Source organism: Scomber japonicus, chromosome 12 (genome assembly GCF_027409825.1).
Source record: "Scomber japonicus isolate fScoJap1 chromosome 12, fScoJap1.pri, whole genome shotgun sequence".
NCBI classification, from domain to species: domain Eukaryota; kingdom Metazoa; phylum Chordata; class Actinopteri; order Scombriformes; family Scombridae; genus Scomber; species Scomber japonicus.
Genome location: NC_070589.1, coordinates 26,553,769 through 26,625,857, shown reverse-complemented (window position 1 = coordinate 26,625,857; position 72,089 = coordinate 26,553,769). Strand labels below are relative to the sequence as shown.

The window sequence follows — 72,089 nt, the reverse complement described above, 5'->3', positions numbered from 1 at the left end:
AGGGCCCATGTCTGTACCAAATGTCATGATTACTGCTGAAGAGGGCAATCCTGGAGGCCAGCCTGGATCCAGTGGGTATGGTGGCTGAGAGGAGCATGCTGGGTAAACTGCTGATCAATCTAGATAACACCAGCATTCATTCAGCACAAGACATCTCCTACCTTGATGTACCAGGGAGCGGTACAGGAGGTAAAACATCAACAACACACACATGCACATGCACACTCACACACACACTTATACGCTGTCCTTCAACCACTCACCAAGGCAGTCAGACATGCACCATAAGTTTGGACATTTGCACTGTGTGGTGGGAAAAAATGACATTGGTGGCAAAGGTGGGTCAGGGCAGTGCTCAGAACTGACTGACAAAGGGAAAGTTGGATACAGCGTGTATTTATCTCTAAGTGAAAGTGGTGTTTACATGACCTGACCCGACAGACGAGGTCAGTGAGAAAACCAAACTAGGTGTTTGAAATGTCATGAGCAAATGTTTGGATTGAAGATTAATGGAAAAGAACCTGACAAGTGATGGTTCTGTGGTTAACATGTATGGTGTGTATGTGCTACAACCTCAGGGCACAATGAACTCACCTTCATACACAAATTAACAGCAAATTTATCATTAAAAACAATTTCCCTCACACGTTGCTAACCAGGTCTGGAGAGTATTTCATTGCAAATCTCTATTTTTATTCCTATAATTAATTTTACTCTACTTTTATTTTGTTGTGTTGCTTATTATCGCTCTTGCTGATATAATTAAGAAATCCCCCCCCCCAGGGATTGATATTAAATTGTTTACCTACCTTTAATCCTTTCAGTAGCTGTTGGGTCTTAACCAAACTGGTTGGCAACTGACAGACAGATGAATGTGCTCAGAGCAGATGTAGATTGGGACTTGAAAATGGAGACGGAGGGGCAATCACGGTGGGATTGTGGGAGAGAGTTCCAGAGCTTGGGGTTGCCGTGGCGCTGAAGGACCCGACTCCCAAGGTGGACAGTTTGGTGCGTGGGACTGTGAGGAGGTTGGAGGACAGGAGTTCGCAGAGATATGTTGGAGCCAGGTTATAGAGGGCTTTGAAGGTGAAAAGCAGGATTTTGTATTTTATGAGTGACAGCACCGGTAGCCAGTGCAGTTGGGAGAGGATGCAGGGGCGGGGGAGGGTACATTTATGCCTGATGATGGACAAACAAATACTGTAATTATGTGTGATTTCCAAAAACAGACCGCAAATATTCATCAAAAGTCACGCACATCTGGCCATTAGTGTTGAAGATCATGTGTCATCAAATGAAGTGGAAATTATAACCTGAAGGTAAGGAGTGTCACGAAAATCATCAAGCATCATACTTTAGATACAACAACCAGCCATAATGAATAAATGGCAAGTATTTCATGACATGTCTTGTTCTTGACTTTGAATTTGGATGGATTGATCGATAAAGAGACAAACGAAGGGAAAGAAGGACAGACTGAACACCTGGAACAAAGATAACAGGCTCAGATAGTTTTTATGTGCATAGCTTTGAAATACTTGGGTGTATGTGTACAAACATGTGCATGCATTCCTGAGTGTGTAGCTATGAGCATGATATTTGTGTTTATATGTTTGGACTGTGCAACTTAAAGTAAAGTGAGGATGATTTGAAAGATAATGACACGAATAGATTTTTTTATTAGTCAATTAAGTTCGAACAAAGTTAAGCAAACAGAAGAAACCAGAAATGGAAAATCAATATTTGCTGAGAGCAGCAGTTTTTAAGGCACTTCTTCAGTTGTTCATACCTCTTGATGAAGTTGCCACAGTTCTTCTCATCTCATCTACTTCCGTCTCTTCATGTAATCCCAGACTGACTCCATGATGTTGAGATCAGAGCTCTGTGGAAGTCAAACCATCTGCCGCAGGCCTATTTGTTCTTCTTGTGGTTGAAGATAGTTCTTTGTAACTCTAGCTGGATGTTTGGGCTCATTGTCATACTGCAGGATCAATATGGGACCAATCATGCTTCCCTGATGGTGCTGCATAATGCATAAGAATCTAAATATCTAAAGTGCCTAAAACATTTACACAGCACAGTATATCTACAGTGTGAGTGTGTGTTTCATGTACACATTGTGATAACAGTACAGAGCAGCGAGTGTTGTGGTACTCCGGTGTTATGTAACAGCTGATTTGTATTCACACGGTTGTCAGGCCTTTACACCAGAGAGGCTAAAACCTGCCGCTCTCACTCTGCAAACAAATCACAGATGAGTCTCTGGTTGATGGAGTTTATGTTCTCAGAGCTCATTCTGTCCACATGGAGAAAGTGTTGTAACTCTAAACAAACTATTATTAGTTACTTCATTATCACAGCTCATGTAGATGTAGAGGTGAATCTGGGAACATCTAAAACTGTCAATCAAAAACATAATTATCCTTTTAGCAGTCTATTATTTGTTCTTCCTGCTTCCTCTATTTTGTTCTGCTTTCTGATGTATTATTATTACTATTACACTCCATTCAACACACTGCATTTAATAGTTATTATGTTTTAGAGAAAAACAATTAAAAAAATCAAATGATACAGTTTTTCATTCTATGATCTAAGCTTGAAGCAATTTCCCTCAAGTATACGGCATGTGTTATTGTCTTTGTAGGTGTGTACATGTTACAAATCAAGTTGCAGTAACTTAAGCTTACTGAGAATGAAGCAAACTAGGTCATCTTTTTGTGTTGCACCGCCTGACCTTCTGAATAGACCTATATGCATTGAACTTTAAAATCTGCTTTTTTTTTGTCAACATCATGGTGCATTTCTTTGGCCTGTAACTAACCTGATGGTGATGCTTTTAGTCACCAGTGAGTGGAGTCCTAGTGTAAGTTACTGAATCAGCCATTGAGTCTAAAGATGAATTTGTTCCTGTATACTGAAAACTTATTTAGTAGTAGCACCGTGATGGCATTTCAAAGCTATAGTAACTTATGAGCAAGATGCTAAGTGATTAATTTTGGTCGCTGGGATCAGACATGAGGTTTTCACCAATCTCAGGAACTGTTTGGAGATGAACTTAAAGTCACTTCTGATAGTGAACTAATGCATCTTTAAATATGGGCACAATTTCTTTCCTAATCCATGTTTTGGATAAGGTATCTTTTGGGTGAAAATATTAAATGTTTTCATTATTTCTTTAAAAAAGATTTTTTGCAGCAAATAATGAAACCTAGACTACCTAACTGCAATTAAAAATTCTATTGATTGTTCAGTGCACATGCGTCTTGACTCAAACATCCATGTTGCAATTAAAAAATAACTTTCTTTTTAATGAATTACTACTTCAAGGATCCAGCACGCAGTTTTTGTTTTATCATTGTGAGTTAAGCGTGTATGTTTTATTATAAAGCAAATTCAGAGAAGAACGTGGTAAAGGTACAAATAAAGTTATCTACTCACAGTTAATATTTGGTTGTGGGAAGAAAAAAATCTTTGAGCCATCACTTTGTACATCACATCATTACAAAAAAATGCTGTTTTGTTTCATTGCATGTATTTGTGTGTTTATTTGCTATTAGTACAAGAAATCAAATCCCATAACTGTGTGTCTGTTTTCAGTTGAGCGGATTGAGAAGGAAGAACAGCATCCCTGAAGATTTGTGGGAAGTTTCAGTAAAGACACACACACACACACACACACACACACACACGCACACACACGCACACACACACACACACACACGCACGCACATGCAGACACACACACACACACACACACACACACACACACACACACACACACACACACACACACACACACACACTTTCGCACAGATTTAAACTCTTTCAGGCTCTATGGAAGAAAAAAACTTGTTATCTGCTGCCACCTGTTGGCCAAATTCAAACATGCAACAAGGGCGGCAAGAATAGATGAGTATGAGCCAGCAGGGTGGTAGGAAGGCTAAATATGGTCACATTTCCTTTTATTGTCAGAATTTCTGAAGAATTAGTGCAACAACACACCTCAGTTCTTGTTCATTGTCATTTCTCATCATCCACTCTCTCAGATATGGAATATTCTGAAGTAGCAGATTTGAGCATTGCACGGCTGCACCAACTTTAAGTCGTTACTTCTTCTGCAGAATGATCAAGCAATATTTATCATTTACAAATAATTATTTATTAGCTGCTGTATCACAGCATGTTCAAGCAGATGGTTGATGTAAGGATGAAGTTAATCACATATTAGTGAATAAAGAGTATAATTATATCATTATCATATATGATGATAAGTCATATATATCATATTAATGATAAATATATGTTTATCATTTTGGAGGGAAAACCCAAATGACCACAATAACAGCAGTAGTATGCATTAAAAAAGGTGTATACACAGCAACATGCTTCTCATTAGACACAACTCATTCATCCTCATCTTGAATGAAGTCAGTAAACGAAGATACATTCATGAACACATGTGACATCTTGAGTGCTTGGTAGACCGCAAAAATGTAAAAACAGGTGTCTAAACTCTCTGCGACCCAGTGTCAGTATCAGTGTCACTGTTTTGTTTTTTTTTAAGCTGGATGGCAAGAACGGCACAGGAAGAAAATGAAACAACGAGCAAAACAGCAAATAAATATGCAGGAGACGAGGTAGAGAGCCACATAAAAGGCTGGAGGGAGAAAAAGAGAGTTTCTAAGAATGAATGGAGCGGAGGTAAGTCCACCAACACCCCAGCACTGCCTTGAGCCAAAAGCACTGACTGACCTCTGAACACACACACGGGCACACACCACACACCATAAACACACATGCATGCACACACACACACACACACACACACACACACTCATGCATGTATACACACAAACCAGGCATCCTTCCTTCATTCTCCCCTCCTCTTGCACTACATTTTGTTTTCAGAGAGGAAGTGGTAAACAGTTCTCAGGCCTTGTTCAAACCGCTCATGCAGGAGGTCACATGTCATGTGAAGGTGATGTGAGGAAAGATTTAGTGGAAAATGTATAGAAATTGCTCAACTTTCCCATTAAGCAATGACAACAAACTAACTATGAACATTGCTTTTGAACCTTTGTCGCTCAACATTTGATTTGACGCCTACGGGCATTGCTGCAACTGATGTCCAGAAAATTTAATCAGCATAGGTGCTAGCTCTTATCTCTTAATGAGCCATTTAAACCAGCTTCCAAATGAAGTTAGTGTAAATATGCAGGAATTTGTCAAACTGGTGCAGACGCTACTGCATATGTACAGGAAACCACGTCCATATATAGAGCTTCACTGGCTTGTCGTGCAACGTATGACAAACTCTTGACTTTCATACTACATTGTACATTGTAAAAAACTAGTCTAAAGTCAGGAGGTTGTGATATGTACCACAAGAAGCTAGCGAAGGCCTGCAAACACTTTGTTATGCACAGCGCTGTCTGCCATAAAAAATAACTACTTTCTGGTGACGCAAAATGTGATCACTGTTGTAACTGTGAGCTGTGATCACACCCATCGTGTGTGGCTAACTGATATGTTTTAAATCATTTTTAGAAAGCCACTGAGGTCTACAGCACATAAGAAATAGATATATAAGGATTTCCATACACACACAATCAGCTCATTGCTGGTTTTGCACATTTGTCAAATCCTTTAAGACTGAATTTAACATTTCTGCATTTATACATAACAGAAAGAGAGACGATCTCATGTGGGTATATCACTGTGGTTTTGCTGAACGTATTTGTGCAGTCATTGCCTGTTTTTGCAGTGTGTTTTGCACCATAGTCATTTGACTAACCTGATCATCTGTTAAGCTCATGATGCTGCGATAGAGGCTGTCTGGTTTTAATGTTTTTGCAGTTATCGTTGTTGCTTCAGCTTGTTCCTCAGAAGACCACAGACTGACAAAACCAATGACAGTTGCACCTTTTTTATCACACTTAGTTTCCATTTGCAGAGCAGATAGAGACACCTAAAGTAGATTCACAGTACACGTACGTACTTTTCAGTTTTGGTTTCTGTCATTCCATATTGCTGTGTGTGTTCATTTCCTTTTGAGGTTATGAATGGTCACGTAGTGTCCTACCGAGGCAACACATTTGCTCTCATGTATAGGTGCAGAGATTCGCTGCAGTCAGGTGCAGTCTTTGCACTATGCACAACTCCAATTTTAACTGGTTCCCCATGTTGTTTGCATGCACACAACAACTCTACAGAAGCACTCTGAGCAAGAAACCTTTCCAGCTCCAAAGGTGCTGCTCTGTGGCTGAACGTGACCCCACAAAAGCACTTAAATCAAATATCACATCTTGCCTCTATCCTTACATATTTTTACCACTGTGCACTTTAGGTACACAGCTACTTAAGATTACAAAAATACCACAAAATGCAAAAGAAAAAAAAGGCCTTCCTGAATTTTGTACAAGGTGGACACACGGGGACTCTGGGCACATTTGACCAGTTGTCCTCATCAACACCATCCACCTCTCTCTCCTTCATTAAATAAAGCTTTGTCACCCTCTCCTGAGGCAGAATAAGGGGTGGTATTCACCTCACGGATGTCCCTCTTTATGTGTTTTAGCTTAACAGGACGCTTCGTACAGACGCTCTTGGACACAGCAAACGCTGCAAAGAAGTTATGAATAGGGGGCTCTGTGGTACCCCCTAAAAGAGTGCTTGCGTGTGTGTGTGTGTGTGTGTGTGTGTCTGTGTGCTGCAGTGGGGTGGTTTGTTGGGGCTTTTTTCTGGGCATGTGCTCGTGTGCCCGTGTGCATTTGTGGAGAATGTGCATGTGAGGCCCCACACGTGTGCATCTATGTGTGTGTTCATGTGCACATTTTCTTGGCTTCCAGAAGGAGAGGAAGTGATGCAATAACAAATGCAACAAAAAATAATGAAAAAAAATGTAATAATTCGAACCTCATTCTGACACCTCAATTTTTAAGGCCTTAATGTAATGCATTTATTGTCACTTGTGTTATTCCGATACAGAATTGAGACAGTGACGGGGGCGGTGATCAATTATTACAGCAATTACACAGACGTGAGGAGGACACAAGGGGGATTCAGGAGTGAGGGGGAGAGGGGAAAAGAGTAAAAGAGAGGGAGAGAGAGTTGCCTCTTATATAGCCAAGTCCTGTCACTTTGGGAAGAATTTGCGAGCAGGGCTTTTGGTCAGACACAGGAGCCCCGTCCATTGACTGTCACCATAATTCTTCTCAATGGTGTATCAATTTCGAGGAACGCAAGCTGCTGAAGTTTACTCTTCCTGCAGAATTACAGCCCCACTTGTGTCTTGTGAGAATGCATATGACAACAAAGCAGACATGTGGACGAAAGGCTGAAGCTCCAGGCTCTTAATTCCTCTTTGCACGGGTCAATTAGATTGTAATCCCAACTGAAAAGGTAAGCAAATGAATTTCTCAGCAGAGTGTGATGCAAGTACCTTAGAAATAAAATTAAGGGTTTCATATGGCAACAAAACTAATTTATTTCCAAAATTAAGAAATTAAATATACTGATAGGCCAACTTTTTAAACAATTATGGTAAGTTTCTCATTTGTTCCTATTTGGATAATGACTTGTCCAAAAGGTTGGGATAATCACACTAAGTAGCATCAAAAACTAGTTCATGAAAAAAAAAAGATTGATTGTTTATTTCATGGTGACTATTGACTTGTTCAGAATTCACAGTTCATAGTTTACATGTTTTTTTGTTTTTTTTACTATTGGATATTCGACCCTGACCAGTTTGAAACTCTCTTCTCAAACCTTCACACAATGTTAACTGACATACAAAACTGTGAAGGCTAGGCACTGAGTTTCAAACGATGCACCTCCACAACAGGTGGTACAACAACTTCAAGGTTTATGGTAAACCAAAAATATCTTCTCAGCATCATCTAATCAGCATTTAGAGCAGGTACAGTATTTGTTTGTACCCTGTTTCTCAAAATGTAGTAAAGACAAAAAAATGAAGCTTTAGAAGTGATTAATTGAATAAATTTGAGTTGAAAATTGTTCACATTATGAGAAATGACTTATGTGCTTGGTTAAACTGCAGCAATGTGAGTAAAAAATGGGAAACTATGAGCAAAAAATAATCAAAAGTTATTTTTGTGAAGTTGGAGAAGTGCAATGAAACTCAGTCATTAGGCTTAAATGTGTATTTTTATCTCCAAGGACTGTAAGTGTGCAGATTTAGTGTATTTTGTTCATCAATTAAAGTTGATAAAGAAGTGATTTATGCTGCTTTAAGAGTCTGATACTAACTCAACTTCCATTTGTTTCTTATTTAAATAGCTGAGAGTGATCATTTCTGCAAACTAGTACAGATTTGTGCAGGTTCACCTGTTGCTACTGCCCACCCACATCAGTATCTCATGATTACCAATGTGATGTAACACTGAGTTTTACATTTGGCACCAGGAGGAATAAGTACTGAAGAAACCAGATACATGAACTGTAGAAAAAAGTAAGATTGTGAGAAAGAAAGGCAGCAGGAGAAAGAGAGATACAGAATGAATACTTTACTTAACAAATATGATTTCATTTCAGTGCTTTAGTTCGTGCCAAAATTAAATTATTTGAAGAAAGAGACCAAATGGAAAAGTAAGAAAAGAACAAAATAAAGGGGGAAGAGAGAGAAAGTGTGTGTGTGTGTGTGAGAGAGAGAGGGAGAAAGGGGGAAATAGGGAGAGATGGAGGGGATTACTCCTCACTCCAGAATACTAACGAGGGCCTTTTGTCACAGATCTCTTTCTCTCTCCCTTCCTCTCTTCCGTTCTCTCGTTTTTCCCTTTCACTCATCTCTCTCTCTCTCTCTTGCACGCACACACACACACACACAGACACACAGACACACACACACACTACACACACCCACATAATTGTACAGTCTTTCTCGGATAATTGCACACACACACACACACACACACACACACACATACGCATACGTGCATACAAAATTACACATGTACACCTACAGTCTTGCACACACACACACACACACACACACACACGCACACACACACACACATGGATGGGCACAGAGTCGTTTTTGTCAATGGTGTCTTTTGTTTCTTTTATCTCAGCTCCTAACAAAGCATTCCTGTGTACACAGAGGAGAGAGAGAAGGAAGGAGAGAGAAAGAGGAAAGTAGAAAGAGAGAAGGAGATCAGGAAAACATTCAGCACTCTTTTGTTTGGCAAAAAGAAAAACTTTTTGATTCAGATTTTGGACTTCGGCTCACTGACGCAGGGCAGTGCACTAAGTTGTCGTGTTGTCATGGAGATGGAATACATCCTACTGGAGAGGTTGGTCAAAAATACTTCCCTCTTTTCCCTCTCGTGGACTCTCATTTAGTCATTTAGTATTTATCTGATAGACGCCGGTAGTGGGATTCGTTTCTTGTCTTTTTTCTTTTTTTTTTCTTGGACATGTGAGTGTGTTTGTATTTTGTTTGTGTGAGTGACAAGAAATGATTGGGCGGGAGGAGCGATCCAGAGTTGAAAGAGTGAAGTTTTCAATAGTGTCATTGTAATTATGAAGCTTCCGAGGGGCTCGCCCCTTTCATAATCACAAAAGTGTGATGTAATTAAAGCTGATTGGTTATGTAATCCATGATCAGGAATGCAGAAATGCTATTTTGAGTTACACTATATGGCCAAAAGTATACAGATACTTGCACTTTGTACTCTGGTGTACTTTTACACACCACATTTGATGCAGAGGAACTTGAGACAAAATGCCCTAATGTCAACCCCAACTAACAACTTTGGGATGAAATCAAATAGTGACTACAAGCCTTGCCTTAATGGTGAAAAGTACATTTACTCAACTAATGTGCAGTTTTAGACTAAAGCAATTACATTTCACACTTCTATACCTTACTTCTACTTTATAAAAAATGTACTACACTGTCAATGATTAACCCTGTGGTTCCTAAAAGTTTTGGCTCTGATCCCTTATAAAAAACAGAGTCTATGTATGGCCATTTGCCACATTTTGGATGTCTACGAGTTGTTAGCAATTCCACTAAAGAGAGATTTCCACTTTAAACTTCTCAGATAGTTTAATTTCAATAACCCCACAGAGGTAAAATAATCCAACATTTAACCAAAAAAACCAAAGACGTGAGTGAAAACCAAAAATAAAGGTGTAGCGGTACCTTATATTTTCCTCTTTCCTACCATTCATCATCTCATACCCCTCATATTTATGTTGTGTTGTGTTAAGTTGTAAGTTGGAAATGTGGTTAAAACCACCTCTACTAGCTGAAAGGGTAAAATGCTGCTTGTGCATTGATGCATCAGCGTTAACTAATAATGTCACTTGAATGGAAGGAAGTGTGTCTAAACTTGTGAAGGGCACCATAAAAGCTTAAATAAGAGTCAAAGGGGCAATTCATAAATCTGTACTTTAACTAGTAGTAAGAGTTTCAATGCAAGACTTTTACTTTACTTTTACTTGTTTACTTCCCAGAAGAGCGGAGGCTGAGGAAATATGTTTCGCAGTCACATATGGTGTAATGTCAGGGTGTCCAAATAGTTTTGGCCGCATAGTGTAATCTTTACAGCTTGCATATCAGGCAGGATTATCTGTTCTGCTTTAATATGTGTGTGTGACAGAGAGAGAGAGAGAGAGACAGAGAGGCCTTGTGAGGACGCAGTGTGTAAAGCAACAAAAAACACCTGAGAGAAAGACTGTAAAAGCGTCAGGCTGAAAAGCAGTCCAAGTCACCCTGAAAGCCAAACTTTGGCCCTTTTCCTACCAAACTCTTACAGCCGTCTCCAGTTTCTAATCAGAAGTTCACTCTTTGTCCACTGAAGGCCTCTGTGGTTAGAATCAACAGTGAAGCCATTTAAAAAAAACAACTTTATCTAGGTTAAAATCTGAGTTTTGGACAAAGATTTACCTTAATTGACTCGTTCAAAGTTTCTCCTCTCTCCTCCGGCTCACAAATGAGACTCTGTGTTCGTTGGGTTAATGCAGTGCACCTTCATCCTAATTGTACTCTTCTTTCTATTGTCTTTCCTTATCTTCCTACTTGTTTCGGTTATCTTCTCTCCATGGGCCTACATGATTTGTTGGACGTAAGTGTGTGAAATGTGTGGAGATACAGTAACTGTTTGTCTGTGTGTGACAGGAGTAACCATTCATGCATTCAGGGAGCATTTACAAATTCAGTAACACAAAGGGTTTGCCTTGTGAGTGAACACTTTTGCACACATGCACTAAAAATGATCATCAACGTATCAGATCATTAAAGTCTACACAATCAACACTGCTATACCACTAGTTCCTCTTTCCTTTTCTCAAATATATCTTTGATGATCTTTAAAGTAAACAGGAAGTGCTACCACTTCTGCTCACACTGCATCATCACTACATCATTTCTCCCTCTCCGAGGTATATGTTCCCGTAAATGGGGTCCTAACAAGTGTCTGCAGCCACACCAGCTCTGTGTGAGGTTGTTATTCTCATTTTAAAGAAATCAAATTATAAGAAAAATAAAACTTTAGGGAGAAAGTTTGTATATAGTATAATTTTTATATGTAGGGCCTGTAGTCAAGTATATGTAAAATTGGTGGTCAGTTATCATGTTAACATGCTCTCTTTGACATTAATATGCTGATGATAGAATGCTAACATTTGCTAATTAGCACTAAACACAAATAGCTGAGGACAATGGGAATGACGTTAGTATTTGGTCATAAACCAAAGTGTTGAATGTACTGACAATGTAATGTCAGGAGATCACGTTTTTACAATGAATCCTGAAGGATGTAAAATAATTAGGTTGGAATTCACCCAGTAGGTATTGAGACGTTTCACTCTGAGCCAAAAGTGTCAAACTCATTCTGGCAAAGAGATGGAAAGTCAGTGGGTCATTGTCTGGGAACTATATATTTTTGTGCCATGTGATCTTGCAGATATTGATTGACCTGCTGATGGTGTGACACTAAAGTCAGGAAATCACCAAACTCATCAGGATTCAGGAACTTTACAAAAATGAATGACAAGTCATCTGAAATGATGCCAGTAGAGTAAGAAACATGTTCGAATTGGTGACAGGTTGAATACTGACACATTTCACATTGTTTTAAACAGGATGTATTTTAATAGACTTTTATTCAACTCAGACACAAAAGTTCTTCTACCTCATTTTTTTATTTAGATTGTCTGGTTTTGCAGGTTTTAGTGGTTCTCAAACTTAGAATAAATATCATACCTATCGAGGACAAACTGCTCACGTACGCTCACCACACCCGAGCTACATTGACACAAGTGTGTTTCCTATTTCTTTGAAGCAATTAGAAACCAAAGAGGGAAGTACCTACTCTTCCTCTCACAGTTATTAGCTCACAGCTGATATAAACTGAAAAACACCTTTTTTCCGTTACACTATCCTCTCTCAGTAGCAGTAAATGGGTTTTGTAATAAGCTTTCCAATGACGGCAAACTAAAGGTCACAGTAAGCTATGAAGTAATAAATCATCATCTAACAGCTACTGAAACCCCCTCCCCTTACTCCTCCCCAACAGTTGAAATTGGGTGGGCTCAACTTTCCTCATGCAGTCTAGCGAAGTGTCCAAAGATGACAGTAAGAGAGGAATTAGCCAAGATTTTAACCTCACATAACTGTTTTGCTCCTCTCTTGCCCTGAATGTGGCAATTTAGAATAAACATTGTGTAAACACATTTTGTCATATGACCAGGTTTAGATTAAAACCTGCTAGTTTCAATGACACTTTGCCTGTATTTTTGGTATCACGAACCAAAAGGTCGAACCACTCATGCACAGTACACCTACACAAGTGTTTTTATGTATTCTGTCTGATTTGGGTGGAATACCTGTAATTGAGGTGACATTTTTTTTCTGAGAATACTCATAAAAATTTTCACCTTTTACTGGATTTTTTGGATGTTTCTTTTCAATTGTTCATTTGTTTAAACCTTTGCATGTAAATACAGCACAGTTTGGTATTTGGGAGCTTAGGGACTTGAGGAAACTCTTCAAGGAAACAGTTCAAGAGAAATGTACATCTAATTAGCCAGAAACACTTGTCTAGATGTGCATGGCCTTTCACTTTGATTTGCTGATTAAACATTTTTGATTTGCTGGTTTCTTGCTTTGTAATTCAAAGTAACAGAATGATGTTAAGTTCTCCGCTGGTTGTTTTATTGATTTTTATGCATTATTAGGCTCATTTGAGATGAAACACCCCCACCCCTGCACTCCCCGAGAAAGAGAACAAGCTGCTGATGGGGAAATTACAGATATCAGTAATCAGTGGCAGTTTCCCTGAATAAGAGAGGAAGTCAGCAAAACGTTTTTCATACCATACTGTACTGCTACTGATGTTTTGAATACCACAAGATAATAAAGTTAACAATTAATACAACATTTCTTCAAATCTCCCAGTCCACTCAGAACAGATCTCAAATGAGCCTATTAACAGCACTGAAATGACTAAACTTAACCCCTTTCTCTGTTATTCACCAGATGACATCTGCTACACCACCTTCCTCTCGTAGCTCCTCTCCACAGAAAGTTTGCCATTCCCAGACACAGACAGACGTTTTGAAACCCTTACTGGGTGGAGGCATTTCTGGTGGCAGCGGTACATTGAGAAAGAGGAGACGTGTCCTGTCCAAAGATGGCCGTAGCAACGTACGCATCGAGCACGTCAGTGGACGGAGTGCTCTGTACATGCGTGATCTTTGGACAACATTTCTGGATATGCAGTGGCGCTACAAGTTCTTCCTGTTCCTTGCCACATTTGCAGGGACCTGGTTCCTGTTTGGGGTGCTTTGGTACCTTGTGGCGCTCGTGCATGGAGATCTGCTAGGTGAGAGAGGAGGAAGTCACAGGTTAACTGGTGGTTTCATGTGTTTCCTCCCCTAAAACATGTCGAGCCTACTCTGGATGAAGTAGTTTCATTGAGCACCATCTTTAATCACTTGAACATTGTTTCTGCCCTTTTGAGTTTTTCAAATGTTTTTAAATGCTTTGAGCAGCACAAACAAAATTCTTTTCAGCACATTGCATCCAAACCTCCAAAACTGACATCTCATAAACTTAATATACTTAACATAAACTGAAGCTATGTCTGCAGCCAAACCAAGCCTGGATATGAGTGACCCTGTGGTTGGTGTTACAGTTTCCGGTTCTTACGCACTGGTGTAATTCACACTATGAGTCAACCAGTCGCTACATGAGACATGCCATTGAAGAAGAGGCAAGAATTACATCTAAATTGAATGCAGGTTGTTCAAGCAAGTTCATTTTTTGACAGTTGCAGTAGGAAAGGCACCGGTATTACTTATAATGTTAGCAACATCAGCAGGAAGCAGCTAAATGGAATTAAGCATTCATTCATTTTATTATTTATTTCATTTGATCATTTCATTATTTCATTATTTTGGGCCCTAGAGCATCTCTATTTGAGTCTTCTGTTGGCTTCTCAGATACGTGCATGACATGAAGCTAATTTGCTGAAACATATATCAGACCTAATGACTCAAATGATACAAGAGTCTTTTTGTGACTTCCAATTATGACTATGACCACAGCATTAAAATCACTTCACAGCTGTGAGAGATATAAATCACTTGCCAACAACACAAGATTTAGATTTCTTACTATGAGTGATGGGGTCCTACATTAACACACTACTGTATTTCTGCCAATGTTAGAACAGTTCTTGTTATTTCACATGAATGATTTCTGTGTTTCTTTCCCCTGTGCTCTTCTCAATGGTTTTAAATGAGACATGGCCCAGTTAGGAAATGTGAAAATCTGGATTAGGAAAGAATGAGTCAGAATCTGATGGCAGTTAATGGGTTTTGTGGTTACTGCCTGTCAAATCTGAGCAAACAGCAAACACCACCCACATACTCATGACAAATAAGTAAATTTAAACTCTTAATAAATAATAACCAGTTAGCTTTCATTGCTGCCTATTCAATCAAGCTTATTCAGTCTTATAAAGAAATGGGCCTTGAAGTTGTCAGTGCATTTAAATGTCCAAAACTCTGTGCATGTCACTTCTGTTTTCACTTGTGTATAAAAGTGAGGGGTAGTAGAGGGGAAACACTGTTTTAAAAAAGTGCTAATGTGGTATCGTGATGGATGGTATAAAGATGTGTGATGGAGCGTATCAAGAGTGACTGGAAATGGTGACAACTGCTGTCTTAAACCCACGCCTTGTGCCCTTTCAGTTTAATGTACCCTCTTATTTGTGTTACTCTTTTCTCAAATTTAATAAAACTATTGTATATAGATGTATTGAACTTAATACATGATCCATGTTATGGACTTTCATTGGAGATGAATGTTATGTTTAGAGGTATAAATGATGATATAAATTGTATTGCCTTAACTTCATCTTGAGTTGGTGTTGGTGGGAGTTTATCTCATATCCCCCATAAGATACCTGCTCTCGTACCCACTTCCTGTTAGTCATGTTTCCAATGTAGGTGCCCTATCTAGTATCATAATGAAAGGTTGTGGGTAATGTGGCATGTTAACAGGATATTTCTTTTTGTAGATATTCTACTCTAGAAACATTTAGCTTTTGAGGCAATGCAAAAACCAGCATCACCATAATAAAGTTTAAAAAACAACAGCACACAAACTGAGTATGTCATTTTAACATATTTCAGATTGAACCTGAATGACCTATCAGCTGTGTTCTTGCAGAGTTTGACCCACCATCCAACCACACGCCCTGTGTGATGCAGATGCAGACCCTGACGGGGGCCTTCCTCTTCTCCCTGGAGTCCCAGACAACCATTGGTTATGGTTTCCGCTGCATCACTGAAGAGTGTCCAGCTGCCATCATCCTCCTCATCATCCAGCTGGTCATCACTATGCTGATGGAGATCTTCATCACTGGTACCTTCCTGGCCAAGGTACCACTACCAGTAGTCAGTGCACAAGACATCCAGTGTCAACTTATTGCCCAAATTGAAACATTTTCAACTTGCACAGATGCAACTTTTGATTGAATAGTGTGCTTTGTGTTCTGTCTGAACACATAGTCGGAGTTTTTTTGCTGAAAACTGCAATAGTGAATGAAAACTGTAAAGATTTATATCTGGAAAACTAAAACAATGAGCTGAAAGATGCTAAAATGCTACGTAAAGTTAAGGGAACTGCAGAGTCAGGTGATCATTCTCTTGACCAGGTTAATGTAAAATGGATATCTGAACCATCCATTCCTATGTTGAATGGCTGGATCCAATGTGATCCATCCATTCCTATGTGTACAAATCTCATGAAAGATGATCAAACTTCAATCGAACATCACTCTGCTCAGGTTGCTCGGCCAAAGAAGCGAGGAGAGACAGTGAAGTTTAGTCAGCATGCTGTGGTGTCGACTCAAGAAGGCCGACCCTGCCTGATGATCAGGGTAGCCAACATGCGCAAGAGTCTCCTGCTGGGATGTCAGGTACAGTAAGTGTGTGTAGAAATAGAGAAAAATATATTTACACCACCACTAAAATGCAACTAATACTAATGAAAAACATTTCTTCACCAAAGTATCTCAACACATTGGACATGCGTCATGATATGTTGTAATTATTTCAGGTTCATGACCAATTTGTCAAAAAGTAAAGCAAACTTTGCTGCTTTGTTCCTTCCAGGTGACGGGAAAACTGCTCCAGACGTCTCTGACCAAGGAAGGGGAGACAGTTCGTCTGGACCAGAGGAACGTGCCGTTTCAAGTGGATACGTCCAGTGACAGCCCCTTCCTCATTCTGCCCCTCACCTTCTACCACATCATTGATGATAGCAGCCCCCTGCGAGCATGGGCAGCTAAGGGTAAGTTTGATGAAATTTGGTGAGTTGTGGAAGAGTTAAAGGTGTTTTTATCCTTAGTCCATCAAATATTCTGGGTGAGAATACACTAGATAGCTGTATTATTCTGCTTGGCAGGTCCAAGTGGTGATGACGATGAAGCGTAATGCAAAAAACAAGAATCATTTGTGCTGATTGGTTTCAAGGTTGAAATGTTTCAGGCTTGCAGAGATATGGACTGCCATTATAACATTGCTCTATAGGACTACTATTGGTCAAAAAGTTCACAGTGTACCTTTAAAGCTGCAGTTGGTAACTTTGAGGAGAGAGAGGACTTAGCATCAAATTTGAAGAAGTACAACTTTCAGATCCCTACCCCTCTCTTTCCGCTGCACTCCTGCCCTGCCTCCAAAGTCCCTCCCCCAGAGGAGGCTGACCATGGATGTGCACGCGACCATGGATGTGCACGCGATCGGTAACACATGAACTACACTCCACACAGCTAGATATAAAACGCTTTACAGTGACTTTCACATGGCTATATGTGAGATACTCGGAGATATGAGCTTGACCGAGCTGAGGAGGAAGGGGGAGGGGCCTGTGTGCGTGAGCAGTGATCGACAGCTGTCAGACACTCCATCAGACACAATCCTGGCTCTGATTGGTTCTTTTTGTCTGGTCGCGGTGGATTCTGGCAATTTGCAGTAGGAGCAGTAGGTGGAGCTAAATGAGCCTAGTTTTTTTTTTTTTTTTTTTTTTTTTTTTTTTACAGATTACTGGTTAGTCTTAGCAAATATGACAAAAAGTTACTTTTATAAGACTTACCAACTGCAGCTTTAAGCTTAGTAGTTTTTCTCATTTTTCCTTCTTATCCTCTGTGCCTTGTTGTTACACTCTTCTGTATCTCCATTAGGCGGTGGCTGGACGGATCCAGAGTTGGCTGACTTTGAGCTGCTGGTGATCATGAGTGCTACAGTGGAGCCGACCTCCGCCACCTGCCAGGTTCGTACCTCCTACCTGCCGGATGAGATCCTCTGGGGCTATGAGTTCCCTCCTGTGGTCTCTCTTTCCACGTCAGGCAAATATGTAGCAGACTTCTCCTTCTTTGACAAAGTGGCCAAAACCAAGACCACACCAATCTTCAAACCATCCAGCCCCCAGCATGGATACCAGAGCAACGGGAGCGGCACACTGCCTGAGGTTTCCGATCCAGAGAAGATTCGTCTGGAGCAGAGTTATAGGGAGAGAGGGGAGGAGCGTGGACGTGTTAGGGACACTCCCCTCAGTGTTCGAATCAGCAATGTGTAAACAGCTGGACTGGATGAGAAGAGTGCATTTCATGGAGAGCAACATGCAGGAGACGTTCAAGTTCAACATTAATAGCAAATCAATGCAACATGATGTCAAAGCAGCTTGGCTGACAGTCTGTTTAGACTGTTTGAACTGATATCAGAGAAGCTATTAGGGTCTCAGTAGCAGGAAATGATGCAGAAAGTAAATATAATAGACTATGGACTATGGTCAACTTCAAGCCTGTCATGGTTTGCTAGGATAATACATGTTTTAAACTGGTTTGACTGTATTCACATACTGGTATAACACACAACCTAACTGCATTTGAGTGTGGGGGTCTTACGTTCATCTCACTTATACTGTATACACTACAACAACAATAACAAAAACAGGTTGGATTATTTATTTGCAAAAAAAAGAAAAAGAAAAAGAAAATTAAAAAAAAAGAAACCAACAAACAAAAGCAGTGCAGGAGAGGAAATCCCACTAGGCTTTTGGGGGGTCTTCCCCAGAGTGCTAAATGTGAAATCACAAAAAGAAAGTATGAGTCAATATGAGTGTGTTTTCCAGTGTAATAAAGACTGATGGAGAGTTTTGGTAAGGACGGTATCATCATGTGAGACGACACCCACAGATACTTACTTACGGAACATTTTCTTTCTCTCCACAGATAAGAACCTTCTTTACTCTAACATACATTTATAGCTACATGTTGTTTAAACGCACAGGAACAGACTTATTTAGAAAAATCACACTATTTGGAGTTTTCAGTTTTCTGGTCTAAAGTTTTCGGGTTTGAATCACATGGGGAAAAAACAGTCAGTGTTTTTACATCTAAGTTTATCTTTAGATCTCTACCACCTCCCCATCTTCCTCTTTCTCAATACTGTCATGACAGTTTTATATTTCCTAAAATGGCAACACACAGAAACAATGATGTGTGTTGTACATGGCAATGCAATGTTATATGTTAGGTAAAGCACTTTGTAGATTGTGTTTGACTGATGTAGCGCTACAAAACTGAATGTAGACACTGCAGTTGGAATATCCTCAAGGTGCTCTCTATATTGTATCTCTTGATTTTCCTGTTTTTTTTAAACAGAAATGTAGCACTTTATCTAAGTACATTTGCACCTTAGGAAGGTTACACACTGACTTTATGAAGAAAATGTTTTTTAATACTTTTAAAAGCACTTACACTTTGAATAAACCTTAGAATAGATGCATTCTGCCTACACAACTAACTGGAATTGAAGTATCAGTGTCTCTGTGGCTTTAAACAAACTTCCTGATATTAATGAGATAATGGTTTTAGATCATCACAAACAGCTTCTGTACATATATGGGTGTAAATACTTCCCTGGGTGTGTTAAGTCAAACATTGAAGGGTCTCTCCTTTCACTATTGAGGTGGGAGACATCTGTACTTTCATGTCATTCTTCAGTTACTAACAACAATAAATATTTTATTGAAGCCTCTTTTAGTTTTCAGTCTAGAAGGACATGAAGAGTAAATAGTCGACAGAGGAAAATGAGTTGTAAGATGACACTAGAAGTGAGTGCTGAGAATATGAAATGTAAAAAGTCACGGACAGTTATTTTGTTCTGATGGAAATGTGTGATGCTGATGATGGCTAGACATGACAGATGAAGTGTGATGGATATGATGGAAATTATATGGAACATTTGTTTTGAACTATTCTCTAATTAACATTAAGCCCTGGGATGTTAACGCTGTCTAAAGTACAGATGGATGGATCTGTTAAAAACATATTTTTTTAGAGAGACCTTTCTCTCTAAAAACATGATTTAATAAAGTTGATTATGAGATTAGAGGCCATATTTCATGTCAGTTTTTTAAGTATTATTTTATATTTTTGTATTTGAGTTTCGAGTGTGTTGGCAGGAAATTTTTTTACACCTGAAAAAGGGGAGTATTTGGTTCAGAGAAGAGAGCTTCCCGCTGCAGCAAAGTGCCCAAATACTGTTTTCACTTCCTCATATGTCACATCAAACACACCATGGCTCTCGCTGTACTTCTTTTTGCAGTTTTTGTGCTGTATTCACCGCAAACACAAGGTAAGACTTTTTTCTTTACATATTTTCTGTTAATTGACTTTGTTTTCAAAGTCTGGTTGTTGTAGTGAGACACTGCTGGAAGCTGTTTCTGAATTAGACATTATTGATATAATATGCTATAAAACTGAACCATGTGCTCAGTGAAAATTTTAACTTTTTTGGGCATTTGCCTTTATTTGAAAATAGATGGCATCGAGGCTGCTGACAGGAAACAGGGACACACACAGAGAGAGAGAGAGAGAGACAGGAATGACATGCAGTAAAGGTTAATTGCCAGAGTCGAGAGATGTTGTCATTTATTACTCCATCTCTATTCATGGTTATATAAAATATTTTTAAAAAAATCTTTCTGGTGGATGTAATGGGGAAAAAAGGAATTAATGATAAAATATTCTTCAGTGCAAGATAAATCAGTATACAGCAATACATTAAAATAAAATGTGCTAAGCGCTAATTCAAATTGAGATGAGGGTGGTGATGGAACCAGGTAAAGGAGTCGTACTGTTATAAAACAATCAAATATCAGTACTATCTATTTCCTTGAGTCCTAATTACATTTATTAAAACAATGAAACACTGAGTTCCCAGATTCTTTGTGCAGACTTTACAACTGTAGTTACAAAAAGGGTATAAATGTGGGCAAGCTATGAAACACAACCTTAAAATGCAGAGTAAGATTAAACAAATGAATGAAAGGAACACATTAAATTATCATTATTGAAAAAGATTATATAAAAAATGCTTAATATAATCACAGAGCTTTAGAACAAAGCACAGACTTGAACTAAACTTCCGTGTAGCATGTGCGCGTGTATGAGTGTGCGTGTGCGTGTGTGTGCGTGTGTGTGTGTGTGTGTGTGTGTGTGTGTCAGAGCATTTTCTGGTCACCAAATGAGCAACAGGTGACATTTTGTGGTTAGACGTGACATTTGTTTAATTTGAAAAAAGAGTTCAAACTAAATTAGAAAACTAAACATTCACTTCCTTTCTTTCCTCAGTACATTTTTGTCACTACCTGTTTTAAGTTCCTGAAACTTTTGTATTGTTTGACGTGTTAAAATGATTCAGACTTGTGTGTCCTCCTCTGTATCAAGTGGCTTATCATTGATTACATATTGGTAACCATGAAAATATTAGTGTCCACATCAATACCTACACTTCATCAGTTTGACAGCTTTTATGGAAGACAAGCAGCCACAGACCATCGATACATCTATATCTCTTTTTATACATCTAAATCTACAGTGAGGAGCTTGTCATTAAACTATTTCACTGTTAGAAGAACTGCAGCTTCTGTCTTCTCACTCTTTGTTGAATCTCTACAACTCTTTTTATTAATAAACATTCATTGTTAGAATAAATTTACAGTGTTATAGCAAAGATTGTACAAATTGCGAATATCCCAACAGGATATATTTTCATTATCAGCTGACAATTACAACAACATATGGTAAATCATTGCTTGTTGAGAGTTTGAGATACTATAGTCAGACATTCCTCTTTTTAGACAGCGCTGCATAGCATGGAAGAGGTAGCAATATGTATGTGTTGTTCAAATTTTGTTAACATCAATATTTTTCATTAACAGTCCATCCCTTTATCTTCTCAAATTCAAATATGTGAATTAGTAATGAAAAAGTTCATCTCAAATGCAAAGCTTTATTGCTTGCGTGTTTGGGGAGTAAAGGCAGTAACAGAAATACTCTCACATTTTTAATGACCACTTTTAAAAACAGTGGTGACTGAAAAAGCATACAAGTGATTTTAATGTGTGTTCTTTTTACAGGGTCCAGTGATGTGAGAAAAGTGTTTGTGCAGAAAGGGAAGGATTTACATCTGGATGTTAACAAACCTGTTGTTCTAGGAAAGGACGATGTATTTAGGTGGAGAGTCAATAATATTCACAATGTAGTGAGATTATTTCCCGATAATAGAACAAACATACTTGACAGTTATAAAGGAAGGGTTGAGTTTTCTGTACAAAATCACTCTTTGATTTTGAGGAATGTGCAACACAGTGACAGTGGAGATTACACTGCACTCATAACTGGGGGAGAAGACAAACGTCTAACTGAATACAACGTCATAATTAAAGGTAGGTTCATTTAGATTTCAAACATTGATACACAGTAGTATCCTGTTTTATAACCCTTCACACCTACCTTTTGTCCTCTAGATCCAGTGTCTCCAGTTCAGCTGTCAGTGAAGTCTGTGTCTAACAGCAGAGAGTCCTGTAACCTCACTGTGACCTGCAGTACAGAGGACTCTCTCATCAGCAGCACTTTTAGATGTGACAACCAAACCTGCCATCAGGAGGGAGGAGAGCAGTCAGAGGTCACAACCTCTGGTTCTTCCCTCCGTGTCTTCCTGGTCAATGACTCCATCATCTGTAACCATAGCAACCAGGTCAGCTCGACCAGTAATATGACGGAGATTCGGCCTCACTGCTCTCCAACTGCTGGTGAGACTGAAAGAACAGCTAACTGACAAAAATACACAGTTTACACACACTGCTTGTTATGCAGTGTAAATTGACCTTAACCATGAACAATTGTTACCAAATACTGTGAGGGTCAACACATTAACATTTTCTTACTGGACAGAAAAACCAAGGCCATGTTTTACTACATCAAGCACTCAAAAGTCTATTATGTGTGCACGACATACAATGTGTTCCCATATTTTGGTTAATTCATGCACACGAGATAAGTGTAAATACAGATAGCCAGCACAACAGACCCGCCTTTCTCATCACGGTATATTTATATTTTGGTAGTGCTACTTTTTGCGTAAAAAGACATCCTACATAGAACTGAGCTGGAGCTTAGAGGTGCTTGGCCTGAAGAAAAGGTCTCAGTGCTTTTTCCAAAGGGTTCACCCAATGTCTGTGTTCACACTTACCAGCCTGATGGGGAGTGTGTACAGTCATTTCTTTACACTCTGCGTCCTATCCTTACCCATCCTATTATATTGTTATTCTACCCATCCTTACTATTAAAGAGCAGTGGGCAGTGGACAAATTAACCAAAACGCAGGAGCAGATTGTATCTCGTGCACACGCAATCGCATTTTGAGTGCTTAATATAGTAAAACATGGCCTCCATAAAAGTTCATTGTTTTGCCCATGTTCCCTAAATATGTAAACGTTTCTGATCAGTTGTTTTTGCTCATTTGCAGTTACTAGTCAGGGCGCAGCACTTGGCATTGGGATCGGGGCTGGAGTGGCTGGAGTTCTCTTTGGCCTTGGCCTTGGCGGCCTAATATGTGAGTCCCAGTGTTTATTTCATCATAAGAGTAATAATGTAATTCAAATCTTCATAGATGTTTGTGTATTAATTCCATCATTGTAGCAGAGAATACCCACCACACCCACAAACCTCTTTAAACAATGGCATCAGAATGATTACATTTCCTATATATGACATATACAGCCACACGAAATGTCAACAAACAACTATTTTCTATTTAAAGACAGTGAAGTTGTAGTCTGAGCCTCTCTGTTCTTTGTTTTGATCGCTGGTCTGGCCACATTTGCATGTTAGTGCATATTTGTGCATGTGATTTCTTCTATGTTCTTTATGTTCGTATCCAACATGTGGATGCTGTGTCACCAAGTTACTCATATTACAGCTAAACAGTTACACTAAACTGTGGTTTTGAAGACATGTGAGTTGAGAGATATACAGGGCAGTAACAGAGTCTTGAGAGACAGTCAGTGTATTTGATCAGCACTGCCAAATTTGACAGTTTGATCTGAGTTTCATTAGCTGCTGGTTCAGGGTCCGCTTTCTTTCCCCCCAACTTTATTGAGTAAACTATGCACATATTTTTTTGGTGTGACATGCTGGTTCTATAGTGTTACATTTAGTGGAGCTGAATGTCATATATTGCACCTTTAATGTCCCACTGAAGTAAAAATATGAATGGTGTGCTTTGGAAATACCTTGTTGTTAAAAGAGGTTTCTTCAGTCCTCTTTAGACCAAAAAAGTAATTTTCATTTAAATCTTTTACTCTAATGCTCTTTCGGTGTGCAACACTAATGTCATTGTGTACCATAGTGGCACAAACCTTTTCTTTCATGGCCAGCTTTGGAAACCAAATAACATAAATTGAATGAATATTAGTTAACCAGTAATAATAATGGTGAAGCTAATAACTAAAGGAGCCAAGTTTGATCTTATTTAAATACCAATATCAATGTCATGTTTCTTATTCATTTCTGTTGTGCAAATGCAAGTCAAGTCAACTGCTACAAAAAATGTGACCTAAAAGACACGAGCCCTTCCACTACAGTTATTTTTTCTGCCAAATTCTGTCCATCTTGAATTTTACAAGTCATCTGACTTAATCTTATTAACATCAATCATGATAGCCTTTATAATAATGATAGTAATAATAATAATAATAATAATAATAATAATAATAATAATTAATATTATTGTTAAGCAAATCAACAATGTTTTTTATGACAGACCAACAGAAAAGAAAGAAAACAATAGAGAACAGCGAGAATACAATATATGCCACTGCTCAGGTAAGTGTCACAGTGTTTCTTACATAACTTTCCCAACCCTGCTTGTCAAACTGAGGAACAGAATTTCACAATGAAAATTAGTTAAGACCTGATTTTCAGAAACAGGAAATGTGAAATGTTAAAAAAAAAAAACTAAAAAAAAACCTTGTATAAATTCAAGTGGAACAGAAATGCACCTTTCCTAACTCACTTACCAGCCTGTAACTATGCACACCAATCACTTCATCATAATGACTTGACAGTCTATCTAAATTACCTCCATCTCTGTGCTACAAGATCTGCTTCAACCAGTCTGCTGTACTACTGCTGCTGCTACTTTCTGCTACTGAACCTGCCACATACAGATTTCACTGTTTATGATGTTTTCTTCTGTCAAATGTATTTCTGTGAACTGAATTACTTCCAGAAGTATCACAACCTACATGTCCAAACCTGTAGTTTGAGGTTTAAACAGGTTTAAATATATATACTGTACTGAGTATGTCAGACAAAGTGAAAACGGAAAACATTTTTCTAACATGGTTGTTTGATTTATTTCTAGGATTTCAATCTCAACCAAACTCCTAATCAGACTGCCACAGATGCTCCAAACTCCATCTATTCTTTGGCAGGACCAGCTGCACCTGTACGATCCACTGAGACTGTAAACACCCCCAACCCAGAGAGTCTTTATGCTCAAATCAACTGAAAAACACAGACAATAATAATAAATGATGATTCAGTCCATTCACAGGACCTAATTGTGATGCGTCCCACTCAGCCCCAGAGTGGTCTTCAAACACATTACTTAGAGAACTTTCTGGACCCTCTCGCAAGACTTTTGCTACTGAAACAGCTGCTCAGAAAGTTTCCTCAAAGACTAAACACCATTTCAATCAGGAGAGACCAGAGAATGACTTTATTATGCACACATGCAAATGATATTGATGACATAATGTCAAAAGTCGTTGGCGCTTGGACTCTGCAGGGAGATTTTGAGTCGAAGGACTTCAGTCCTGAGCAGTCTGATAGAGTCTAAACACTGATGGTGTCAGATGACTTCTGCTGAGACTGATCAGGCTGATGAGGTTGATGAAGTAATGCATTGATGAATCTGCAGACTAGGTGGAGATGGGGAGGTGGTAGGTTGAGGAAAACGGCATAAAGAAAGCACCTGAGCAGAGAAGGAGAAACATTTAAAAAGACACCTGCAATGCAGACAAAGAAGGGGTGTCATCATGCTATTGGTTAGATGTGACCAGGTGATGTGAACAGCTGATGTCTTAATTGATGCCCCAGAAATGACAGCAATGAAATTATGAGCTGTGAGAGGGATGAAAATAACAGAGAGGTGAGAAATAGAACTGTAGATGTGAGCATGCAAAAAACCTTCCTGACTGAACCTTTGCTAAGCTTCATATCTGCAATGTAAATATGTTTGGATGTTGTTGTTCTCCATGTGTCCTGCACCACAGAAGGCAACATTATGAATAACATTAGAGTTGTTTGGTGACTTTGTTCAGGAATTACTTTACATTACCACAAATACATCAGGGGAAGCAGAGATGCTGGAAGTGCTGTTGTTGTTGTCAGACAATGGAATTAGGTCATTTTTTTAGTATTGATAAGTGATGACGTCTCAACCAATCTAAGCCAGATGGATCAAAGTTTCTTCCTATTAAACGGGAGGTTTTAAGAATTACATTTATTTCTTAAAACTATATTTAGAAACATGTGCTGCTGATTAAAGAGCCAGTGCACAGCATCAGTAACTCTTTTATAAGCAAGTGGGTTCTCAGTATATTGGATAGTGAATGTATTATGAAATGACTGAATGGTGTACACACAATGCATTTTTGTAATTTACAGTATTTATGTTAAAATGTTAAAGAATGAATTGAGCCTGCTGATCTATTTTTGTAGCACACCTCCCTGCCAATGTTATGTTATACTTTACCAAGCTGCCCTGCACCTCAACCTACAATAATGGGTATGCTTTGTAAAGTGTGTGGTGAAATTTGACTGTTTTTTTCTTTTTTCTTTTCTTTTAACTTGCACATTAGTTGATTATGTAGATGGTTTAAAGGACCAGTATGTAAGATTTAAGGTCGCCTATTGGCAACAAATACAATATGATATTCAAGATATGTTTCCATCAGTTTTTAATCCCTTGAAAATAATAATTGTGTTTTAATAACACCAGAATGAGCCTTTTTTATAGTGCCTTGTTGCACCACCATGTTTCTACAGAAGCCCAGAACAGACAAACCAAACACTGGCTTAAGAGAGGGCCTTTCACATTCATTCATTAGGTTCTCCTACAGACTTGGAAGATGTAGAGTATTCAGTTAGTTGCAATCTGCAACCTCACTGATAGAAGCCACTAAATCACACACACTGGTCCTTTCAGTATAAAGCAAAAATAAATCATTAAAATAATATACAACTTTTACCTGTGTGGTATTTTTATGTTCTCCTTATGTAAATGTGGATGTCTTTCAGGTTGATGGTTTCCTCCCTCACACACAGTTCAGGTGAATTAGGGATTGTAAGTTTCAGCTTTAAATGTGAGAGTGAACAGTTGTCTGTCTTTATGCGTCTGTATCTCTGTAACAGACCTGTTCAGGATCTTACCCACTGGTAGCAATTATCTCGAGAGTCCCAGCAACCCTGAACATGATCAGTGGAAGTGTTTTTGGGTCAAAGATGAGACGATAAATATGTATAAATATAATATTAAAATACTCAATGCTTAAACATCCTTTTACCCAGAACATCACATAAATTAATTTTACAGATATTTAAAAAATGTGAATAAAAAAATGTTTTTTTAAAGCATATCACATCATGCTGATCATGTGACAGTGTGTGACATCACAAAAAAGAACCCTTAGAAGACCCTTTGCTCATGTGGTGAGGTGGCTAAATCTCTGTAATATTTGATTGAAGATTTGCTAGTAACTGTTGAAACAACAAATGTCCTTCAGTACAACACAGAAAGCATACTTTTAATGTTATTCTATTTTTTTAAAACTATATTAAATATGATTATTAATTCTCATGTTTATAGGTCAAGGTCATAAAGCTGAATAAAAGCAGCATTTCAATCTTATGATGCAATTCACATTTATTTATTTTATTAATGATGGATATTACTGTTTTAAAATGTAAACATTTGAATGTATTTCAAGGCACATTATATACTATATAATTTATTTAAATAAAAAAGTTATACATCCACATCCACACACACCCACACATGCATGCACGCACACACACGCACGCACGCACATGCACGCACGCACACACACACACACACACATCCAAGACAGTCAAGACAGTCAAGTTTTATTCTATTCTATTCTTTTCTATTCTACTCTATTCTATTCTATTCTATTCTATTCTATTCTATTCTATTCTATTCTATTCTATTCTACTGTATTCTACTCTATTCAATTCTATTCTGTTCTACCGTATTCTATTCTATGCTATTCTACTGTATTTTATTATTTTCTATTCTGCTGTATTCTATTCTATTCTACTGTATTCTATTCTATTCTATTCTATTCTATTCTATTCTACTGTATTCTATTCTATTCAATTCTATTCTGTTCTACCGTATTCTATTCTATGCTATTCTACTGTATTTTATTCTATTCTATTCTGCTGTATTCTATTCTATTCTATTCTATTCTACTGTATTTTATTCTATTCTATTCTGCTGTATTCTATTCTATTCTATGCTATTCTACTGTATTTTATTCTATTCTATTCTGCTGTATTCTATTCTATTCTATTCTACTGTATTTTATTCTATTCTATTCTGCTGTATTCTATTCTATTCTATTCTACTGTATTTTATTCTATTATATTCTATTCTACTGTATTCTATTCTATTCTACTGTATTCTATTCTATTCTATTCTATTTTACTGTATTCTATTCTATTCTATTCTATTTTACTGTATTCTATTCTATTCTATTCTACTGTATTCTATCTATTCTATTCTATTCTACTGTATTCTATTCTATTCTATTCTATTCTATTCTATTCTATTCTATTCTATTCTACTGTATTCTACTCTATTCTATTCTATTCTGTTCTACTCTATTCTACTCTACTCTATTCCATTCTATTCTATTCTATTCTATTCTATTCTGTTCTGCGGTATTCTATTCTATTCTATTCTATTCTATTCTATTCTACCGTATTCTATTCTATTCTATTCTATTCTATTCTATTCTTCTGTATTCTATTCTATTCTACTCTATTCTATTCTCTTCTATTCTATTCTATTCTACTCTACTCTATTCTATTCTATTCTATTCTATTCTATTCTATTCTATTCTATTCTATTCTACCGCATTCTATTCTATTCTATTCTATTATATTCCATTCTATTCTACTGTATTCTATTCTATTCTATTCTATTCTATTCTATTCTACTGTATTCTATTCTATTCTATTCTACTCTACTCTATTCTATTCTACCGTATTCTATTCTATTCTTCTGTATTCTATTCTATTCTACTCTATTCTATTCTATTCTATTCTATTCTATTCTACTCTACTCTATTCTATTCTATTCTATTCTATTCTATTCTACCGTATTCTATTCTATTCTATTCTATTCTATTCTATTCTTCTGTATTCTATTCTATTCTATTCTACTCTATTCTATTCTATTCTATTCTATTCTATTCTATTCTACTCTACTCTATTCTATTCTATTCTATTCTATTCTATTCTATTCTATTCTATTCTATTCTATTCTATTCTACCGCATTCTATTCTATTCTATTCTATTCTATTCCATTCTATTCTACTGTATTCTATTCTATTCTATTCTACTCTACTCTATTCTATTCTATTCTATTTTATTCTATTCTACTCTACTCTACTCTATTCTATTCTATTCTATTCTATTCTACGGTATTCTATTCTATTCTATTCTACTCTATTGTATTGTATTGTATTGTATTGCATTGTGTTGTATTGTATTGTATTGTATTCTACTCTAGTTCAACATTAATAGCAAATCACTGTAACATGATGTCAAAGAAGCTTGGCTGACAGTCTTTTTAGACAGTTTTGAACTTATATCAGAAAAGCTATTAGGGTCTCAGTAGCAGCAAATGATCCAGAAAGTAAACATAATAGACTATGGACTATGGTCATTGTTTGCTAGGATAATACATGTTTAAAGCATACCACATCATCTGTAAGACAAGGTGAAGGCAGTGTGATGGTTCAGCATGCATGGCTTCTAATGGCAATAGGTTCCTAGTGTTCATTGATGATGCGACAGAAAGAGGATTCTGAGGTGTATAGGGATATACTGTCTGCTCAGATTCAGCCAAATTCAGCAAAGATTATTGGACCAGGCTTCACAGTACAGATGGACAATGACCCAAAAGATACTGTGAAGGCAACCCAGGAGTCAATCACCTGATCTCAACCCGATCCAGCATGCATTTCACTTGCTGAAGACAAAAATGAAGGCACAGAGACCCATGAACAAACAAACAACCGAGGACATCTGCAGTAAAGGCCTGGTAAAACATCACAAAGAAGGAAACCCAGCGTTTGGTGACATTCATGGCTTCCAGACCTCAGGCAGTCATTGCCTGCAAAGGATTCTTGACAAGGTTTTAAAAATGAACGTTTTATTTAGTATACTTTGCCTGAGGCGTTTGATCCAGAGAAGATTCATCTGGAGCAGACTTACAGGGAGAGAGGGGAGGAGCGTGGACGTGTTAGGGACACTCCCCTCAGTGTTCGCATCAGCAATGTGTAAACAGCTGGACTGGATGAAAAGACCGCATTTCATGGAGAGCAACATGCAGGAGACGTTCAAGTTCAACATTAATAGCAAATCAATGCAACTTGTCAAAGCAGCTTGGCTGACAGTCTGTTTAGACTGTTTTGAACTGATATCAGAGAAGCTATTAGGGTCTCAGTAGCAGAAAATGATGCAGAAAGTAAATATAATAGACTATGGACTACTAGTTTCATGTAATGCTGTCTTTACATAGTGACAGTCATAGTGACTTACCAACTGCAGCTTTAAGCTTAGTAGTTCTTCTAATTTTTTCTTCTTATCCTCCCTGCCTTCGCTTTACGCTCCTCTGTATCTCCTTCCACCTAATTTATCTCCATTAGGCGGTGGCTGGACGGATCCAGAGTTGGCTCACTTTGAGCTGCTGGTGATCATGAGCGCTACAGTGGAGCCGACTTCTGCCACCTGCCACCTGCCAGGTTCGTACCTCCTACCTGCCGGATGAGATCCTCTGGGGCTATGAGTTCCCTCCTGTGGTCTCTCTTTCCACGTCAGGCAAATATGTAGCAGACTTCTCCTTCTTTTTACAAAGTGGCCAAAACCAAGACCACACCCATCTTCAAACCATCCAGCCCAAGACAAGCCTGTCATTGTTTGCTAGGATAATACATGTTTTAAACTGGTTTGACTGTATTCACATACTGGTATAACACACAGCCTAACTGCATTTGAGTGTGGGGGTCTTATATTCATCTTATACTGTACACACTACAACAACAATAACAAAAACATTGGATTATTTATTTCCAATAAAATAAAAACAAAGAAAAAGAAACAAACGAAAACAGTGCATGACAGGACGGAAACCCCACTGGGTTTTTTGGGGTCTTCCCCAGAGTGCTAAATATGAGGGTTAAAAAAGACTTAATATGAATGTGTTTTCCAGTGTAATATATTATGTAGAATTTTGGTAAGGTCAATTTCATCACGTGAGCAGGATGTTACACTAGTTTATCTTGACATCCAGACCACCCCCATCTTCCTCTTCCTCAACACTATCATGACGGTTTTATATTTCCTGTTAAAAATAGCAGCAATGCTGAAGCAAAACACGGAACACATCAATGATGTGTGTTGTACATGGTAATGCAATGTTACATGTTAGGTAAAGCACTTTGTAGATTGTGTTTGACTGATGTAGCGCTACAAAACTGAATGTAGACACACTGCAGTTGGAATATCCTCAAGGTGCTCTCTATAGCTCTTGATTTTCCTGTTTGAAGAAAATGAAAATTAGAAAGAAACATCTGTACCTTCATGTGATTTTTGAGTTACTAACAACAATACATATTTTATCAAAGCCTCTTTTAGTTTTCAGTCTATAAGGACATGAAGAGTAAATAGTCTACAGAGGAAAATTAGTTGTAAGATGACACTAGAAGTGAGTGCTGAGAGGTGGGAATATGAAATGTAAAAAGTCACAGACAGTTATTTTGTTAACCTTTTTCTAGTTAACATTAAGCTGTCTAAAGTGTAGATAGAGAAATCTGTTTAGGCATTTAATAAAGTTGATTATGAGATAAGAAGCCATATTTCATTTCCGTGTCTTCAGTACACTCTCAGCTTTTTGTATGACGAATGTGTTTCTGCATGAGGCCAGTGCAATATATAGCCATTTCACTTCCTTATATGTCAAACACACAATGGGTCTCACTGCAGTTGTCTTGGCTGTTTGTGTGCTGTACTTGTGGGAAACACAAGGTAAAACATTTTTCTTTATATATTTTCTGTTGTTGGTTGATTTTGTTTTTAAAGTTTGCTTGTTGTAGTGAGACACTGCTGGGTGTTGTTTTTGAATTAAACATTAAGGACACAGTATACTATAAAGCTGAACCATGTGTTCAGTGAAAATCTGAACCAGACAGAGATAAAACAATTGAAACCTTTTGTGTTATTAAAGCAACAAGGTCGAGGTATGCACTCTTTATTTTCTGCTTTGACATTTGTGGAGCTTCTCTAAAATTGAATATATTTTCTTTCAGTATCTCCACTGTTAAAATAGTAAAATGGAGAAAAGAAAAAAGTGAATAACTGAATAGACTGTGAGAGTGTTCGCTAATCGCTTAAAGTAAAATAGAGACATGGGTGGCAATGAAACCAGGCAAAAACAATCATATTGTTTTCTTTGAAAATCAATTAAGTATTAATCATGCTTTCCTTGTCTTGATTACATTTAATTAAACAAACTGAACAAAATGAAGATGCTCCCAGATTCTTCATGCTGACTTTAAAAGTGTAGTTACAAAAATGAGATAAGAGTAAGAGAGAGATTACCCAAATTAATTAAAGGACCACAATACATTATGGTTATTGAAAAGAGACATGAAAAGATACAAAAACATAGAGAAAAAACAACAACCAGACTTCGTTTCATCACAGAGCTTGAACCCACTTCCCCTGTACCATGTTGTTCCTGTTGATTGCAAACCTTGTATGTCCAAAACCATTACTTTTCAGGTTATTTTAAAAATCCAATGGATCCATGGAGTGACAAGATTTAGTAATGAGCTCTTTTTAATACTTTGAATTGGTTAAATGTCTGTATAAACCCAAAGAGAGCTGTAAAGGCAAAATGACCAAATATGGAGATACAAGCTTTCTGCACAATACATTATGGTTATTTAAAAAAATACATGAAAAGTGCTTAATATCATTACAGAGCTTTAGGACCAAACACAAACTTGAGCTCTTCTTCCTTGAAGCATGTGTGTGTGTGTGTGTGTGTGTGTGTGTGTGTGTGTGTGTGTGTGTGTGTGTGTGTGTGTGTGGGTGTGTGTATGTGTGATTTTCAGGTACTATTTTGTGCTTGCAGATGACTTTTGTTTAGTGCAGCATTTACTTCCATAGAAAATGTGTTCAAACTAATTGAGGTAATTAAACTTTCACGTCCTTTTTTTACTCAGCACATTTTTGACAGCCTGTTTTTAAGTTCTTGAAATATTTATATTGTTTGATGTGTAAAATGATTCAGACTGGTGTGTCCCCCTCTGTATGTCTTGGCTTCTAATCGATTATATATTGTTAACCATGACAAATATTAGTGTCCACATCAATACCTACACTTCATCAAGCAGCCACAGACCATCTATACATCTATATCTCTACTTTTATACATCTAAATCTACAGTGAGGAGCTTGTTGTAAAACTACTTCACTGTTGGAAGAACTGCAGCTTTTGTCTTCTCACTCTTTGTTGAACCTCTAAAACCCTTTTTACTTATAAACTTTCATTGTTAGAATACATTTACAGTGTTACAGCAAAGATTGTACAAACTTCTCAACAGAAAACCTTTTTAATACCAGGTGACAACTACAACAACATTATGCTAAATTATTGCTTATTGTGATTTTGGTCTGAGAAACTGTACGTAGCCAGATATCTCTCTGTTTAGACAGCAGGTGGCTGTATGATGATAATGGTCATAATGTAGCAGAACATGCATCTGTATTTTGTGAGGGGGGATATATATGTGTTGTTCAAATTAAAAAGTATTGATACTTTGAATGAACGGTCCATCCCTTTTTATTCTGAAATTCAAATATGTATAATTAGTTGTGACGAGTTCACCTCAAATTATATTTCCTGTGTTCAATGATGCAGTCGGAAAAAAAGCTTAAATTCACTGACAGACAGAGGCTCCTTGTTCAAGGACAACTCTACTAAAATTATTATTATTATTTTTTAAATCCATTAATATTCATCATTACATTTACAGTCCATTAATCCAAATGAGACTGTCTGCAATTATTTGCCTTAAATGATAAACATTTATTTACAAGCATTTCTTTGGGGAGTAAATGCAGTGACTTTTAATGATTACCTGTAAAAACATTGGTGACTGAAAATCATACAAGTGATTTTAATGTGTGTTCTTTTTACAGGGTCCAGTGCTGTGACAACTGTGTTTGTGCAGAAAGGGAAGGATTTACATCTGGATGTTAACAATACTGTTGTTATACCAGAATTTGATGAATTTAGGTGGAGATTCAATGGCACTCACAGCATAGTGAGATTATCTCCTGATGAAAGAACAAGAATAACTGACAGTTATAAAGGAAGGGTTGAGTTTTATGTTCAAAATCATTCTTTGCTATTGAAGAATGTGCAACACAGTGACAGTGGAGGTTACACTGCACTCATAACTGGAGACACAACCCAACTTCTAACTGAATACAAGGTCATAATTCAAGGTAGGTTTCTTTAGATTTCAAACATTGATACACAGTAGTATTCTGTTTTATAACCCTTCACACCTACCTTTTGTCCTCTAGATCCAGTGTCTCCAGTTAATCTGTCAGTGAACCCTGTGTCTAACAGCAGAGAGTCCTGTAACCTCACTGTGACCTGCAGTACAGAGGACTCTCTCATCAACAGCACTTTTACATGTGACAACCAAACCTGCCATCAGGAGGGAGAAGAGCAGTCAGAGGTCACAACCTCTGGTTCTTCTCTCCTTGTCTACCTGTTGAATGACTCCATCATCTGTAACCATAGCAACCAGATCAGCAGGACCACAGACATGATGGAGATTTGGCCTCTCTGCTATCCAACTGCTGGTAAGACTGAAAGAATAGGTAACTGACAATAATACATAGTTTAGACCCACTGCTTGTCATGCAGTGTAAAATGCCCTCACCCTTAAACATTTGTTACCAAATACTGTGAGGGTCAACACATTAACATTTTCTTGCCATTTAGAAAAAATATTTTTACCAAGTCCCAGAGGGGTCATAGAGAGAAAATTGAAGGCTACTGTATGTTTTACTACATCAAGCCTTTGAAACAAACAGCACTGTTCATAGTTCTGAAACAACAGCTAAGCGATATTCACATTGTGTTTTTGCTAGTTTTCTATAGATAGACAAAGCTTAAACAGTGGGGACAAAAAATACATCTGAGGGGGCTTTAAGATGCTCAGTAGCCCAAGTAAAAGGTCTCAGTACTTCTACCAAAGGGTTCACCTGATGATGAAGTCACAAACCTTTTGTGTCCATGTTCACATGTGAAGTGTGTACAGTCATCTCTTTACACTCTGCATCCTATCCTTACCCATCCTATTATACTGTTATACTACCCATCCTAACTATTTAGGAGTAGTGAACAGCCAGAGTCTGACACCAGATAGCTGAGTTGAGGCAGGTGTGCTGCACTTCATGCTCCAGGGACAAAGTCTAGTCTGTTGTGCTGGCTGACTGTATTTATACTTATCTTGTCCGCACAAATTAACCAAAATGTGCTAGAACATTTTGATACATTTCCATAAAAAGTCATTGTTTTGCCAATGTCCCCTGAGGTACTTCATAGTTTTTAGCTCCAAAGTGATTCAAAGTTATGAATCAAGGTATTTTTGGAAAATAACTCAAATACATTTCTGATCGTTTTTCTTCATTTGCAGGTACTGATCTGGTCATACCAATTGGCATTGGGATCGGGGGGGCTGGAGTTCTCATTTGCCTTTCCCTTGTCTGCCTAATCATATGTAAGTCTCAGTGTATATTTCAGCATTAGAGTAACAATGTCATACAATCTTCACAAATGTTTGTATATGAATTTCAACATCGTAGCAGAAAATCCCCACCACACCGACAAACCTCTCATGTATAATTAGACAACTGCATCAGAATGATTACATTTTACAATATATGACATTCACCTCCATGAAATGTTCGAAAACAACTATTTTCTATGTAAAGATATAGTGGAGTAATGGCATCCTGAGCAGAGAATAAAGTCTCACTCCCTCTGTGTCTGTTGTAATCTGCAGTAACAGTATTGATGAATAATTGATCAGCTTTGTCTCATTTGACACGTTTTATTAGTTGTTGAGTCAGTGACTGCTTTCTCTAAAAACATGCACTTTTATTTTGGTGTGAGATAATGGTGGTTGAATGTCAAATATTGCATCTTTAATGTCCAACTTACAATATTTTGGTTTGGAAATATAGACTGAGTTCCCTTTAGAGCAAAAAAGTTATTTTCACTTAAATCTTTTGCTCTAAGCTCTTTCTGTGAATAACAAAAATGTGCCATTGGTTACTCCAATCTTTTTCTTTCATAGCCACCTTTGGAAACCAAAACAACTCCTTTCCCCTAAGCTAATAACTGAAAGAGCAAAGTGTGATCTTCTGTTTTGTAATTATATACTGTAACATTATTAACAATATACACTTCATGTTTCTCATTCATTTCTGACCTAAAAGACACAAACCCTTCCACTACAGTGAACTTCAGAACAAGATGAACATTATATTTTGTATTTGAGCTCAATAAGCAGTTTTATTTTATCTTTTCTGCAAAAATCTGTCCATGTTGAATTTTACGTTGTTCAACTTTCTGACTTAATCTTACTAATCTCAATCATGATAGCTATTATTATTATTGTTATTGTTATTATTATTTTTACTATGTTTTTTTTTATGACAGACCAACGGAAAAGAAAGAAAACCATGACAATAGAGAACAATACATTATATGCCACTCCTGAGGTAAGTGTCACAGTGTTTCTTACATAACTTTCCCAGCCCTGCTTGTCAAACTGATTAACAGAATTTCACAATGAGAATAATTTAATAGTTAAGACCTGATTTTCAGAAACAGGAAATGTGAAATGTTAAAAAAAAAACCTAAAAAAAAAGATTGTATAAATTCAAGTGGAACAGAAATGCAGCTTTCCTAACTCACTTACCAGCCTGTAACCATGCACACCAATCACTTCATCATAATGACTTGGCAGTCTATCTAAATGACCTCCATCTCTGTGCTACAAGCGCTGCTTCACCCAGTCTGCTGAACTGCTGCTGCTACTTTCTGCTACTGAACCTGCCACATACAGATTTCACTGTTTATGTTGTTTTCTTCTGTCAAATGTGAACTGAACTGTGAAATGAAAATGGTGTGCTTTGGAAATACGTTGTTGTTAAAAGAGGTTTCTTCAGTCCTCTTTTGAAATCTTTTACTCTACTGCTCTTTCTGTGTGCAACAAAACAAGCATAAATTGAGTGAATATTAGTTAACCAGTAATAATAATGGTGACGCTAATAACTAAAGGAGACAAGTTTGATCTTATTTAAATAACAATATCAATGTCAACTGCTACAAAATGTGACCTAAAATACACAAGTCTTTCTGTGATCTGAATTACTTCCAGAAGTATCACGACTTACCTGTCCCAACCTGCAGTTTGACTTCTCAATGAACAGGTTTAAATATATATACTGTACTGAGTATGTCAGACAAAGTGAAAACGGAAAGCATTTTTCTAACATGTTTTTTTTATTTATTTCTAGGATCTCAACCAAATTCCTAATCAGACTGCTACAGACGATGCTTCAGATCTTTCTCCAAACACCACCTACGCTACGGTGGGAAAACCAACTAGACCTGTACAATCCACTCAGACTGAAAACACCACCAAGCCAGAGACCATTTATGCTCAAGTTAACAAAGGTCCAAAGTCCAACCACCAACTGAAAAACACAGATGATTTAGTACCTGATTCAAAGGACCAAATCGTGGTGTGTCATGATGGATTTTAAGTCGCACTCAGCCCAAGAGTGGTCTTCAAACACATTGCTTAGAGAACTTCCTGGACCATCTTGCAAGACTTTTGTTACTGAAACAGCTCCACAGACTGTTTACTGGAGGACTAAAAACCACATATACATCAGCAATGTAAATACTTTTGGGTGTTTGATTCTGCATGTGTCAGACAATGAAATTCAGTTTCCTGCCATCCTGATAGTTTTGATAAGTGATGATGTCTCAACCGATCTAAGGCAGATGGAGCCTGGTTGTGCCCAAGGTGTTTTCCTATTAAAGGGGAGGTTTTAAGAATAACGCTTATTTCTTAAAAATATATTTAAAACCATGTTATGCTGCTGATTAAAGAGGCAGTAACTCTTTTATAAGCAAGTGGGTTCTCAGTATATTGGATAGTGAATATATAATGAAATTACTGAATTATGTTCATATGATTTGTTGATTTTTTTATGTACAGTATTTATGTTAAAATGTTAGCACACCTCCCAGCCAGTGTCATGTTATACTTTACCCTGCTACCTCGCTCCTCAACCTACAACAATGGGTAAGCTTTATAAAGTGATGTGGTAACATTTTACTGTAATTTTCCTTTTTTGTTTTGTTTTAATTTGCACATTAGCTAATTATGTAGAAGGTTTAAAGGACCAGTATGTAAGATTTAGGGTTACCAGCTGCTGCTGCAGCATCATCCAGTGATCTGCCAAACACTGTTTCAGGGTGGTGGTAATGTAAAGCTGGCTGCCCTCGTCTAGGGTGACGTTAATGCTATGGCCGAAATTATTATGAGAATGTATTAAATATCTCTTACAGTGACAATAAGACCTTATCTTGCAACATTGGATACTTATAGGCTACCAATCTTGGTTATCACCATTATAATGTCAAAGAAGTCATCATTATGGTCCACTGTCTGGCATAGACATCTTGTTCTTACAGTTCTATTGAAGTTGCAAATAGGCTACTGAGTTTTTATAGTGAGGTGATTTGAGTGAGAGATTGTAATCATCATTGTTCATTCACTCATTTTGTCCAAGATGCAGCGGAGCTGTGATGTGGCAAGAATACTTTTTTCAAAGATTGAAAGATATACAAAGATATAGTTAAGTTATAACGGTGAGGCAATGATATTTTCAGTTTTTATGGTGTGGGTGATTTGAGTGACAGTATGAAATCATTGTTCTTTCACTCAATTTGTTCTATATAAAGCAAAGAGCTGTGATGTAGCAAGAATACCTTTTCATAACTTGTATCTTTACTCTTTTCATTAAATCATTTTGCATTGCACAAACAGCCTCTCAATCCCTCTATTTAATGTCGGTTGATTAACATGACAAAACAGCAATAACAATAGTCATCATAATCATTTAGTGAATGAAGACAAAATTAAAATGAACAGGGATGTTAAACAGTAACCTTGAAGGTGTTTTAGACTTTATATAAGAGCTATGGTTTCTACTACATTACCTAAAATGCATTTTATTTATTGGACATAGCCACCTAGTGGACAATCAATGCAACAGCATGAGAAAGGTACCTGAAGTAGACCTACATGAGTGCTTTCAATTCCAGTGAGCTGCCTACTAGGCCTATAGACCTTAATTAGGCATAAGCCCTTAATTGATTATACAGTAACTTAAATGTATTATATTCTAAATCAAATGTTGCCATTATAAGTCTCTCAAAAGTCTCCTAAAGCCACTATTTAAGGGGTTGTTTTTCAAATTTTTCTCTTGGGGGAGCATACCCCTGGACCCCAGTAAGACTGGGCTTGTTGGGAGTCATCCTACTAAATGTGAAATCACAAAAAGAAGTATAAGTCAATATGAATGTGTTCTCTGGTGTGATAAAGATCAATGTAGAGTTTTGGCAAGGACGGTATCATCATGTGAGCAGGAAACCTACAGATACTTACTTACACTTTCTTTCTCTCTACAGATAAGAACCTTCATTACTCTACATACATTACATTAAACACACAGAAACACACACATGTTTCGAACATTCACAAAACTTGGAGTTTTCAGTTTTCTGATTTGCATGACATTAAAAAAAACAGTCAGAGTAATGTTACATCGGTTTATCTTAACACCTGAAAAGCCCCACGCCTTCAACTTCCTCTTTTACATTTCCTGTTAAAAATTGCAAAAATGCTGAAGCAAGACACATAAAGGCAACATCAATTATGTGTGTTGTACATGGCAATGCAATGTTATATACTTTGTAGATTGTGTTTGACTGATGTAGTGCTACAAAACTGAATGTAGACACACTGCAGTTGGAATATCCTCAAGGTGCTCTCTATGTTGTATCTCTTGATTTTCCTGGGTTTTTTAAACAGAAATGTAGCACTTTATGTAAGTACATTTGCACCTTAGGAAGGTTACACACTTACTTTATGAAGAAAATGTTTTTTTAATACTTTTAAAAGCACTTACACTTTGAATAAACCTTAAAATAGATGCATTCTGCCTACAAAACTAACTGGAATTGAAGTTTCAGTGTTTCAGTGACTTTAAACAAACTTCCTGATATTAATGAGATAATGTTTTTAGATCATCACAAACAGCTTCTGTACAGTTATGGGTGTAAATACTTACCTGATTGTTTTAAGTTGCACATGTTGCACATTGAATGGTCTCTCCTTTCACTATTGGGATGGGAGACATCTGTACTTTCAAGTGATTTTTGAGCTGACAATGAATATTTTATTGAAGCCCTTTTTAATTTTCAGTCTATGAGTGAGTTGTAAGATGACTAAGAGGTGGGAATATAAAATGTTATGACTTCTGAGAAGACAAGTTCCTGCTGTGCTCACAGTGTGTGCACAAATACTGTTTTCACTTCCTCGTGTGTCACATTATACACACAATGGCTCTCGCTGCACTTCTCTTGGCTGTCTGTGTGCTGTCCTCGTGGGAAACACAAGGTAAAACATTTTTCTTTAAATATTTTCTGTTGTTTGAATTTGTTTTCAAAGTCTGGTTGTTGTAGTGAGGCACTGCTGGAAGTTGTTTTTGAATGAAATATTGTTGATATAATATACTGTGTTAAGCAAAAAACTTGAACTGTAATTTATCCTAAATTCCTATCCATTTTAAAAATTGTTACCTTTCTGGTTGATTTAAATGAAAAAAAAAGAATTAATGATAAAGTTTAGAAAAGATCAACTCAATAAGAAAATCAAACTTTCACTTCCGTTTTTAACTTTTTGACGCCCTGTTTTAAGTTCTTGAAAACATTTGTATCGCTTCATGTGTTAAAATGATTCAGACTTGTGTGTCCTCCTCTGTATGTCTTGATTACATATTGCTAACCATCACAAATGTTAGTGGCCACATCATTACCTACACTTCATCAGTTTTATACATCATACTTTTATACATCTAAATCTACAGTGAAGAACTAACTTCACTGTAAGAACAACTGCAGCTTCTGTCTTCTCACTCTTTGTTGAATCTCTAAAACTATTTTTTACTGATAAACATTCACTTGTTTGGATCATTTTACAGTTTTACAGCAGAGCTTTTACAAATTGCAACATATTCATAACCAGGTGACAACTACAACAAAATTATGCTAAATTATTGCTTATTGTGATTTTGAACAGAGAGACTGTACGTAGCCAGACATCTCTCTTTTTAGACAGCAGGTGGCTGTATGATGATAATGGTCATAATGTAACAGAACATACATCTGTATTTTGTGAGGGGGGATATGTATGTGTTGTTTAGATTTAGTCAGTATTGATACCTTAAATGAACGGTCCATCCCTTTTTATTCTGAAATTCAAATATGTATAATTAGTTATGACAAGTTCACCTCAAATAATGTTTCTGTGTTCAATGATGCAGTCGGAAAAAAAGCTTAAATGCACTCACAGACAACATAAGGTTCAAATCAGAGGCTTCTTGTTCAGGGACAACTCTACTAAAAATCACATTTTATTGCACTCATACATCTGCTATAAATCCAACATTAATCCAAATGAGACTGCTTGCCATTATTTGTCTTAAATGATAAAACATGATTTACAAACATTACTCATTGTTTGGGGAGTAAATGCAGTGATAGTAATACTCTCACTTTTTAATGGCAGCTTGACAGTGGTGACTGAATAAAACATACAAGTGATTTTAATGGGTGTTCTTTTTACAGGGTCCAGTGCTGTGACAACTGTGTTTGTGCAGAAAGGGAAGGATTTACATCTGGATGTTAACAAACCTGTTGATATACCAGAAGCTGATGAATTTAGGTGGAGATTCAATGACAATCCCAGCATAGTGAGATTATATCCTGATAACAAAACAAGAATAGTTGTCCCTTATGTAGGAAGGGTTGAGTTTTATGTTCAAAATCACTCTTTGCTTTTGAAGAATGTGCAACACAGTGACAGTGGAGATTACACTGCACTCATAACTGGAGACAAAAATCAACCTGTAGCTGAATACAAGGTCATAATTCAAGGTAGGTTTCTTTAGATTTCAAACATTGATACACAGTAGTACTCTGTTTTATAACCCTTCACACCTACCTTTTGTCCTCTAGATCCAGTGTCTCCAGTTCAGCTGTCAGTGAACTCTGTGTCTAACAGCAGAGAGTCCTGTAACCTCACTGTGACCTGCAGTACAGAGGACTCTCTCATCATCAGCACTTGTGATGTGACAACCAAAACCTGCCATCAGGAGGGAGGAAAGCAGTCAGAGGTCACAACCTCTGGTCCTTCTCTCCATGTCTACCTGTTCAATGCCTCCATCATCTGTAACCATACCAACCAGGTCAGCTGGACCAGTAATAAGACGGAGATTCAGCCTCTCTGCTCTCCAACTGTTGGTGAGACTTAAAGATAATATGCAATAAATGTGTTCTGACTGTTGGGCCTCATGGATCAAATCAAAATGTAGTGATACAAAAGAAAAAACATGAATAGAAATTAATCAACGCAGTTAATTAAAGTCATAAAAATTGCCAACATTAAAAAAACACACAAAAGGTTTTCTAAATGTAGTATTTCTGGTCATGTATTATGTCCAGTATGTTGTATGTTGTGCTGTATTGTCAGTACTGTAATAAGATAATGTATGTTGTGTTGCAGTCAAGTGCAGTCTACCATAGTATATTCATATATACTGGCTGGCTTTTTCCAAAGAGGTCACCCGAGGTGAAGTCACAAACCTTTTGTGTTCATGTTCACATTTACCAATCTTATGGGAAGTGTGTACAGTCATTTATTTATACTGTGCATCCTATCCTTACCCATCCTATTATATTATTAATAATAATATAGTATAATCATTTATTATACAACCCATCCTAACTATTTAGGAGCAGTGTGCAGCCACAGTGTGACACCAGATAGTTGAGGCAGGTGTGTTGCACTTCATGCTCCAGGGAGAAAGCTGTCTGTCTGTCTGTATTTACACTGATCTCATGCGCACAAATTAACCAACATGAAGGAGCAAATTGTATTTTGTGCACACGCAATAGCATAGAGTCCTCACATAGTAAAACAGGACCTCCATTTAAAAATCATTGTTATGCTCTTGTCCTCTGAGTGGCTCCATTTATCCAAATAAATATGTAAACATTTCTGATAAATTGTTTTTTTGTTCATTTGCAGTTCCTAATCTGGGCATACCAATTGGCATTGGGACTGGGGCTGCAGTTTTCTTTGGCCTTTTCCTTGGCTCCCTAATATGTAAGTCCTGGTGTATATTTCAACATAATTAATTCCATCATTATAGCAGAGAAAACCCACCACACCCACAAACCTCTCATGTATAATTAAACAAAGGCATCAGAATGATTAAAGTTAGAATATACGACATTCAGCCCCACAAGATGTCAGCAAACAACTATTTTGTAAAGATATAGTGATGTTGTAATCTGAGCTTCTCTGTTCATGTTAGTGCATGTGATTTCTTCTGTTTCTTCTCTGTTGTTCATGTCCGTTTCCAACATGGCAGCCATGTCACACGGTTTCTCATGTTACAGCTTAACAGTTAAACTAAAATGTGGTTTTGAAGACATGTGACAGTCGGAGTCCGCCCGAGACAGTCAGTGTATTTGCTCAGCACTGCCTAATTTGACAGTTTGATCTTAGTTTCATTACCACTTTCTTTTTTCCCCAACAACATCCATTTTGTTGTGCTAGTGTAACATCTAGTGGAGTGTCATATATTGCACCTTTAATGTCCAACTGAAATGAAAATAGTGTGCTTTGGAGATATGTTGTTGTTAAAAGAGGTTTCTTCAGTCCTCTTTAGACCAAACAAGTAATTTTCATTTCTCTAATGCTCTTTCTATGTACAACAAAACAAGCATAAATTGAATGAATATTAGTTAACCAGCAATAATAATGGTGAAGCTAATAACTAAAGAAGCCAAGTTTGATCTTATTTAAATAACAATATCAATGTCAACTGCTACAAAATGTGACCTAAAATACACAAGTCTTTCTGTGAACTGAATTACTTCCAGAAGTATCTCGACTTACCTGTCCAAACCTGCAGTTTGAGTTCTCAATGAACATGTTTAAATATATATACTGTACTGAGTATGTCAGACAAAGTGAAAATGGAAAATAATTTTCTAACACACCCGTTTGATTTTTTTCTAGGATATCATTCCCACCCAAACTCCTAATGAGACTGTCACAGGAGATGATTCAGGACTTTCTCCAAACTCCATCTACGCTTTGGTGGGATTTCCAACGGCAGCTGTACAATATGAGACAAGCCAGAGACTGTTTATGCTTTATTACAAAATGCAAATTACCAAAGCTAGCAAAACCTTGGACCTTGGAGCAGTAAAGGCAGTGACCGAAACTCTCACTTCTTAATGACCACTTTTAAAAACAGTGGTCTGAATAAAGCATACAAGTGATTTTAATGTGTGTTCTTTTTACAGGGTCCAGTGCTGTGACACCTGTGTTTGTGCAGAAAGGGAAGGATTTACATCTGGATGTTAACAAACCTGTTGATATACCAGAAGCTGATAAATTTATGTGGAAAGTCAATGACACTCGCAGCATAGTGAGATTATTTCCTGATAACAAAACAAGAATAGTTAAGCTTGAGTTTTCTGTAGTACAAAATCACTCTTTGCTTTTGAATTTAAATGGACAGACGATAATGATCACAATGTGGTGAGATTACGCGCTGGTAATTGTATGTTTTAATGTTTCTCAAATTACATGTTTTTCTGTTTTATGTAAAGCACACTGAGTTGCCATTGTGTATGAAATGCGCTATATAAATAAAACTGCCTTTCCTTTTGAAGAATGTGCAACTGATTCCTAAAATTACACCTGAAAATGGGGAGTATTTGGTTCAGAGAAGAGAGCTTCCCGCTGCAGCAAAGTGCCCAAATACTGTTATCACTTCCTCATATGTCACATCAAACACACCATGGCTCTCGCTGCACTTCTCTTTGCTGTGTTTGTGCTGTATTCACCGCAAACACAAGGTAAGACTTTTTTCTTTAAATATTTTCTGTTGATTGACTCTGTTTTAAAGTCTGGTTGTTGTAGTGAGACACTGCTGGAAGCTGTTTCTGAATTAGACATTATTGATATAATATGCTATAAAACTGAACCATGTGCTCAGTGAAAATTCTAACTTTTTATTAGGTTTTTGGGCATTTGCCTTTATTTGAAAATAGATGGCATAGAGACCGCCGACAGGAAACAGGGAGAGAGAGAGAGAGACAGGAATGACATGTAGAGATGTTGTCATTTATGTTGTTTTTAAATCTTTCTGGTGGATGTAATGGGGAATAAAGGAATTAATGATAAAATATTCTTCATTGCAAGATAAATTAGTATACAGCAATACATTAAAATAAAATGTGCTAATCGCTAATTAAAATTGAGATGAGGGTGATGGAACCAGGTAAAGGCGTCGTATTGTTATAAAACAATCAAATATCAGTACTATCTATTTCCTTGAGTCCTAATTACATTTATTAAAACAATGAAACACTGAGTTCCCAGATTCTTTGTGCAGACTTTACAACTGTAGTTACAAAAAGGGTATAAATCTATAAATGTGGGCAAGCTATAGAAACACAACCTTAAAATGCAGAGTAAGATCAAACAAATGAATGAAAGGAACACATTCAATTATGATCATTGAAAAAGATTATATAAAAATGGATTAATATCATCACAGAGCTTTAGAACAAAGCACAAACTTGAACTAAACTTCCCTGTAGTGTGTGTGTGTGTGTGTGTGTCAGAGCATTTTCTGGTCACAGGTACTATTTTGTGGTTAGACGTGACATTTGTTTAATTTGACAAAAGAGTTCAAACTAAATGAGTTTCACTTCCTTTCTTTCCTCAGTACATTTTTGTCAGTATCTGTTTTAAGTTCTTGAAACATTTGTATTGTTTGATGTGTTAAAGTGATGCATACTGCAGTGTGTCCTCCTATGTATGTCTTGGCTTATCATTGATTACATATTGGTAACCATGACAAATATTAGTGTCCACATGAATACCTACACTTCATCAGTTTGACAGCTTTTATGAAAGACAAGCAGCCACAGACCATCTATACATCTATATCTCTACTTTTATACATCTAAATCTACAGTGAGGAGCTTGTTGTAAAACTACTTCACTGTTGGAAGAACTGCAGCTTCTGTCTTCTCACTGTTTGTTGAACCTCTAAAACTCTTTTTACTAATAAACTTTCATTGTTAGAATAAATGTACAGTGTGCCTGTTGCCTGCAAAGATAGTACAAATTGCAAACGTCCCAACAGGCAACATTTTTAATACCAGGTGACAACTACAACAACATTATGCTAAATTATTGCTTATCATCATGCAGCAGGTGGCTGAATGATGATAATGGTCACAATGTAGCAGAACATGCATCTGTATTTTGTGAGGGGGGATATATATGTGTTGTTCAAATTAAAAAGTATTGATACTTTGAATGAACGGTCCATCCCTTTTTCTTCTGAAATTCAAATATGTATAATTATTTATGACAAGTTCACCTCAAATAATGTTTCTGTGTTCAATGATGCAGTGAGGAAAAAAAGCTTAAATGCACTCACAGACAACATAAGATTCAAATCAGAGGCTCCTTGTTCAGGGACAACTCTATTAAAAATCACATGTTATTGCACTCATACATCTGCTATAAATCCACCATTAATCCAAATGAGACTGTTTGCCATTATTTGTCTTAAATGATAAAACATGATTAACAAACATTACTCAGTGTTTGGGGAGTAAATGCAGTGACAGTAATACTCTCACTTTTTAATGACAGCTTGACAGTGGTGACTGAATAAAACATACAAGTGATTTTAAGTGATTTTACTGTCACTGTTACTTACTATCATGAATAGGCTATAGTCTTAATATTAGTTTACATCCAGAGTGCTGCGTGGACTTCATTACATCTGCTGCACCGCTGCTACCACAATTATGAAATGCTACGTTTCTTGTCTGTGACTGTGAACCTCATAAAAGTAATATTTTACAAATCTGCATTATATAAACTAACGAAATTCGTCAAAGTAAGTCATTTGGCGACTTCTAAGTCATTCGGTTAAACTAAGTATATTCCTGCGGGCGTAAATGATCACTCGAAGTGATTGAACTTTCTTACCTTTACGTGGTAGAGGAGAGAAGAACCAGAGGTTTTGTCCTTTGACTGTCTTTCTCTTTTCTATGTATCAGCGTTTTAAATCTAAAGAAACCTACCTTGAATTAGTTTTGGTAATAACAATACGATAATGTGAGCAGGAAACACCTTGCAGATACTTCAGTATAAAAATGACATTTCAGTTTGTATTACAGTAAAAAACAGTCAGGAGTGAAGATCAGTCAGTTTCTGTAATTGAACAAATGTCAGTTTATTTCTATCAGTGGTTGTTTTAACCGGCATGATAAACATTGAAGGGTCTCCTTTCACTGTTGAGGTGAGAGACATCTGTACTTTCATGTCATTGTTGAGTTACTAACATTATCGTCAAATTAACAATTAATATTTGATCAAAGTCCATTTTAATTTTCAGTGTAGACAACCAGAAGATGAAGATTAAATAGTCTACAGAGGAAAATGATAATAATGTTAATAACTTTGTGTTCTGAGGTGTTAACTCTGTCTAAAGTGCAGATGAAGAGATCTGTTTCCTCTCATATATAGAGATTGTTTGAGACCTTTCTCTCTCAAACATGATTTAATAAAGTTGACCATGAGATTAGAGACTATATTTCATTTCAGTTTTTTTTCTTTTTTTTCAATTTTCTTTTAGGTTTTTATATGATAATTGTGTTGGCACGAGATTTCACCTGCAGTGCTCAAATATTCCTAAAATAACATTGTAAAAGGGGACTTTCTGTTCAGAGGCCAAAGTTTGAAACAACCTGTTCTGAGATGTGTGGTTTCAGAGGCAACACGTTCGAGCAAAGACATTCAAAGACATGTACCACTTCTTCATTTTGTCATATGAAGGTTACAATGGCTCACATCAAGCTTCTCGTTGTCGTTTGTGTGATGTATTCATGGAAAACACAAGGTAAAACTTGTTTATTTAAATATTTTCTGTTGCTTGGTGACTTTGTTTCCAAAGTCTGGCTGTTGTAGTGAGGCACTGCTGGAAATTGTTTCTGAATTAGACATTATTGACAAGATATTTGAAAATTTGAACTTTTTTTATTATATATTTGGGTATTTTTGTCTTTATTTGAAAGTAAATGGCATAAAGACCATCAGGAAACAGGGAGAGAGAGAGAGAGTCATTAGGTCCCTTGCTTTAGTCGAACCAGGGACGTCGCCATAATTCAGCATGTGCTGTCACCACTCGGCCACCAAAGAGCTCCCAATTTGCTGTTTTTAGATGTTATCATTTATTACTCCATCCCTATCCTATCGATTAAAAAAATGGGGTTTGTTATATTTCTGGTGGATGTAAATTAAGAAAAAATATTAGAATTAATGATAAAGTATTGTTCAGTGCAATAAATAGTATAAAACAACAATACATTAAACTAAAATATGCTTTATTTATTCTTGTTAAAGGCTCTAATATATCTAGGCAGCGATTTTTAAAAAATAAAATATTTTTAATTTATTTTTGTCTTAATTGTGTTTTCTAAAAACTGTTATTTACAACAAGTTTCAAAACCCTTGCCACACTGTCAGGAATATAATGATTTTATAATAGTAAAGTGAAAAATATATACATACTGAAATCAGCCTTAATCTAATAAACAGAATTGCCATTTGGTTTCATTTTAAATTGCTAAATAAAAATGAGATGTAGATGGTGATGGAACCAGACTAAAACAGTCATATTTTATTCTTTTAAATTAATTAAGTATCACTCCTGCTTTCCTGGAGTCCTGATAGCAGTTATTAAAACAAATAATGAAACACTGAGACAGTTCACAGATTGTGTGCGCAGACTTAACAATGTAGTTATCAGAAGGATATAAATGCGGGCAAAATATAGAGAACTTTAAAATGCAGAGTAAGATTACATAAATGAATGAGAGGAAGACAATAAATTATGGTTATTTAAAAATAGACATAAAAAGGGCTTAATATTATCACTGAGCTTTAGGACAAAACACGAACTTGAACTCATCTTGCTTGAAGCATGTGTGTCTGTGTGTGTCTGTGTGTGTGTGTGTGTGTGTGTGTGTGCGTGTGCGTGTGCGTGTGTGTGTGTGTGCGTGTGCGTGTGCGTGTGTGTGTGCGTGTGTGTGTGTGTGTGTGTGTGTGTGTGCGTGTGTGTGTGTGTGTGTGTGTGTGCGTGTGTGTGTTAGAGCATTTTCTGGTCACCAAATTAGCAACCGGATCTAAAAGCATACAAGTGATTTTAATGTGTGTTCTTTTTACAGGGTCCAGTGCTGTGACAACTGTGTTTGTGCAGAAAGGGAAGGATTTACACCTGGATGTTAACAAACCTGTTGTTATACGAGAAGATGATGATGAATTTAGTTGGAAAATCAATGACACTCATAATGTAGTGAGATTATTTCCTGATAAAAGAACAAGAATAAGCAGCAGTTATGCAGGAAGGGTTGAGTTTTCTGTACAAAATCACACTTTGCTTTTGAAGAATGTGCAACACAGTGACAGTGGAGATTACACTGCACTCATAAACAGAGATGACATCCAACCTCTAACTGAATACAAGGTCATAATTCAAGGTAGGTTTCTTTAGATTTCAAACATTGATACACAGTATTACCCTGTTTTATAACCTTCACACCTACCTTTTGTCCTCTAGATCCAGTGTCTCCAGTTCAGCTGTCAGTGAACTCTGTGTCTAACAGCAGAGAGTCCTGTAACCTCACTGTGACCTGCAGTACAGAGGACTCTCTCATCAACAGCACTTTTACATGTGACACCCAAACCTGCCATCAGGAGGGAGGAGAGCAGTCAGAGGTCACAACCTCTGGTTCTTCTCTCCGTGTCTACCTGTTCAATGCCTCCATCATCTGTAACCATACCAACCAGGTCAGCTGGACCACGGAGATTCAGCCTCTCTGCTCTCTAACTGCTGGTGAGACTTAAAGATAATATGCAATAAATGTGTTCTGACTGTTGGGCCTCATGGATCAAATCAAAATGTAGTGATAACAAAGAAAAAACATGAATAGAAATTAATCAACACAGTTAATTAAAGTCAGAAAAAATGCATTAAAACATTAAAAAAACACACAAAAGGTTTTCTAAATGTAGTATTTATGATAATTTATTATGTCCAGTATGTTGTATGTTGTGCTGTATTGTCAGTACTGTAATAAGATAATGTATGCTGTGTTGCAGTGAAGTGCAGTCTACCATAGTATATTCATATATACTGGCTGGCTTTTTCCAAAGAGGTCACCCGAGGTGAAGTCACAAACCTGTTGTGTTCAGGTTCACATTTACCAATCTTATGGGAAGTGTGTACAGTCATTTATTTATACTGTGCATCCTATCCTTACTTATCCTATTATATTATTAATAATAATATAGTATAATCATTTATTATACAACCCATCCTAACTATTTAGGAGCAGTGTGCAGCCACAGTGTGACATCAGATAGTTGAGGCAGGTGTGTTGCACTTCATGCTCCAGGGAGAAAGCTGTCTGTCTGTCTGTATTTACACTGATCTCATGCGCACAAATTAACCAACATGAAGGAGCAAATTGTATTTTGTGCACACGCAATAGCATAGAGTCCTCACATAGCAAAACAGGACCTCCATTAAAAAATCATTATTATGCTCTTGTCCCCTAAGTGGCTCCATTTATCCAAATAAATATGTAAACATTTCTGATAAATTGTTTTTTTGTTCATTTGCAGTTCCTAATCTGGGCATACCAATTGGCATTGGGACTGGGGCTGCAGTTTTCTTTGGCCTTTTCCTTGGCTACCTAATATGTAAGTCCTGGTGTATATTTCAGCATAATCAGTGTTTGTCTATTAATTCTATCATTATAGCAGAGAAAACCCACCACACCCACAAACCTCTCATGTATAATTAAACAAAGGCATCAGAATGATTAAAGTTAGAATATACGACATTCAGTCCCACAAGATGTCAGCAAACAACTATTTTCTATGTAAAGATATTGTGATGTTGTAATCTGAGCTTCTCTGTTCATGTTAGTGCATGTGATTTCTTCTGTTTCTTCTCTGTTATTCATGTCCGTTTCCAACATGGCAGCCATGTCACACGGTTTCTCATGTTACAGCTTAACAGTTAACCTCAAATGTGGTTTTGAAGACATGTGACAGTAACAGAGTCCTGAGAGAGAGAGTCAGTGTATTTGATCAGCACTGCCTAATTTGGCAGTTTGATCTTAGTTTCATTACCACTTTCTTTTTTCCCCAACAACATCCATTTTGTTGTGCTAGTGTAACATCTAGTGGAGTGTCATATATTGCACCTTTAATGTCCAACTGAAATGAAAATAGTGTACTTTGGAGATACGTTGTTGTTAAAAGAGGTTTCTTCAGTCCTCTTTAGACCAAAAAAGTAATTTTCATTGAAATCTTTTACTCTAATGCTCTTTCTGTGTGCAACAACACACAAGCATAAATTGAATGAATATTAGTTAACCAGTAATAATAGTGGTGAAGCTAATAACTAAATGAGCCAAGTTTGATCTTATTTAAATAACAATATCAATGTCAACTGCTACAAAATGTGAGCTAAAATACACAAGTCTTTCTGTGAACTGAATTACTTACTGAAGTATCACGACTTACCTGTCCTAACCTGCAGTTTGAGTTCTCAATGAACAGGTTTAAATATATATACTGTAGCCTACTGAGTATGTCAGACAAAGTGAAAATGGAAAATATTTTTCTAACACAGCCGTTTCATTTTTTTCTAGGATATCATTCCCACCCAAACTCCTAATCAGACTGCTTCAGAGGATGTTTCAGGTCTTTCTCCAAACTCCATCTATTCTTTGGCAGGACCACCTGCACCTGTACGATCCACAGAGACTGTGAACACCCCCAACCCAGAGAGCTTTTATGCTCAAATCAACTGAAAAACACAGACAATAATAATAAATAATGATTCAGTCCATTCACAGGACCTAATTGTGATGGATTTTAAGTCCCACTCAGCCCCAGAGTGGTCTTCAAACACATTGCTTAGAGAACTTTCTGGGTGAGAATGTCACAGAAGATGCTTCAGGTCATTCTCCAATCTCCATCTACGCTTTGGTGGGATTTCCAACTGCAGCTGTACAATCTGAGACAAGCCAGAGACTGTTTATGCTCAAGTTACCAAAGCTATTTCGTTACCTGCAGATTATGGACTTTGTAAGGAAGACCTAAACTCATTTTCCTAATAAACCACCTCCTACAATTATAGATAAACTTATTTCCTTAAACCCTAACCAAAAAGGCTACATTGCTAAAGTATACGTTTTAATACATAACTTAAAGACTCACTCTTTGGATAATCTAAGGAAGAACTTGGCAGCTCTTTCTGTGATGACACGTGGGAGAAATAGTCTATAGTTCCCACCTCTCCAGAACTAAACTGGCAAGGATATTTCCTAACATCAATGTCACCTGCGAGAGGTGTAGTGCAGCGCCAGCAACTCTTCACATGTTCTGGGCTTGCCCTGGCCTTCATCCTTTTTGGGAGGTGGTGCTTGGATCCTTAAGCATATGGTGTAACTATTGAGGTGCAACCTGTTACTGCTCTGTTTGGTATGAACGTAAACTGGTCATCTAATCTACATAATGTCAACTCTGTACTCTTTTGGCACGCCGTCTCATTCTGCTAAATTGCAAACGGCCTAGACCTCCTTCCCATGCTAGATGTTTGAGAGATGTTCTGTTTCACTTAAAATTGGTAAAAACTAAATACACGCAACAGGACGGTCTGAATTCTATGAAGTACGGACACCTTTCTTAAACTATATTGATAGCTTGAAAAATGTAAATGATGAATTTAATTGACCTCTATATGAATTGATACTGAAGAGGAAGTACTTATAAGGTACACATAATTTTGCCTTTTTGTTTGTTTGTTTTCTTTATTATAGTTATTATCATTATTATTATAATCAGTATCCATGTACCTACAGTATTATGTTTGTAGTGTATCTATTTGTTTTTTTGCCTGATTGTTTTATTTCAACAACAGAATGTTGTGGAGGGTATGTTGTGGGAATTGTGTATGAATTTCAATAAAAAAGAGCTTGTGTAGTATTTTTATGTTCTCCTTGTGTAAATGTGAGTGTCTTTCACGTTGTCAGTTCAGGTGAATTAGAAATCTTTAATTTCAGCCCGCTCCACCAGACTGAGCAACAGCTTTATGCACCAGGCTGTTGAGTGATTGAGTGCTGAATCACATCACAAGATACTGGTACACAACCACTATTACGATTTATACATTTCAAAGTGAATGTAGAGCACAGCTGAGTTTTATGCAATCATAATTGCATATTTCATTCATTCTTTATTTTTGCTTTTTACGTTTAATCAGTGTCTGTCATACATATTCTGTACTTCATTGAAACATCACCTACAACAACAGTAGACTGTGACTAACATAGACAGAGGATATTGTCATATACAAAAACACCCCATACTGCTGCTGGTCACTTATACTCATTTTATTAAATATTTAATTTTATTAAAAATAATCTTACCTGACCAACTGACTAAAATATTGCAACTACATATGTCTCATGCACGTGTCGTTAAGACTTTATAATGTACAAGTTAAAGGAACAAAACACAAGAATTGAGCATTTAAACCTTCAAAAGTGAAATACTGTATGTTTGCAGGGCGTTTATAATGACATGCATTATATTGCAATACAGTATGTTCCTCTAATTATATGCACCCCATGATCCCTTTTGCAAAGTTAGCCTGATGATGTTTGAAAATGTCATAGTAGTTTACTAAAGTAATATGTTTGTTAAATAACTATCTTCATGTTTTGATTTGATTTCATCCATGAGGCCCAACAGTCAGTGTTAGAGCCATTTGTATTTGTAATAATTTGTGTCATGTAATTCCCTGTTCGCCACAGCAGGTGGCGCATTGAGGATGCATTAAGTGGCAGCAGGTGAAACCTTATAAGTAGAGGAAGAGGCGGGAGCTCGCCAGGTGTGCTGCTTACCGGGAGAAGCACACAGTTCTTTGACCGTTGTCATTGTCTTTGCCGTCGCCGCCATTAATGTAGTTTTTGTTGTTTTGCATACAAGTTATCAGTAAGTGTATGTAGACTCGTGAAGGCCGCACGGCTGATGGTAGTGAATAAATACATTTTTGAGCATAAGTACGCTACTGATGTTTGATTTACTACATGGAGCCTGTGATGACGTGTCAATCAGTTATCCCGCTAGCAGCCCCTAATTGTGGCTTAGGGTTTGTTTGTTTTTGTTAAAACCAAGTCACTACAGTCAGAATGTATTTATAGCACATTATCTTTCAGTCTCACCAGCAGTTAGAGGGCAGAGAGGCTGAATCTCCTTCCTGCCCTGGTCCAGCTGACCTGGTTGCTATGGTTACAGGTGATGGAGTCATTGCACAGTTAGACATGGGGAGAAGAACCAGAGGTTTTGACCTTTGACTGTTTTTCTCTTTTCTATGTATCAGTGTTTTAAATCTAAAGAAACCTAACTTGAATTAGTTTTGGTAACAACAATATGATAATGTGAGCAGGAAACACTCGCACTTCAGTATAAAAATGAAATTTCAGTTTGTATTACAGTAAAAAACAGTCAGGAGTAAAGATCAGTCAGTTTCTGTAATTGAACAAATCCCTGTCAGTTTCTTTCTATCAGTGGTTGTTTTAAACGGCTTGTCAAACATTGAAGGGTGTCCTTTCACTGTTGAGGTGAGAGACATCTGTACTTTCATGTCATTGTTGAGTTACTAACATTATTGTCAAATTAAGGGGCCATCCACACGGAGACACTTTTTGGTTAAAACGCAGATGTTTTGCATTGTTTTGGCTGATCGTCGAATGAAAAACGAATACTGTAAACGAATTGCCTGAAAACGAAGCTTTCTGAAACCTGGTCCCAGGGTTAAAAAATTCACAAAGGCAGCCCTTGAGTGTTCGTTTGGATGGTGAAGACGCATACCTGCGTTTCGATGATGTCATCGGGACACCCCTCGAGCTTAGCCTTCTCCTTGAGTTTGGTTTCTTCTACTGCTATTTACTATTTGTAAACAGCGCTCAAGCTTTATGTGCATGCTCCGCTCTTCCTCTCCGTTTTTGGTGAATTTCTGAAACTGAAACAGCGCCGCCTATAGGCCTGGAATATGAAGTAGCGTGTTGAGTCGTGTTGAGATGGATCCGTTTGTACGCAAATATTCTTGAAACGATGCCAGGGAAAACGGAGGGAGAAAAGATTGTTTTGGTACGTGTGGACTTGGCCTAACAATAAATATTTGATCAAAATCCATTTCAGTGTAGACAACCAGAAGATGAAGATTAAATAGTCTACAGAGGAGAATGATAATGTTGTAACTTTGATCGGTTACCTAAACTCAGTAACCTTAAAATATGAGACGGAGAACAGAAGTCGTCGAACAGCCAACTGGGATCTTTATTGCAGATACTCAATACCAACAACAAGATAGACCACGAACGGTAAAACAGCCCCGAGGCGCGCCCTTACAGACCCTTTATACCATTGATTGCGTATGGTGTCGTGCGTCATGGTGTCGTGCGTGCATCAGGTCAAGTTGACCTGGCATGTTCAGGCTAATTCTCAGTTTCCTGGAATTCTATTCTTAAGTGTTGGTGGCCAGATTTCCCTGGAATATTAGATATGGTGAAAAACAACTCCTTATTAGGAGTTTGGTGGAATAAACATAATGGCCCGTTCAGCAATGTTGAGCAATCTCCTAACCTTTCGCCTCTGCTGGTGTTTTCCACGTTCTCCTTTCTGATACACACAAATGTAGGATTTGCTCCTACAATAATAATGATAATAACTTTGTGGCACAAAGTTATTATCATTATTATCATCATTATCATTTTTCTCAGTCCCACCCCTGCAAATCTTGGGCCACCTACAGCATCAAGCGCTCCTCCTGTTGCCTCCACCTCAGCAGCACAACCCAGCAGTGATGTAGCAGCATCAAGCGCTCCTCCTTATATTTCATATATTCATTTCAGATTTTTTTGTATTGCTTTCTAATTTGTTCTAAGTATTTTGATTGGGCAATTGCTTTCTTTAAATAAAAGAATGTCCAAGATAAAGCTATTCAGTTTTTGTGAGTATGTACACCAGCAGTGGAATTTACTTCAATGCAAGGGGGGCGCCACCTAAAATCTTGCCTAGGGCGCCAAATTGGTTAGGGCCGGGCCTGCTTTGTGCTCTGAGGTGATAACTCTGTCTAAAGTGCAGATGAAGAGATCTGTTTCCTCTCATGTATAGAGATTGTTTGAGACCTTTCTCTCTCAAACATGATTTAATAAAGTTGACTATGAGATTAGAGACTATATTTCATTTCAGTTTTTTTTTCTTTTTTTCAATTTTCTTTTAGGTTTTTATATGATAATTGTGTTAGCACGAGATTTCACCTGCAGTGCTCAAATATTCCTAAAATAACATTGTAAAAGGGGACTTTCTGTTCAGAGGCCAAAGTTTGAAACAACCTGTTCTGAGATGTGTGGTTTCAGAGGCAACACGTTCGCTAACTGCAGTGCAGAAAGCCATTTACCACTTCCTCACTTGTCATATGAAGGACATAATGTCTCACATCGAGCTTCTCGTTGTCGTTTATGTGCTGTGTTCGTGGGAAACACAAGGTAAAACTTGTTTATTTAAATATTTTCTGTTGCTGGTTGACTTTGTTTCCAAAATCTGGTTGTTGTAGTGAGGCACTGCTGGAAATTGTTTCTGAATTAGACATTAATGAATGATTAATGAAGATATTTGAAAATTTGAGCTTTTTTAAATTATATATTTGGGTATTTTTGTCTTTATTTGAAAGTAAATGGCATAAAGACCATCCGGAAACAGGGAGAGAGAGACATGAGGTCCTTTGCTTTAGTCGAACCAGGGACGTCGCCATTATGCAGCATGTGCTGTAACCATGAGGCTACCAAAGCACCATTTATTACTCCATCCCTATCCATGTTTCAAAAAATGGGGTTTGTTATCTCTCTGGTGGATGCAAATGAATAACAATTATAAGAATTAATGATAAAGCATTCTTCGGTGCAATAAATACTATAATACAACAATACATTGTTAATTATAATAATAATTATTCATTTTATTTAAAGAGAGAGAGAGAGTTACAGTAGTCCAGACGGGATGTGATCAGGGTGTTTACCAGGATAGCGGTGCAGGTTGGTGAAAGTGAGGGACGGAGACGATTGATGTTACGTAGATGGAAGTATGCAGACCAAGTAACGTTATTGATGTGGGCTTGGAAAGATAGTGTGCTGTCCAGGATGACACCCAGACTCTTTACCTGAGGGGATGGAGGAACAGTGGAATTGTTGATGGACATGGAGAAAGTGTTGAGTGTTGCTAAGGTTGATCTGGTACCGATGAGGAGGACCTCAGTTTTTTCGCCGTTGAGTTTAAGAAAGTTGAATGAGAGCCATGATTTAATTTTCAGTAACCCTAGAGACTTGAGAGGAGCCAGATCTCAGGTTCTTGATTTGAACAAACTGTGTGCAGCCAGAGAGATATGATGTGAACCAAGCCAGAGATGGAAACCAGACTGAAATTGTTCATAGAGGTTGTTAGACAGATGGGTGTGGACCTGAGCTGCAACAGTTCTTTCTAGTATTTTGGAGAGAAACAGCAGGTTTGAGATGGGATTGAAGTTGTTCAAATCATTCAGATCGGCGCCACGTTTTTTGAGTGTTGGTGTTAAACTAAAGTATGTTTTATGTATTCTTGTTAAAGGCCCTAATATATCTAGGCAGGGATTCTTAAAAAATTTAATATTTTTGTGTTATTAAAGTAAAAATACAAAGGCTTTTATGGTTGAGGTATGTGCTTTGTTGCTTTGACTTTCAGTTTATTTTTCAACTGGTACAGTAGATAATATTTGTGAAGTTTTTAAAATTTAGTATATTTGCTTTCAATATCTGCACTGTCAGACTGATTCATCTTTAATTAATTTTTGGTGTGTTTTCTATAAATTGTGATTTACAACAAATTTCAAAACCTTTGCCACACTGTCAGGAATATAATTATTTTGGGGGAATACATAACAATTTTTAATTTATTTTTCTGACCTTAAAAAGAGTTAAGTAAAAAAAAAAGTATACATTTCCTGGACTCCTAATTACATTTATTAAAACCAACAATGAAACACCGAGACAGTTCTCAGATTATGTGTGAAAACTTTAAAACACTGAATAAGATTACACAAATTAATGAGATGAACACAATAAATGATGGTTAATAAAAAATGGCTTTATATCAGAGTTTTAGGAAAAAACACAAACTTGAACTCATCTTCTTTGAAGCATGTGTGTGTGTGTGTGTGTGTGTGTGTGTGTGTGTGTGTGTGTGTGTGTGTGTGTGTGTGTGTGTGTGTGTGTGTGTGTGTGTGTGTGTGTCTCAGAGCATTTTCTGGTCACCAAATTAGGAACAGGATCTATTTTGTGCTTGCAGATTGAATTTGCTACTTTTAATGTAGAGCGGAATTGATATCCACAGAAAACCTGATAAAGCTAATTGAGGAAATCAAATGTTCACTTTATTTTCCACAGTACATTTTTTAATGGCTTGTTTTGAGTGATTGAAACCTTGGTATTTTTTGACTTGATAAAATGATGAAGACTAGTCATATAATTGATTACAAGCAGCCACAGACCATCTATACATCTATATCTCTACTTTTATACATCTAAATCTACAGTGAGGAGCTTGTTGTAAAACTGCTTCACTGTTGGAAGAGCTGCAGCTTCTGTCTTCTCACTCTCTGTTGAACCTCTAAAACAATTTTTTTCCTGATAAACATTCACTTGTTTGAATAAATGTACAGTGTTACAGCAGATATTTTACAAATTGAAAATGTCCCAACAGGAAACATTTTTATTATCAGATGATAATTACAACAAAATACAGTAAATTATTGCTTGTTGAGATTTTGGCCTGAGAAACTGTAGCTAGACATCTCTCTTTTTAGACAGCAGGTGGCTGAATGATGATAACAGTCACAATGTAACAGAGCATGGAAGATGAAGCATCTGTATTTTGTAAAGGGGGAAATGTGCTGTTCAAATTTAGTTAGCATTAATACTTTAAATGAACAGTACATCCCTTCATCTTCTCAAATTCAAATACGTGAATTAGTAATGAAAAATGCAAAACTTTATTGCATGTATAAACATTACTCAGAGTTTGGTGAGAAGAGGCAGTGACAGCAATACTCTCACTTATTAAAAACAATGGTGACTGAAAAAACATACAAGTGATTTTAATGTGTGTTCTTTTTACAGGGTCCAGTGCTGTGACAACTGTGTTTGTGCAGAAAGGGAAGGATTTACATCTGGATGTTAACAATCCTGTTGATCTCAAAGGAAAAGATGAATTTAAATGGACAGTCAATGACACTAACAATGTAGTGAGATTACGTTCTGGTGAAGAACCTATACAAAGTCAGGAAGATAGTTATAAAGGAAGGGTTGAGTTTTCTGTACAAAATCACTCTTTGCTTTTGAAGAATGTGCAACACAGCGACAGTGGAGATTACACTGCACTCATAAGTGGAGACAAAACCCAACGTGTAGCTGAATACAAGGTCATAATTCAAGGTAGGTTCCTTTAGATTTCAAACATTGATACACAGTAGTACTCTGTTTTATAACCCTTCACACCTACCTTTTGTCCTCTAGATACAGTGTCTCCAGTTCAGCTGTCCGTGAACTCTGTGTCTAACAGCAGAGAGTCCTGTAACCTCACTGTGACCTGCAGTACAGAGGACTCTCTCATCAACAGCACTTTTAGATGTGACAACCAAACCTGCAATCAGGAGGGAGGAGATCAGTCAGAGGTCACAACCTCTGGTTCTTCTCTCCGTATCTACCTGTTGAATGACTCCATCATCTGTAACCATAGCAACCAGGTCAACTGGACCAGAGACATGATGGAGATTCAGCCTCTCTGCTCTCTAACTGCTGGTGAGACTGAAAGACTATGGGGTTAGGTTTAGGGTTACACATTAACATTTTCTTAACTGTCAGAAACAGTCTTTGGCTGCGTTCACACTGTAAGCCAAAATCCGATTTTTAGCCAATCTAGATTGGAACCAGATGGCTCTTATGAAGTCTGAACAGTCATAAATCACATGAAATCCGATTTTTGGAAACCAGATCGAAACCACCTTTGGGAGGTTGTCTCAAATTGCATTTGGACAGATGTGTCTGATCCTGAACAACTCCAAACACTCAAATCGGATTTGACTGTCCGTGACGTCTCTCTACGTCTCTACGCTACGTCACTCTATGCGACACCAGACCCACGCTTATTCCAGTTTTGTTGCTAGCTGATATCACTGGAGGCAACGGAGGACGTCGAAAACATCAGTCCATGGACAGAGGACCAAACCATATTCTTAAGCTTCGTGGAGATGGCTCAGTTCAAGCGAAGCTCGAGGGTTTGTTGTTGCTGTCGCAATTATATGACATCACACAATACACGCTAGAATCTGATGCCTCCACTCCGACAACGTTGCCACAGCAACCTGTCAGATTGGTCATTAATGTGGCCCAGTCTGAACAGAGACAAATCCGATTTGGACACTTGCTAAAAACAGTGTGGACAGTCAGGCCTAAAAATCAGATTTTAATCAGATTTGCCTGCAGTCTTTGTTACTGAGTACATTTGAGTGAAAAACAATGTTCTACATCATCAAGTGCTCAATAACAACAAATCAGCCTTTCTCCCTGCAGCATGAAGCAGCACGCACCTCAGTATATTTATATTTTGGTAATGCTACAATTTGAGATAAAGCAGGTCCAGTACCAGGCTGAAGTGACTGAGGATGTTAATAAATCATGATGAAAGCATTTTTTTCATAAATAAAATGATTTAACCATGCAATAGCCTCAGAAAGGCAAAACAACAACATAAGGCTACTGTTTCAAATTCAAAGTAAACATTTCTTCATTAGAGCAGAGTGATAACTACTTTTTGAATTCATGAATGGATGTCTGTTAAAATCAGCAGGAGGAGGCGCATGGAAACAGTTGTCTGTCCTCTGGGGTTGTGTCTGTTGTGATGGCTTTCTCTATTTACAATAATCTCATGTGCATAAATTAACCAAAATGGGGGAACAAATTGTATCTCGTACAGATACAATAGAATTGTGTGCTCAATGTAAAAAAATGTGGTTTCAGTAAAAAAAACATTTTATTTTTCCCATGTCCCCTTAAGGGTATATAATTTGTAGCTAGAAATGTATTAAAAGTTATGAATCTAGGAATTTTTGGAAGTTAACTCAAACATGTAAAACATATTTTATCTTCTATCTTTTATCTTGGATTTTTTTTTTATTCATTTGCAGTTCCTGATACGGGTACAAGAGTAGCCATTTGGATTGTGCTTCCAGTTTTCCTTTTCCTTTTCCTTGTCCCTGTCCTTGGCTGCCTAATCAAATGTAAGTCCCAGTGTATATTTCATCTCTAGAGTAATAATGTAATTGAAATCTTCATCAATGTTTTTATATGAATTCCGTCATTGAAGCAGAGAATACCCACCACACCCACAAACCTCTCATGTATGATTAAACAATGGCATCAGAGTGATGTCAGCAAACAACTATTTTCTATGTAAAGATAAAGTGGAGTAATGACTGAAGCCTCACTACCTCTGTGTGTGTTGTAATCTGAGCTTCTCTGTTCTTTGTTTTGATAACTGGTCTGGCCATGTGTGATTTCCACTTTGTCCTTTATGTCTGTTTCCAACATGGTGGCTGTATGTTGTAGCGGTTTAAGCAGATTTAATTCTTCAACCCCACAAAGGATACATGTTAAAACCATGACCCCAGAAAAGAAATGTTCCACAACACATTTTATATAGATATGCAACACAAAAGGAACACAAAATGAATACTTAAATAATGCCAACCACACCACCATTTGAATTTCCACAAAAATAATATTAGAGCACACAAGCAAAACAAAACTCTTCACAACTCAGTCCTGGTCCAAACAAAAGAATAATGGTACCGGGTGCTCCGTTCCGGGTTTTTCCGGTTATCAGTCCAGTTCAGTTCAAACAGTTCAGTTTCTAAAGCAAAATAATGTATATATATATATTAAGTGTGTGTGTGTGTGTGTGTGTGTGTGTGTGTGTGTGTGTGTGTGTGTGTGTGTGTGTATTATTACTAAGCAAATCAACAATGTTTTTTTGACAGACCAGAAAAGAAAAGGAAGAATGAACTGTGAAAATACAATATATGCCAGTCCTCAGGTAAGTACCACGTGTTGTTTTTCTTATATAACTCTCCCAAATAAGAACAGAGGAAGAGACTTTCATATTGAGAATAATTTAACAGTTAAGACCTGATATTCGGAAACAGGTGAAATGTTAAAAAAAATCAAAAAGCATGCACTTGTCAGTCTATAACCATGCAGTCTATCTAAATGACCTCCATCTCTGTGCTACAACTGCTTCACCCAGTCTGCTGAACTGGTGCTGCTGCTTGCTGCTACTGAACAGGACACATACAGATTTCACTGTTTATGCTGATTTCTTGTGTTTAATATATTTCTGTGAACTGAATTACTTCCAGAAGTATCACAACCTACCTGTCCAAACCTGTAGTTTGAGTTCTCATTGAACAGGTTTAAATATATATACTGTACTGAGTTTGTCAGACAAAGTGAAAATGAAAACATTTTTCTAACATGGTTGTTTGATTTATCTCTAGGGAATCAATCCTGACCAAACTCCTAATCAGACTGCCACAGAGGATGCTTCAAGTCGTTTTGTAAACACCACTTATGCTTTGGTAGAAGTTTCAACTGGGCCCAAAAGATCGACTGAGCCTAAAAAGACCACCTTGCCAGAGACCATTTATTCTGAAGTTAACAAGGCTCCAAAGTCCAACGACCACCCAGAACTGAAAAACACAGATAATGATGATGATTCAGTCCACTGACAGGACCAAATCGTGGTGTGTCATGATGGATCTTAAGTCCCACTCAGCCTTCAGTCTGGTCTTCAAACACATTGCTTAAAGAACTTGCTGGACCCTCTTGCAGGTCTTTTGTTACAGAAACAGCTGCACGGAACATTTCCAGAAAGACTCAAAACCGTATTTGCAATGTAAAAATGTTCGGGTGTTGGTGTTTGGTGACTTTGTTCAGGAATTACTTTACATTACCACAAACACATCAGAGGAAGCAGAGGTGCTGGAAGTGCTGTTGTTGTCAGGAGACAATGAAATATACCATAAAAAACGGTGTATAAGTCGCAGTCTATTTTGGGGGGTGTCATACTGTTAAAGACTGGTTCATTTGAATGCACCAGTAGCTATTCATTTATAGACATATATGTTTATAGTCTAAAACTTTCTCAGTTTACTTAGAATTGAAAAAACTAAAACCTATATACAAAAAAGGTGATTAAAAACAGGACACAGGTGAGTGAAACAAGACACAGGTGAAACACATGAGGGAATCAACTAAGGCGGAAAAACACAGGAAGTAAAAATAACCCCACACGAGAAGAAAATCTTTCAAAATAAGACACAATAGCAACTACAGACAGGATGTGACAATTCGCTGCCAAAACAGCTGGAGCAAGCAGCGTGTGCTTGGCACCGCTGTCTATAGGATGTTATAGTTCATAAGTGTGGACGCAGACATCATTATGTTTAAAGTTATAGTTACTGTTATAGTAATCATTCTTAGTGTGGACAGCCTTTTACATACCTACTGTATAGTCATATGCAGATCCAACCTCTCTTTGTGTTTTAAAAATGAATAGGACACACCGGTACAGAAGACGCACCTCACTTTTAAATGAAATGAAAAAATATTGTGTTAAAGGTGTGATTTATACACCATATTTACGTTAGTTTCCTTTCACCTGGATAGTTTTAATAAGTGATGTTGTCTGGGTAATGTTGTCTTTGTAAAATTTGAGTGTGGTCTAGACCTGTACTATGTGAGTAGTTGTCTGTGTTGTTGTTTTGTATTGTAATTAAAATGGAATTGAACATATTTTTTTAACATATTAAAAAACAAAAACAAAAGGAATGAAGTACACTTTTCATGTGTTGCTTTATCAGATTCACTCTGTGCTTGATTGCTTTATTACTTTTAAATAGTCCAGCACTGATCAACAGAGAATCTAACAGGGTCACATGTAGCATCTCATTTTCTAATACTAATGCACTTTAAACACGCTCTTCCTGATGTACTGCTAGATTGTGATCACAATCATCATGCAGTCACCTGCTAAAAGGAGACTGAAAGAAGACACTGGCTACAGTTTTTAGACATGCATTAAGCACTGTGCATGTACTACATTCCATTACAGTGCATTATAACATCAGTTTGTCTGGTTCTGCATGATTTAGCTTTAATTAGCTTTAATTCTTCAGGTCTGAATTTTGTGCATCATCTTCATTTCCTGCAAACCATATTGAAATAAGATCATGAGCTCAAAGTCGTAGCAACTAGCAGGACTTTCATTACGGATGATTCCGACTCTTCAGTTTTATCCACAATCCTCAGTGTGTTAATCACAATTATAAAGTAAGCTCAGGTTTTATTACTATATTTGCAATGAAATTAAAATGTTGAATGTATTTGTTTAGTTTCACTTTAACACATATTTAGGTAGGTCAGTGCACGTACACTATAACCACTTCCTTTCTGACTCAGTATAACACCTCTTTTATTGTCAGCCTGCAGGTAGTGTGAACATTGGTTAATGCCCAAAATGGACCTGCAAAGGCATGCAATGCTTTTTGTTCTTTATGCAGACTATATTTCCTTTGACCTGATATGTTGAACACTTTGAACTGCATCAATATTGTGTGGCAAACAAACATGTTTAAATGCAGCTCACTTTATATACATGCAGTTTGTTTGCAAAGTATTTAGATAGTTTTTAAAAAACCTTCTAATGTTACTGTTTTAGTTTAGTTATGGTTTATTTTAAGGCTTTCTGAAGCCTGTCTTCTAATACTATTAGGTGCATTGGGACATGGCTTGTTTTCATTTTTTAAATAAGATCTTCTTTCAATATGGTTTGCAGGAAATGAAGATGATGCATATGTCAAAATTCAGACCTGAAGAATTAAAGCTAATTAAAGCTAAATCATGCAGAACCAGACAAACTGATGTTATAATGCACTGTATGTAATGTAATGTAGTGCATGCACAATGATTAATGCATGTCTTCTGAATGACCAAACCCACTTATGCATTAAAATTATATGTTAACAAAGACTTACAGATTTTAAACTATAGGCTACTATAGGCTACATCACACATACGGCTATAGAGTCAAAATGTAAATGATTTTGAAAGTGACCCATTGCAAAATCATGGTGTTAACATGCGTCTCAGGTGATCTGATCGTAAGTGGACAGTGTTAAATACAAATGTAAACGGCCACCAAGATGCATTGTGACAGATAACTCTAATCAAGGCAGATGGTCGCCCACTAGAGCCTAGTGTTTTAATAGCCACTGTTGCCAAGTGCTTGCTCATGTGGAAATGTTGAATCTCTTTAAATTAAATTTGCTGGTTCCAATATGCAACATCACCACTAGATGCCACTAAATCCTACACACTTGTACTGAAACTAAATCAAAGCTTTTAGATAATGGCACACAGATACTGTAGTTGAGTGGTTAGAGTGCATGCTTCATATGCAACTGACCCTGGTTCGAATCCCCCTCTCTCTCTCCCATGTTTCCTGTATGTCTACTGCTAAATAAAGGTGTATATACAAGACAAAATCTTTAAAAAAAGATAAATATACAAATAAGATTATATGTTAGTGTGCAGCGATAGGTTCAAATAAATAATGGAGCAGACAGAAGAGACAAACTGGTTTTAATAAGACTGCACAAACAAACTTCAGGAACAAATATCTGCATTGCATTGATTTGTATTGATGATGTAAAACTGATTTATTTTTAAGGCAAAACATGTTTATTAAGACAGAAAAGTAGGTGAAGTAAAGAAGATTAAATCAGCACCTATGTGAGTGAGGAAGCAACATCACACTCTTCATTAAGAGAGACTGACTATTGTGATATGTAGCACAACAAGCGAGCACAGCTCTATAATCTGAACTGCATTCCTACTATAGACGGTATATTCCTACTCATGCACAGTGGCGTCTGCTGTTCTACTTGATAACAAAGTGAATAACAGATTTGTTGGTGTAGAGTCATCTCTTCATTCTTGCTTCTTGAGCCTCTCCATTAGATGGACACTGATGACGGCAGACACCATGATGATCAGACCAACAGAGAACACAACTGTCTTCACCAGGCACAGAGAGAAACCTGCAACACAACAAAACAGTTATTATATTACAGTTTTGATAATACAGCAAAACATACAGCATACTAGACGTAATAATATATATTTAGAAAACATTTTGTGTGCTTTGTTATATTGTCTGACTTTAATACTTCATTGAAGCAACGACTACAACAACAGTAGAATATTTGTTGTAAAAAAGACTATTCACTGCCAGGAACTCGACTCATTTTAGTATTGTCTTTTATTAAAAATAATTGTAGCAGCATTCATTTAAATTATTAAAACATTTTAACTGAATGTGTCTCATGCAGTTGTCATTCAGATTTTAGATTATGCAAGTTAAATGAACACAATACAAGAATTGAGTATTCAAACTTTCAAAAGTGAAATACTGTATGTTTGCAGGGCATTTGTATTGACATGCAATATCGCATGTTCCTGTTATTTTGTGCAGTCTATGTATGATCCCTCGTACCCGAAGAAAAAATGTCACGGAAGTGTAACCTACGTCAGTAAAATTTCATCCCTCATGAGAGCAGAGATGATGAATCTCCTTCATGTCTCTAGTCCAGCTGACCTAGTTGCTATGGTTACAGATGATGAAGTCATTCAACAGGTAGACACGGAGAGAAGAACCAGAGGTTGTGTTATTTGACTGCTCTCCTCCATCCTGATTGCAGGTTTGGTTGTCACATGTAAAAGTGCTGTTGATGAGAGAGTCCTCTGTACTGCAGGTCACAGTGAGGTTACAGGACTCTCTGCTGTTAGACACAGAGTTCACTGATAGATTAACTGGAGACACTGGATCTCGAGGACAAAAGGTAGGTGTGAAGGGTTATAAAACAGAGTACTACTGTGTATCAATGTTTGAAATCTAAAGAAACCTACCTTCAATTATGACTTTGTATTCAGCTAGAAGTTGGATTTTGTCCTCAGTAATGAGTGCAGTGTAATCTCCACTGTCGCTGTGTTGCACATTCTTCAAAATCAAAGAGTGATTTTGAACAAAAAACTCAACCCTTCCTTTATAACTGTCAAGTATTCTTGCTCTTTTATCAGGAAATAATCTCACTACATTGTGAGTACAATTGACTCTCCACCTAAATTCATCGTCCTTTCCTAGAATGACAGGTTTGTTAACATCCAGATGTAAATCCTTCCCTTTCTGCACAAACACAGTTGTCACAGCACTGGACCCTGTAAAAAGAACACACATTAAAATCACTTGTATGCTTTTTCAGTCACCACTGTTTTAAAAGTGTTCATTCAGAAATTTTAGTATTAAAGAGTATTTCTGCCAATGCCTTAAACATTATTCTTTGTGATTTGGTAAAAGTAAAATAATGGCAGACAGCCTTATTTAGATGAATAGACTGTGTGTGTGTGTGTGTGTGGTGTGTGTGTGACTTTGAGTAAGACTGTCTTACTATGAGCCTTTTCAATTTGAATCATATGTTGTCTCTTAGTGCATTTGATTCATTTTTGCCTAACAACTATAAAATGCTTCTCAGTTAAAAAAAACAACGTAAAGATTACGTGTTCCTGACAATGAGCAGAAAGTCGTAGCAAGTAGTATGTCTTTCATTGCAGATGATTTCAGCTCTTCAGTTTTGTCCACAATCCTTAGTGCATTAATCACAATTATAAAGTCTGCACAGGTTTTATTACTTCATCTGCAATAAAATTAAAATGTAATATGTTTGTCCTACCTGCTAATTCTTTGCAGAGCAGAAGTCCCAGCATCACAAAGATAAACATCTTGGTCTGTGGCTGCCCTGACTTCAAAGTGCAGGGCGGAGGACTTGGTGGAGAGCTTTTGTGTCACAAGTATATATTTCCTATCAAAACCACAAACTCAGTGTCACCATGTCAACTTGTCTGTTCAAACTTTTTCTCCAAGCTCTATTTCACTGTTTGAAATCCGCTGATAGAGAATTAATTAAGCTCCTCGTCAGAAAATATGTTTTGTCTCAGTCAATGAAAAGCTTTAAATAAATAATAATACTATATTTACAGGAAGAGGGTCTGCATGTTGCACCAGAGTTAGCTTAAGGAATATTTTCATCTGTAGACCATTGGGACAAAAATCATTTAAAATGTTATCCTGCTAGAGTATTTGCTGTATTAGTTCAGTTTGATCTACTTAATCATACTTATTTAGGTAGCTCAGTGCACATACGCTATAACCACTTCCTTTTTATACGGTGCAGTATAACACCTCTTTCATTGTCAGCCTGAAGGTAATGTGAATTTTGGTAAATGTCCAAACAGAAAACCAACATGTTGCAACAATGAAAAATGTGAACTCATTAATCATAGGTGTGTTTTGGGCGTAACATGCGGTAAATCAGATGGAGTGTCATCTTCCATTCCCTTTAAAAGCCAGGAGTGCTGTCACTTTGGCAGGTTGCTATTATAACAGCACATTTGTCATGCAATGCCTTTCAAGAATAAAACATGAGTTACTTCTGCTGAAAAGAAAGTCATAACTGACCAGTCTGATGAGTGTAGAGCCTGGTGTCATCAGCTGATTTAATAAACAGTAAGGCTGTGCATAATGGCACGGCGCTCTGTGCAGCATCTCAGAGGCTGCACATTTATCAGTCCTACATTCATTAACAGATTAATACAGCTGTTTTAACCACAGATGTTCAGATGCTTTTCTTGTTGTTAAAATCACTAAGTGGCAGCGGTGCGGCTTTCCTCCAGAAGCAGACGTGGTTCTGGGACCCAGTTTCCACAAAAACACCAACAACTCACTTTGTGCTGCATATCACAGTATATGTAGCTGCTCACCACACAGGCATTGTGGTGCTTGTGTGGTGAGCAGGTATTTTATAATATATTGATGTAATACTTTTATTTCTATTTGTTTGTATGTTTGTGTGCTGCCTGTCCCTGTGTGTGTAACAGGCAGAGTGTACATTCATTGTGCACCCACTTTATTAAAATCTTGATAATGCGGCAGTAGTAATAACAGTGAAATATGTTCCACTGACTTTAAACCTGTTTTTTTTGGTCAGTGACGCAAACGCTTTCCTCTACCTCAAAATATCAACGCGTCACCGACATGCCTGACGACACCTCATTTTGAGACCAACACGTCCATGGGCGTACAGACTGGTGCAAGTGCATTTGCTATTTAAACAGCGTAGGAGCAAGGTGAGAAAATGACAACTGCGTCAGTCTGAAAGACACATACGTGGCACCCATCTTCCGGTGTGGGCTGACTGCAGGATGGGGCCTGAAGAGTACAAAGGAAAATGATAATAATGATAATTATTTTATTCTAATGGAAATGCTTGATGATGATGGTTAGACATGAGAGACAAAGTGTGACAGATATGTTGAAAATAGTTTTTAATCATTTTCTAATTAACATTAAGCTCTGAGGTGTTAACTCTGTCTAAAGTGCAGATGGAGACATCTGTTGGAAAACTGGTTTCCAAATGAGACCCTTCTCCCTGAAACATGTAGTAAAGTTGATTATGAGATTAGAGGCCATATTTCATTTCAGTATTTCTCAGTATCATTTTAGATTTGTATATGATGTGTTGGCACAACATTTCACCAGTGGTTTGAAACATGTGCAACCTGAGACAAGACCCTCATACTGACTGCAGAGCACAAAGACTTTTACCACTTCCTCACTGTGTCACATCAAACACACAATGGCTCTCCCTGCGCTTCTCTTGGCTGTTTGTGTGCTGTATTCATGGCAAACACAAGGTAAAACATTTTTGTTGTAAATATTTTCTGTTGTTGGTTGATTTTGTGTATGGCTTTTGTAGTGAGGCACTGCTGGAAGTTGTTTTTGAATTAGACATTATTGACATAATATACTATAAAAAGTAAAAGTTCCCTTGCCAGAGTTGAACCAGAGATGCGGTGGTTATGTGCGATGACCACTCGGCTACCAAAGAACTCCTAATTTGCATTTTCTAAGATGTTGTCATTTATTATTCCAGTCCTATTCATGGTTGAAAAAATACAACAATACATTAAACTAAAGTATGCATTATTTATTCTCAAATATATCCAGAGATTTAAAAAAAAGAAAAGAAACATTTTTGTTTTATTAAAGTAAAAATACTAAGGGTATTGCAACCATTACAGTAGATAAAGTTGAGGAGCTGTGGCGTAGATTTTTGGAGCTTTTAAAATGTAGTATATTTCCTTTCTATATCTGTACTGTTAGACTGAGCGATGTTTAATTTATTTTTTATCTTAATTACGTTTCCATCAAATTGTGATTTACAACAAGTTTCAAAGCCTTCACCACACTGCAACACAATATAATTATTTTGGGGAAATACATACAACTTATTCATCATCAATTTATTTAGCTGGCCTTAAAATAGTAAAATGAAAAAAAAAATTGAAATCAGCCTGAACCTGATAGATAGAGTTGCCATTTGGTTTAATTTTCAGTCTAAAATAAAAATGGAAAGTGGATGGTGATGGGACCAGACAAAAACAAATGTGCATGTCTAAGTCTGTACAATTTACATGTATGTGTACACAGCATGTGTGTATGAGCGAGGAATAGTGTGTGTGTGGGGTGGTGTATGTGTGAGTATGCGTGGGTGTGTGAGTGTGTGTACGTGTGTGCATACAAGAGAGAGGGTTAGGGTTAGTCCCTACTAACCCACCAACAGCTTAAATGACTAACAGAGAAAGAGAAGAAAAAGGAAGTGGGTGCTCTGTCCACAGATGATGTGAGGCACAGTGGGGTCTGTATCTGTGTTATCTGAAACTATTAATCAACAAAGCAGCTTATTTTCTTTCACGATGATGTTAAACACAGGTCCGGATGTCTGTTACTGGGAGAGTGGGCTTGATGCGAGCTGCGTGGTGTTAAAGGTCTATTAGGGAAAAAGATCCAAGATCCATGATTACTTATTAATAATTAATAATGATTTATGATAATTATTAGTCATTATTAATAACCAAACTCCACTTCCCATTTAGGGTGCCTTGTAGTGAAGGTACCCAACAGGGGCGGACTGCACATCAGGAACACCGGGACAATTCCCGGTGACCTTGACTGAACAGTCAACTTCACCAACAACAATAT

General features: G+C 37.2%; 4 protein-coding genes, 1 long non-coding RNA gene and 1 pseudogene across 5 annotated transcripts; 5 read left to right on the top strand and 1 right to left on the bottom strand.

The window, feature by feature from the left end:
- Positions 1 to 13,504: 13,504 nt before the first annotated feature.
- On the top strand, positions 13,505 to 18,174 carry LOC128368904 (ATP-sensitive inward rectifier potassium channel 10-like). Its single transcript, XM_053329817.1, has 5 exons — positions 13,505 to 13,850; positions 15,704 to 15,915; positions 16,323 to 16,454; positions 16,651 to 16,828; positions 17,718 to 18,174. Exons 1-5 carry the CDS (start codon positions 13,505 to 13,507, stop codon positions 18,110 to 18,112), a joined length of 1,263 nt encoding a protein of 420 aa, XP_053185792.1. The 3' UTR covers positions 18,113 to 18,174.
- A 16,203-nt stretch (positions 18,175 to 34,377) lies between these two features.
- Positions 34,378 to 38,064, top strand: LOC128369710 (SLAM family member 5-like). The gene is made up of 4 exons (XM_053330789.1): positions 34,378 to 34,719; positions 34,801 to 35,085; positions 36,953 to 37,014; positions 37,816 to 38,064. The coding sequence occupies exons 1-4, from the start codon at positions 34,392 to 34,394 to the stop codon at positions 38,062 to 38,064; spliced, it is 924 nt and encodes a 307-aa protein (XP_053186764.1). The 5' UTR covers positions 34,378 to 34,391.
- A 4,733-nt stretch (positions 38,065 to 42,797) lies between these two features.
- On the top strand, positions 42,798 to 45,342 carry LOC128368583 (uncharacterized). The gene is made up of 3 exons (XR_008321974.1): positions 42,798 to 42,898; positions 43,686 to 43,763; positions 44,685 to 45,342. It is a non-coding gene; the product is annotated as an uncharacterized LOC128368583 (long non-coding RNA).
- A 132-nt stretch (positions 45,343 to 45,474) lies between these two features.
- Positions 45,475 to 53,455, top strand: LOC128369709 (uncharacterized). Its single transcript, XM_053330788.1, has 5 exons — positions 45,475 to 45,532; positions 49,931 to 50,242; positions 50,323 to 50,598; positions 51,390 to 51,467; positions 52,427 to 53,455. Coding segments are annotated over exons 1-5 (726 nt in total). The 3' UTR covers positions 52,429 to 53,455.
- A 2,780-nt stretch (positions 53,456 to 56,235) lies between these two features.
- Positions 56,236 to 63,612, top strand: LOC128369708 (SLAM family member 5-like). Its single transcript, XM_053330787.1, has 5 exons — positions 56,236 to 56,291; positions 60,003 to 60,310; positions 60,392 to 60,676; positions 62,062 to 62,154; positions 63,430 to 63,612. Exons 1-5 carry the CDS (start codon positions 56,236 to 56,238, stop codon positions 63,441 to 63,443), a joined length of 756 nt encoding a protein of 251 aa, XP_053186762.1. The 3' UTR covers positions 63,444 to 63,612.
- A 3,920-nt stretch (positions 63,613 to 67,532) lies between these two features.
- LOC128369707 (uncharacterized) lies at positions 67,533 to 68,770 on the bottom strand (annotated as a pseudogene).
- Positions 68,771 to 72,089: the final 3,319 nt, after the last annotated feature.

Coding starts and splice junctions, on each gene's coding strand:
- LOC128368904 (XM_053329817.1), top strand. CDS start 13,505: ATGACATCTGCTACACCACCTTCCTCTCGTAGCTCCTCTCCACAGAAA. Junction 13,851..15,703: donor CGTGCATGGAGATCTGCTAG/GTGAGAGAGGAG, acceptor GTGTTCTTGCAG/AGTTTGACCCACCATCCAAC. Junction 16,829..17,717: donor GCGAGCATGGGCAGCTAAGG/GTAAGTTTGATG, acceptor TATCTCCATTAG/GCGGTGGCTGGACGGATCCA.
- LOC128369710 (XM_053330789.1), top strand. CDS start 34,392: ATGTGTGTTCTTTTTACAGGGTCCAGTGCTGTGACAACTGTGTTTGTG. Junction 35,086..36,952: donor TCTCTGCTATCCAACTGCTG/GTAAGACTGAAA, acceptor TTTTTATGACAG/ACCAACGGAAAAGAAAGAAA. Junction 37,015..37,815: donor CATTATATGCCACTCCTGAG/GTAAGTGTCACA, acceptor ATTTATTTCTAG/GATCTCAACCAAATTCCTAA.
- LOC128369709 (XM_053330788.1), top strand. CDS start 45,475: ATGGCTCTCGCTGCACTTCTCTTTGCTGTGTTTGTGCTGTATTCACCG. Junction 45,533..49,930: donor GTATTCACCGCAAACACAAG/GTAAGACTTTTT, acceptor TTCTTTTTACAG/GGTCCAGTGCTGTGACAACT. Junction 50,599..51,389: donor TCTCTGCTCTCTAACTGCTG/GTGAGACTTAAA, acceptor GTTCATTTGCAG/TTCCTAATCTGGGCATACCA.
- LOC128369708 (XM_053330787.1), top strand. CDS start 56,236: ATGGTGTCGTGCGTGCATCAGGTCAAGTTGACCTGGCATGTTCAGGCT. Junction 56,292..60,002: donor CATGTTCAGGCTAATTCTCA/GTTTCCTGGAAT, acceptor TACAGGGTCCAG/TGCTGTGACAACTGTGTTTG. Junction 60,311..60,391: donor ATACAAGGTCATAATTCAAG/GTAGGTTCCTTT, acceptor TTTGTCCTCTAG/ATACAGTGTCTCCAGTTCAG.